This window comes from Psittacula echo (genome assembly GCF_963264785.1).
Source record: "Psittacula echo genome assembly, chromosome: 4".
Lineage (NCBI taxonomy): Eukaryota > Metazoa > Chordata > Aves > Psittaciformes > Psittacidae > Psittacula > Psittacula echo.
Genome location: NC_137738.1, coordinates 108,210,460 through 108,261,178, shown reverse-complemented (window position 1 = coordinate 108,261,178; position 50,719 = coordinate 108,210,460). Strand labels below are relative to the sequence as shown.

The 50,719-nt window shown below is 54.9% G+C and overlaps 4 protein-coding genes across 8 annotated transcripts; 3 read left to right on the top strand and 1 right to left on the bottom strand.

The window, feature by feature from the left end:
• Positions 1-4,285: 4,285 nt before the first annotated feature.
• On the top strand, positions 4,286-17,937 carry DRC1 (dynein regulatory complex subunit 1; the record flags this gene model as incomplete). Its single annotated transcript, XM_080615959.1, is given in 18 exon segments — positions 4,286-4,425; positions 5,738-5,831; positions 6,853-6,965; positions 8,660-8,843; positions 9,438-9,575; positions 10,298-10,384; positions 10,968-11,090; positions 13,732-13,871; positions 14,192-14,326; positions 14,452-14,681; positions 15,061-15,230; positions 15,599-15,688; positions 16,409-16,495; positions 16,834-16,997; positions 17,373-17,534; positions 17,640-17,742; positions 17,863-17,916; positions 17,920-17,937. Coding segments are annotated over 18 exon segments (2,232 nt in total).
• A 1,762-nt stretch (positions 17,938-19,699) lies between these two features.
• On the top strand, positions 19,700-24,428 carry TRIM35 (tripartite motif containing 35; the record flags this gene model as incomplete). The annotated part of the gene is made up of 7 exons (XM_080616296.1): positions 19,700-19,782; positions 20,615-21,116; positions 22,084-22,179; positions 22,584-22,814; positions 22,959-22,981; positions 23,424-23,545; positions 23,863-24,428. The coding sequence occupies 7 exons, from the start codon at positions 19,700-19,702 to the stop codon at positions 24,426-24,428; spliced, it is 1,623 nt and encodes a 540-aa protein (XP_080472422.1).
• Positions 24,429-31,478: 7,050 nt separating this feature from the next.
• On the top strand, positions 31,479-34,336 carry STMN4 (stathmin 4; the record flags this gene model as incomplete). 5 transcript variants are annotated; one of them, XM_080615832.1, is made up of 5 exons in its annotated part: positions 31,479-31,531; positions 31,956-32,051; positions 32,692-32,897; positions 33,155-33,346; positions 34,277-34,336. In XM_080615832.1, exons 1-5 carry the CDS (start codon positions 31,519-31,521, stop codon positions 34,334-34,336), a joined length of 567 nt encoding a protein of 188 aa, XP_080471958.1. In that variant the 5' UTR covers positions 31,479-31,518. The 5 variants fall into 5 exon arrangements, with proteins under 5 accessions (XP_080471958.1, XP_080471955.1, XP_080471959.1 ...); XM_080615829.1 differs by lacking the exon at positions 34,277-34,336 and adding an exon at positions 33,828-33,971 and having other exon boundaries at positions 31,495-31,531; positions 32,689-32,897; XM_080615833.1 differs by lacking the exon at positions 31,479-31,531 and having other exon boundaries at positions 31,961-32,051; positions 32,689-32,897.
• Positions 34,337-39,522: 5,186 nt separating this feature from the next.
• On the bottom strand, positions 39,523-49,310 carry LOC308220164 (fibrinogen-like protein 1; the record flags this gene model as incomplete). The annotated part of the gene is made up of 6 exons (XM_080615958.1): positions 39,523-39,669; positions 40,107-40,302; positions 41,701-41,917; positions 43,288-43,425; positions 44,892-45,114; positions 48,924-49,310. 6 exons carry the CDS (start codon positions 49,308-49,310, stop codon positions 39,523-39,525), a joined length of 1,308 nt encoding a protein of 435 aa, XP_080472084.1.
• Between the last annotated feature and the right edge of the window lie 1,409 nt (positions 49,311-50,719).

Here is a 50,719-nt window from a genome sequence, read left to right as displayed (position 1 = left end):
AGGGCCTGCCGGTGCTGGCCACCAACCTTGTCACCCTGGACTTGGTGATGTACAGGGAGGACCCACGGCTGCAGCTGGGGCTGGGCATTGAGCTGGCTGTTGGTGGGCAGCTGGTCTACATGTAGAAGATCAGTCACTGGATCCCTAAGGGGACATCTGTGAGGGCTACTGTGACGAGTGCCACGAGCCTCTGCCCAGGAGCCCTGTGGATGGCAAGGACTTGCAGGCATCATTCTTTGACCCCAGTGACCAGGGGACACCGGCAGCACACCCAAGACTGGCCAGGCAGAACACAGGGGCTCCGAAGCACACCCAAGGGGGCAATACCAGCAGTGCCAACCTCCTCAGCGTGGACCCCACGTGGTGCCAGCCCCTGTGGGCATGGGCATCCTCCCCTCCGTCCCTGGACCAGCTACACAGAGCTGGCATGGTGCCCCTGCCCTCTGTGGACTACAAGGGCCTGGACCAGGGGCTCAGGGTGCAGTGCTCCAGGGAGCTCTGGGCCAAACTGAAGAAGAGCATGCAGAGCAGCATTTCAGCCAGTTCAGGGAGCTCAGCACCCACAGGCACCACGGATGGGGAGCAGGTGATGCCATCCAAGCTCCGGTATCAGCCTGTCAAGCAGTGCGATGCCAGGCCAATAAACGTGTGAGAAGCTCAGAGAGAGCAGGTGGGGCTGTCGCGAGCAGGGTAAGCACAGCACAGAATCATAGAATAGCTAGAGTTGGAAAGCACTTTAAGATCATCTAGTTTCAACCCCCCTGCCATGGCCAAGGATGCCTCACAAGAGACCATGTTGCCCAAGGCTCTGTCCAACCTGGCCTTGAACACTGCCACGAATGAGCATTTACCACTTCTCTGGGCAACCCGTTCCAGCGCCTCACCACCCCCACAGTAAAGAACTTCTTCCTTATACCCAACCTGAACTTCCCCTGTTTAAGTTTTAACCCATCACCCCTTGTCCTATCACTACAGTCCCTGATGAAGAGTCCATCCCCAGCATCCTTGTAGGCCCCCTTCAGATACTGGAAGGCTGCTATGCGGTCTCCACACAGCCTTCTCTTCTCCAGGCTGAACAGCCCCAACTTTCTCAGCCTATCTTCATGCAGGAGGTGCTCCAGTCCCCTGATCATCCTTGTGGCCCTCCTCTGGACTTGTTCCAACAGTTCCATGTCCTTTTTATGTTGAGGACACCAGAACTGCACACAATACTCCAAGTGAGGTCTCACGAGAGCAGAGTAGAGGAGCAGGATCACCTCCTTCGACCTCCTGGTCACGCTCCTTTTGATGCAGCCCAGCATACGGTTGGCTTTCTGGGCTGCGAGCGCACACTGGCTCATGTTCAGTTTCTCATTGACCAACACCCCCAAGTCCTTCTCCACAGGGCTGCTCTGAATCTCTTCTCTGCCCAACCTGTAGCTGTGCTTGGGATTGCTCTGACCCAGGTGTAGGACCTTGCACTTCGCATGGTTAAACTTCATGAGGTTGGCATCAACCCACCTCTCAGTTATGTCAAGGTCCCTCTGGATGACATTCCTTCCCTCCAGCATATCAACTGAACCACAGTGTTGTTGGCAAACTTGTTGTTGGCAAACTTGGCACAGTGTTGTTGACTGAGGGCGCGTCAATCCCACTCTCAGTGTTGACAACAAAGATGTTGAACAGGATCAGGCCCAACACAAACCCCTGAGAGACACCACTCGTTATCTGTCTTTAGTTGGACATTGAGCCATTGACCACAACTCTCAAGTGTATGGCCATCCAACCAGTTCTTTATCCACCGGGTGGTCCATCCATCAGATTTTTGCCTCCAATTTAGAGATTAGGATGTGGTGTGGGAAAAGCATGGAGGGATGTGGACAGAACAGGACTGTCTTGTGCATCCGTCAAAGCTGCGGTGTTCAGGTGTTTCTGTACAGTGATATAGTGTAGCCTGAGAGCATTGGGATGGAGGTGAGGGATGTGATGGCTTCTCCCTGACTTCTGGTTTGGATGGGGGTCTGAAACAGGAATGGGACTGACACTAAAGTGTTGACTCCCTGCAAGGTGTTGTCCTCCAGCCCCTCTGGAGATGGTGAAGCTGACAGTGACAGGGTTTCTGTGTGCACTGAGCCAGGAGACTATGAACCTCCTCAGCTGGCCCTCTGCCTGGAGGCAGTGCTTCCCATGCGCACACAGTACTGCTGGGAGGGAAAGCAGGTGGAGATGCAGGATCTGGCACAGATCCAGGAGGAGGCACAGGGCCCCGATGTGTGGAAGAGGCCAAGGAAGGTGGAATCCCGAAGGGCGTGCAGGGGAAAGGGTTAATGCCAGGGAAGTCCAGGAGATGCCCGTGCCACAGCTCAAGCATAGCCCCTTTGCTCAAGGCCCCTGTTTGCACCTCAGGGCCCCCCTCTGCCCCCAGCCTGGGGCTCTGAGGAGCCTCCCTACCCCGGGGGTCCTGCTGGGGGACAAACACCAGGAGCCCTGGTGTCCCTCCTCACCTCCTTTCTCTCTTCAACAGTAGCCAAGAAGAGCCACCCCCCCTAGTGCATCTAACAGAGAACAGAGAAGTCACTGTGTCTTCCCAGTTGGAAGCAGCCCAGAGTTCCAGCAGTGGCTGCCCAAGGCCTGCAGAAGGGACAGGTGAGGTGCATGTGGGCACGTGTCTGTTCTGGGGCCAGGCAGATGGTGGACCTCAGTGAGGAAGTCCAGGAGCTGCTGGACTATTTCAGACCCCCTGATGACAGCCTAGCTCAGGATGCAGAAATGTCCCTCCTGCACGTGCCACCAGCACCACCAGTGGCTGCAAGACCTTGCTGCCTGCCTGCCCCCATCCTGCCCAGAGGGGAAGGCAGAGGCCAGGCTGGTTTGTTCCCTGCGCAGCCACAGGACCAAGGAGCCCTCGAGTGCCTTGTGCTCTGCTGGGATGGTCACCTCTGGAGGCCCTCAGCAGCAGAAATCCCCGAAGAGCAGCCATGAGCGCTTTCTTCAGGAATGCAAGACCTAGGTGGAGAACTCATGGTGAAACTAGGCCTTTACCAGAGTGAAATAGTAACATCCTTAAAACATGCCTGAGAGCTCTTTATTTATTGAATGAACAGGTGGGCAATGCCCTCCAGGGCTACAAGGGTGTCAGGGGCAGTGCTGGCAGGGGGACACAGGCATAGGGGCTGTTCTGTGCCTCGTCCCCTCCCTGAGAGGGGCTGGCATGATCCCCAGCTATGCCAGATCCCTGCTTCCTCCTCATTTCTGGGCTCCAAGACTTGCAGTTTGAGAGCCCCACAGTAACCACTGGGCACCTCTCCATTCATCATTACCCATCCCCAGTGAGGGATGCACAGCCTTGGGATTGATCTCATTCTCCAGCCCCATTTCTCTAGGACTAAAGCCATGAGTGGACCCCCAGAGGACGAATGCAAGAGGAGGCCCAGCAGCAGCAGAGAGGTGTCCCTTGAGGATGCTGAAAGTCTGCTTGGAGAACTGCACAGGGAACCCCTATTTTCGCAGTCCAAATGCCTTCCACCAGCAATGGGGCACTATGGGCTTTTCTGGAGATCATCACATGGGGGCCGTGGCCATGGGGAAAACACTGAACCATTCTCACAAAGCCTTAACCGTCTCATCTCTGGTGGCAGCACTGAAGCTGTAGCCATAGACAATCCCAACACTACTTCCATCAAGACATACTGTTTCCCACTGGAATGCTTCAAAGCTCTGACACACTCAGTCTGCCAAATGCTCCAATGAACTTTGCCTTACTTTATACACTGGACACGGGTTTGATTCGCGTGGTTGGCCTTGAGCATTATTCCATGCCGCCAGCAAGTGGCGAGTATCGCTTCCCAGGTCTCCATGGGCACGGGTGTCCCTGAGGGTGGGTGCTGTCAGAGGCGCTGTGACCGACAGGGGCTCTGCCGACCTGGCAGAGAGGCGCAGGGCACACAGGACTGCGGTGGTGTCTCTGGGCACCCCGGCGCCACGTTCCAGCAGCGATAACTGCCCCCGACATCCATTACCTGCCCCGAGACCCATTCCCTGCCCCCTGACACCCATTCCCTGCCCCCTGGCATCCATTACCCGCCCCTGAGATCCATTTTCTGCCCCCTAACACCCATTACCTGCTCCAAGACCCATCACCTTCCCCCATGCCACCCCCGGTACCTCATCACCACGACCGCAGCGCACATGCGCGGCAACGGCCGCTGGGCGGGGCGGGACCTGTGCGCATGCGCGGGGCGGGCGTTGCCTGGCGACGGCGGTTCGCTGGTGGGCGGTCCCCGGTGCTACGGGCTGCCTGTGCGGGATGAAGCGCGGAGCGGGTGCGGAGGCTGCGGCTCCGGGATGGCGGGACCCGGGACAGGACCCTGGCGGCACCGACCCCGACTCTATCCCCGGCCCTGGTCCCGAGGAGCGCATCGCTGCCCGCCTCGATACCAAGCGCCGGTGAGAAACGGGCCCGATCGCACCGCCGCGGTTGTGGCGGCTGCACCCCCCGCTGTCTCGCCCTAAATCAGAGCCGGGTCCAGGCGCCCCCGTGCCCTAAACCGGCACCACGTCCCGCACCTTCCCCCCAGACCCATGTCTGGTCACAAGTGATCTCGTCTTCCCCTAGCTGGCACTGGGCTTGATGCCCCCGGCTCCAAACTAGTGCCAGTTCCCCATCCCTCACCCAAACTGGCGGGAGTCCCAGGCACCCAAACCCACTGAGGGCCAGCACCGGCTCAGAGACCATCCCCAGGGCTCAGAACATCCCCTGCCCACACCAACACTGGGGCACGAACTGGCAGGGCAGGGACCTGACGTGGCCTTACCAGCTCTCTTGGGACACAGGATCTCTCCCCAAACTGGACTTGGATCAGGGACCACCCTGAACCCTGGACCAGTCAGAGGCATCCTGCATGCCTTGCCAAGTGGCAGGAGGTCAGAGGCCATGCCTCCAATCCCAGCTCGGCTCAAATTTGTGGATATCCCTGCTGTGTCCCCAGCCCAGCTCTAGGGCAGCAATAACCCTTCCCCAAGATATGGTCCTGCCATGGACACTCTGCCCCTGCAGACAAATCAGCACCAGACCCATGGCATCCACAACCCATGATTCCCAATCTGGGATGCACCAGCAATGAGGCACACAATGAGGCAAACCTTTCCCCAAAGCAGGACTGAACCCACCACCCCCTCCCCAGCCTAAGAGTGAACTATAGCAATGTGCCTGCAGACCCTGTTACCAACCCATGGGGTCAAAACAGACCTAGGTCACTGACATCCACCCCCACTCCAACAGGCTTATTTTCCCCTTCCCAGTCCCAGAGCCTGCCTTAAAGGTTAAATTGAGCCCAAGGATCTAGCATGGGATCGGTGCCAATGCTGAAATGGCACCAGACAGAAGCTGGCTGTCTTCATGGCCGAGCAAGGGCCACTCCTCCCACCTCAACACTCCCCAGGCAGTCTCTGCTCCCTGCTCTCCTCCCTCTGGGAAGCAAACAGGGGCAAGTGGGACCCTCCAGCCCTGTGCAGTAGCCAGCCATGGGCTCCTCTCCCGGCTTCAGATAGGGAAGCACAGACTTTGTTTTCCCTCTGGGGGCTGTCCCACCCTTTCGTGTCTCCTTTCTGCAGCTATGGGGACATCCTGGCCTGGGACTAAACCTGCACTGAACCGTGCTGTCTGGGCTGGGATCCCAGGTCCAAGGCCAAGTCTGAGCATTAGGAAGATGGTTCTGGTTCAAAATGTCCTGCCTGTCTTTTTCCCTTTTCTGCCCAGAGAGGCCCTTGGAGAAGAGGTGGAGCTGAAGGCAGTAGAGGAGAAGAAGGAAGAGCAGAGAAAGAGCCACCAGCAGATTGAGGACGGCCGGCAGGTGAGGCAGTAGGGCAGGAAGGTCTTCTTGGGGCCCTGACCTCTAGAAATTTGGCTTTGCCCTACTTTTAGCTTTGTGTGGTGCTCAGAGTTACGCAGCAGCATTTATGTGAGAAGAAGCAGGGAAAGAAACTCCTTAGGACTGGGTCAAGGCTGATTCTTGGGCTGGATCCTGGGGATACAATTTCCGTGTGACAAACAGTCCATATACTGGTACAATCTGGGACTGACACCATGCATCCAAACCCCAGCCCAACACCCCTGACCCATGTACATATGCAAGAGAAGCAAAACAAGCAGGTGTTCTGAGCACATTCCTCTGTGCTGATGGCTTGGAAGGCTTTGCAGGAAAGGGAGGACCCATGGGTGCATTGTAGTCACAGAATCAGAGAATGCTTTAGGTTGGAAGGGACCTTAAAGCTCACCCAGTTCCAACTCACTGCCACGGGCAGGGACACCTTCCACTAGACCAGGTTCTCCAAGCCCAGTCCAACCTGGCCTTGAACACTGCCAGGGATGGGGCAGCCACAGCTTCTCTGGGCAACCTGTGCCAGGGCCTCACCACCCTCATAGGGAGCAACTTCTGCCTCAGATCTCATCTCAATCTCCCCTCTGTCAGGTTAAAGCCATTCCCTCTTGTCCTGTCCCTACAGGCCCTTGTCTAAAGCCCTTCTCTGGCTTTCTTGTCAGCCGCTTTAGGCACTGGAAGCTGCTCTAAGTTCTCCCCAGAGCCTTCTTTTCTCCAGGCTGAACAAGCCAAGCTCTCTCAGCCTGTCTCCATAGCAGAGGTGCTCCAGCTCTCAGAGCATCTCTATGGCCTCCTCTGGACTGGCTCCAGCAGGTCCTTGCTGTGCTCATCAATACTGCCATAGCATGAGAAGACAGGGACTATGGGTCCACACAGGCACCTCAGCGTGGGGACAGGAGCCAGACCCTGGGTGGGCATAGCAAGAGTTCCCCCAGGATCCTTTCCTCCAGAGCTCAGGTCCCCGTGTGTGAGATGTGTACCACCTCCTTCACAGAGGCTGGCTAAGCTGCAATTTGAGGGCACGCAGATGGTGACAAATATCCAGGTGGCTGCTGACTTGAGGGAGACGCAGAGGAGGGCAGAGAATGCAGAGCTGAAGCTGCAGAGGTAAGAGACTGCACGATGGGTCTGCGCTGTTGGGAAGGAGCAGTGCAGATGTGGTGCAGCTTTCTTGGTCATCCAGGAGCGCTCGGCAATCAGGGCTACGCTGAGTTTATGTTTATAAGGAAAACTGAGGCAAAGAGCCTCCAGGTCCTACCTGCCACAGCGGGATCTTTGCAGAGCTCTGAGGGTCTAGGCTGGTGGCTTCCCCAGCTGGCACTACAGTACTATGGATGCCTGGTTACTGGTGTCCTACAAACCCATCACATCTTCAGCTCCAGAGTTGCAGAAACACAGCTGGTTCTCAACTTTTCACCCCAGGAGCCTTTACCATCTGTATTTGTGGTCCTCCTTGCTCCAGAAGCACATGCACATTTGCCCTTGAGTGTTCCTTGCTAAACAGGTCTCCTGAGCCTGGAGGTGACACCACGGTGGAGAACGTGCTAAGAGGTGGCCTTTTTCCAGGGGCTGCCCTTCAGTCATGGAGGTGGAGGTAGTTATTAGCCATAGCAAGGGAATGTGCTGGGACAGCCACATCAGGACATGTGTGAGGAGGGGGAAGAATGTGAGGATGTGCTCATTTGATGAATTGGATATGAAGGTCTTTGCAGTGAGAGTGGTCAGATGCTGGGTCAGGGCCCCCTGATACTGTAGAGATCTTCCTCCTTGCAGATACTCAGTACATGCCTGGACAAGGCCCTGCACAACCTGCTCTGATGCTGAAGTTAATCCTGCTGTGACTGGGGGCTGGTGATTTCCTGAAGCCCTTCCAGCCTCTATTATTCTCTGATCATCTCCGTGTGCTTTCCTGGGCAAACCTGTCCTGCTTCACCAGAGGAGCTGGGCAGACTCCGAAGGATGGGCTCTTTCAGCCCCGTCCCCAGGATTCGATCAGCTCGGAAACCCTGAGTCCTCGCTCCCTCTGCCTTTGGAGGGCACTGTAGGAACAGTTTGTGGAAGGCTGTCTGAGCAGGATGCATGTCCCTTGCTCAGTGCGCTTCCCTGTGGGAATCTCATTAAGGAAGGAGGTGCCGTGTCCAGGAACTGCCCGTAGAGCAAGTTTGGGGGTGGCAAAGGTGGTGGCAGCTGTTCATCCTGAGCCAAGGGCCATTCCTGGAGCACGCTGAATGGTGTCTCTGGAAGAGGAATCATAGAATCATAGAATAGTTAGGGTTGGAAAGGACCTTAAGATCATCTAGTTCCAACCCCCCTGCCATGGGCAGGGACACCTCACACTAAACCACTGAGTTTTGTAGTATAGATGCTGGCTGCTAAGCACCATTTGGCTTTAGCTGGGGTATGGTCTCTGCCCAGTTTGACTACCAAGTCTAGACGTAGCTGGGAGGCTGTTTGGCACTGCTTGTCCATCTCCTGTTGCCCAGAGACAGCTTGCTTGGCAGAAGCACTAGGGCTTCTTACAAAGGTGACTGCTGCTTGAGCTGAGCTCCTCAGCCTTTTCTCCCCTGGGTAAGGGCAGAGGTGGCGAAATGCCTGTCTGAAGAGAAGGGCCTGCAGGATCCCACCTCTAACAAGCACTTGCAGGAAAGCTGCTGTTCCACTGGTGTCTTGAGGCCACTTTGAATTCAAACTGGGTTATGCAGGAAAAAGTGCTCCTGCAGGCTGGGCCACCAAACTGTGTCTTAAGCACTTGCTGCCCTGCTCCAGCTCCCCATTTGCCGTGTGCTCCTTATTACATACAGGATGCAGAAACTGGAGAATGAAGCCAAGTCTAGCACACAGAAGTTTGCGGAGATCACCTCCAAGTGGGCCTTGGCCAAGGACATGACGATCCCACAGGATCTGTGGCAGCTGCTGAACCAACAGCAGCAGCTGTGTGTGCTGCTTCTGGAGCAGAAGAACAAGCTCATCGGTGAACTGCAGCAGGTAGCATGGGGACGGGGCAGGAACAGCTGGCAAGGCTGGGGAGGGTTCAGCCTCTGGAGGATACTATTCTAAAGCATCCCAGTGTCTGGATCTTCAATCCACCAGCAGGTGGCTGGGGGCGGTGCGGTGTCAGTTGCTTTGGGTTGAAACTGTGCCAGGAGTTGCAGTGCCAGTGTCCTGCCATGGGTGCTCTAGCAATGCGCAGTGTACAGGGACAGACACATAGGACACTGGCAGCAGTACGACAAGCTGGCGGGGCCCAAATTACACAATAAAAATAAAAGGCACATGAGCAGAAAGGGGGAGTGGTTTTGTGGAGGGAAGAAGGCATTCCCACATCAGGTTCTCTTGCCCCCAGAGAAGGAGTGGTGTGTCTGCAAGGCCTGTCACCTCCCATCTCACCTGGACCTTTGGCAGTGATGATCTGTCTCTCCTCCCATCTCTAGCTCTTTGCTGTCATCACCTCTTGTTTGGAAAAGACAGAGTCCTACCCTACCTGCTAGAACACATCTGGGTCCTACCCTTTCAGTTAGACCCTGAGGATTCCTGATCAAACCCTTCTGTCTGATTTCAGCTTCTGCTCTCCTCCTCCAGGAGCTGAAAAACAAAGATGAGCAATATGTGCAGGCCATTAAGAAGCAGTCAGATGATATCCACCTGCTTTTGGAGAGAATGGAGGAACAGATCAGGACCATGCTGAAAACTTACCGTCATAACTTCCTACAGATTGAGGTAGCCAGTTCATATGGTGGAGGAAGAGCCCAAAAAGAAAACCTGCAGCCACTTGTTTCTGCATACCTATGTCAAAAAGAGCTCAGGCTCATTGCACTGACTGGGTTAACTACTGTCCAGAGCAGCATGGCTGATGTCTTGGTGAATGAGGCTGAAATCCAGCCAAACAAGACCACTGAATGGTGCTGAGTGCTGAGAGGCTGGTTTATACCATGCTGTGAATGACTGTGGTTCAGTGCAGAGCAACTCAGTCATGTGTGAAAACTGTTACTGCTTGATGGCTGGTTATTCATGTCTGTAAAAGCCATAAAGTACCGTTGTGGTTCTTTAGCCTTACCTTCTGCAGAGCACAAAGTCCCATCTCGCGGATCAAACCTGCACTTGTTGCTGAGTGAGGACATCCTTCTCCATTCAATGTCTTGTAAGGTGGAATCAAGTGGCTGCCTGATCCAGCTCCACTGCTAATTACCAAGCAGTGATTTCCAGTGAGCTGACATTGCTACCCACCACCCAGAGCATCCCTCCCAGCTGCTGATAGCAGCTGTCCCCTTGGGTTTGCAGAGGAAGGACTCCTGATATGGAGAGATCAGGCCAGTGTTTGTTCATCAGACAGCAGCAGCAATCTGCAGCAAATCCTCTCCTGGAAGCTGCTGGCCTGGATTAGTGTAAGTTGGCAACAAGTGGTGCCAACATGATGGTGAAGGGCTCTGTCTTCTTCACAGAAAGCTTTTGAGGAGGAACGGAGAGAGCTGCTGGACAGCAACAGGAAGAAGTGGGAGGAAGCCATCCAGGCCCACAATGCACAGGAGGTAAGGTCCATGTGGGATTTAGAATCACTCAATAGTTTAAGTTGGAAAACACTTTTAAGATCCTTAAGCCCAAATGTTAACCCAGCACTGCCAAGAGCACCACTAAACCATGTTCTTGAGTGCTACATCCATACATCTTCCTCCAGGGATGGTGACTCCACCACTGCCCTGGAGAGCCTGTTCCACTGCTTGACAGCCCTTTCAGGGAAGAATTTTTTCCTAATATCCAATCTAAATCTCCCCTGGTGCAGCTTGAGGCCATTTCCTCTTGTCCTATTGCTTGTTACCTGGGAGAAGAGACTGACCCCACCTCACTACAACCTTCTGTTGGGCAGTTGTAGAGAGCGGTAAGGCCTTCCCTGAGCCTCATTTTCTCCAGGCTGAACAGCGTCAGTTCCCCATAGCTGCTCCCTGTATGAAAGCAGCCTGTCCCTCAGCAGTGTGGGGAGCAAAGACACAGTTTTTCAGCCTTCTCTGCAGGGGAATTATCCATGCACGACCTTGCTTTGGGCTACCCAAAGGAACTGTGATCACAGAAGAAAGCTGTCACTGTTGATAAACAGCATTCTCCTTTTGCCCATAGATGGAATACCTCAGTGCCCGCATGAGGAAGGTGGAAGAGTTTGAGAAACAGCTGAGTCAGCTGCGGGTTCAGGATGAAGAGGAGTATAACAACATGAAGATGCAGCTGGAGAATGATGTAGAGGTACAGAAGAGGCTGGTGTGTGCCATGTGGCAGTGGATCAGATCTCCCTGGGCTTTTCTGTGTGTAGCTGGCTCTGGTATGAAAGCCGCAGCTGGTATCTGGTCACCTCAGCTCTTCAGTGTGCACAGTCCAGGCATGTGTCAACAGAGTGACTGAGCTGCTGTTCCCTCCATGGATCCTGTACCACGGCATCCCTCTGCCCTTGGTTCTCAGAGGTCTGTAGCACCTGAGCTAGGCGTATAAGACATCTGAGAAAGTCAAAGGGTTTGCTACCTCTGACATCATGATTGAGAGGAAGATCAAATTGTGTGACTGTCCTGACACCATGTCATTTCAGATCAGCCCAATTTCCTCCTTTCTCAGGGTCTTGGCCTAGGAGGCTTGAGCTTTTTTCTCTGACATGTAGCCGTAGACCAATGATTTCTCTAATGCCCTTGAAGCCCACATGGTGTGAGAACTGTAATGAGTTTGCCCTTACTCAGGTAGGAGGGCATGCTATGGAAGAGCACAGTCCTCCTAGGAAGCCTAGGGAAATACAGGCAAGGGTTGATGTCTGGAAGGTTTTGCACAACTGCAGGTGAAATATTACTGTTTCAAGGTCCCTGTCAGCCTGAAAGGGCATGTCCTGGGGGGACAGTTCTGACTGTGGTTTCTTCATATTGATAACCTGGAAGTGACAGAGCGTGTAACTAGCAGCGTGCTGGAGATCAAGGTTCACAGATGGCGATGGGGAGCTGTTGGAAAAGGCACTTTTAGCTGTGGTTGTGGGAGGGTTGGAGTTGTGGTAGGGGAGGGAATTTATATCTATGTGTCCTTGTCCAGGTTTGACAACATGCTTGGGAACAGGCAAGATTGTCTAGAACAGACCAAGCAGACAAATGACCCCTAAGAAAAAGTTGAAAGGCTGGGGCTGCTTAGGCTGGGAAAGAGAGTTCTGGGGGGAGATATCTACAGATATCTCTGGAAAGTCATGGAACTGCAGGAAAAATGCAGGAAAAAGTCATGGGGTTGAGTTTTGGTAGGAAAGATTTAAATTGGCATTCAGAGTTTGGGTTGAAATTTCAAGCTAGGAAAGTGGCAAGGACTTGGTTAGCAAGAGTGACTGTGCCCTTGGTTTGCTGCTCTGTGATACATGGTTTTAGGAACAGCTGAAGTCAATATCTGCTAGGACTGATTTGGTGAAGTTTTCTCTCTTTGGGGCAGAGGGAGGAGCTACGTGCACTCCCGGTTCCCTTCAGAAGAAAAGAGAAGTTGGAAGTGCCTATTTTCCTGACTAACCTGTGGTATCATTATCCTGAGGTATCGCTGAAGCAGGAGTTTAGCCAATACCTAACAATGAAGTCTGTGGTTTGAGGGTTATTGAATACTCATCAGTTTCACTAGATCGGAATCAGCATTTTAAATATGGGGATTGGGCCATGGCTTTCCTCCATCTGCTATAAGGAGGAGGTCCCTTGGCCCTGCTGGGATTTACCTCCATCTTTTCCTCAGTCAAGCATTGATCCTAACCAGATGGAATGGCTTCTGGATGTCTTCTCAGGCTGTTTGTACACTCTCTGTTGTAAGTAGAGCTACCCAGGAGAGCTCCAAGCCAGCTAAGTCGGGTACCAGTGTCTTCCCTGCTTCTAGCATCTAGGACTCTTTTATCTGCCCTCAGAGATCTCCCTGGGCCTAGAGAGACCCTGCTGGGTATCTCTGCTGTGCAGACTGCTGTGCACAACCAAGCCTGTAGCTGATGCTATAATTTAGGGGCATGCAGGAGCTTCATACCAATCACTTCCGAACATGGAAGAAGTCCTTATAGGCTCCTCAGTAAAGCACTGTATTATGAGATTTTTTCAGTATCAGACTCTTGCCTCCTTTTGCACCTGGAAAACACACTGATGAATTAAGCCACACCAGCTCTCACCCATCCATGCAGTCATCCTGCCTGTGATGCCACTGTGCACCTGAGCTCATTTCAGAGTGACCTGTCGAGCTAGCAGAGAGCAGTTCATTGGCAGGATGTGATATCTCCCAGCCCAGAGCAGCAGCCCCAGGAGACTGGGGCAATCAGCCCACAAAGTGGCTCTTCCTTTCCATCAGCTGTCAAGCAAATGAGGTGCTGGGAAGCTGAAAGAGTTGTCTCCTCCATTGCAGATGTCTCCTCCATTGCATCTGTGGAGCAAAGGGAGCAGAACTCACTGCCTCTGTCCTGTGTCCAGGCTATGCAGTGTGATGCTGCCGTCACAGATGCTTTGCTTGTTTTATTCTGGTTTCATTAAGACCTGGAGCACAGGCAGTCCTGTGTGTCCTTTCCTCCAGCTTGCCAAATAACTTCTGAGCCTCTTGGTTAATTGAGAGACATGCAATCCTTAAAACTGATGTGCAAATCAGCGTCTACATTGAAGAGAGAGGCCAGAATTAGTGCTCCACTGAGGCAAAGTTGGATAAAACATGTCCTCCGTTCCCTAGACATGGCCCTGTAGCCCGTACTGACGGACAGCCAGCATCTCCACCCCTCACACATGGGGGATGCCACGTCAGCTGGGAAAATGTGTGTGGGAAGATGGGGTTTGGAGATGCAGGATCAGTAGGATCCAGGCTTTAGTGTGGCCTTTGCTTATGGCACAACTTTTTCTCATGTTTTCTGGAATGTCAGAACCTGGAGAGGCAGCTCCAGCAGATGAAAGCTGTGTATCTCCTGAACCAGGAGAAGCTGGAGTTCAACCTTCAAGCGCTTAGGAAGCGGGATGAGGAGAACACCATCATCAGAGCCAAACAGAAGAGGAAGCTCAACCGGTAAAAAAACATCCCTGGAAGATGGGCTCTGCCTTACCAGCTGTCACCTCCCATATGCCAATTTTTGGGGAGTCCATCACCTAGCACAGGCCAACGAGTTCTGTCCCAACCCATCCCTGGGCAGAGGTTAGCCCAGGGCAGGGTCATCCCCAGAGCACTTGGAATAGGCTGGCCATGGCCAGCTGCATCAGGGTCACTCAGGCCTTGTCACTGAGTTAATGCTAGTAGATAAACAGCCTGAAGTTCCAAAGCTTTCATACAAGCTGGGTATGCCCAAAAGTGCCTCCTTGGGGGTGCCCAGCTTTGCTGTCCCTCCCCAGGCTCCACAGCTTGCTCAATAACCTGAAAATAAAACTGGCCAAACAAGAGAAGCAGTTCAGAGAGGAGAAACAGAGCATGGCAGCCGACTGCGAGCGCATCAGAGTGCGGTGCAAGGACGTACAGAGGAGGATGAGGTGGGGTGTGCGTGGGCATCCACCCATGACAAAGCCTCAGAGCACCTAAGTGAGGTGCAGGGGGAGCTGACTCGTCATTTTGGGGCATGGAGCCTGCTTCCATGGGCCATCTCCCTTCTGCACAGGCTGTTTGCTGTTGCCGATGCTGAGAAGTTCACGGAGGTCTGGCTTATGAATGAGGCAGAAGCCAAAGAGCTGATGCGGAAAGCCCTCGATGCAGATCGCATCATACACATCCAGCAGCTGGGGCTGCCCTGGGAAGAGCCTCATTACTGGTTCCTGAACAACGTTGGCCCCCTTGGGCATTATAAGGTGAAGAGGAGGGCGACCAAGCTGGCTGCAGAGGTCCTGACAGGTACGATGCACAATGCCCTTGTCACCCTTGTAGCAGTGGGAGAGCCTCACCTTCCTCCATGACATCTCCTTCTGTTACTCCTGTCGTTGCCATTGCAAGGTAGGATCTTACAGGGGTGACATTTTGAGCCCAAGCAGAGGCTGTGCCCAGCCCTGAGCTGGCTCATGCCAAGCCAGTGTGAGGATCTTTGTGCTGTACTTTAGCCCAGTGCTCCCAGTTCTGGACAAGCTGACCAGAGATTGTGTCCCAGGTTCTTTGGGGCACTTTTCAAGTCACAGGGAATAATTGTGATTTCCCTGATGACTCCTGCAATGATGTGACTGGGGAGCACAGTCAAAACATAAAGGTGTTTGCTTGTCCTTCTTTCTCCATGTTTCAGAGGGCAGCTCTGGGGAAGGACAAGAAGAGGAAGGGAGAGAGGAGAAAGAAGTGGGCAGCAGTGAAGGGGGAAAAGAAGACACAGTGAAGGTTGAGGGCAGAGTCACAGCCCTGCAAAATATCTCCAAGAAGACTGCAAAGAGGATGCTGGAGCTCATGAGCAAAGAGCTGGTGCGTGATGATGTAGCATGTGCCTTGGTCAGGGAGCAGCCATGTCGTTCCCTGCTTGCTCCAGCTTGTAGTGGATCTCTTCTGAGCTCCATGTCTTGGGGTGAAGGCTTCTGTATGGCACTGCCTTGCTATACCAAGCAATGCTGCTGTCAGAGAGCTGCCCCAGGGGCTGAGAGAGGGTCTCCAGTGGCTGTTCCAGAGCCCCCTGGCCCTGCCCAGCTTCACACTGCCTGGCTGTTGCCCACCCTCCCAGCTCAGCTTGCCAGCACAGAGATGGCATGGCTATAGCATGGCATTGGCTGGCCTCTGGGCAGGGGCAGAGACACTCACTGTTTCTCTGCACCCTCTTCTCTTGCCTGTCTCCCTAGGATTTCCTCATTGAGAACAAGCTGCTGAAGCCCCTGAAAGCACTGGAGAGGCACAAACGCATCCTCATAAAGCTCGACTACATCTTTGCGGTGAGCTGTGGCTTAGCCCATCAGGGGCTGCAGGGAAGGGAAAGCTCTCTGCCTCATGTCCATGGGGTCTAGGAGTCTCAGCCCCTCCAGTGAGGTCTGGCTGGGCTGCTGGGGGTATTCTGGGGCAGCAAGGGGAGAGGAGCACTGTGAGAGGGTGTGAAGCACTGTGGCTGGATGCTTCTCAACTCAAGGCCGTCCTGCTGACGAATTGGACAACATCTCCAGGGCCCCTCCAACCTGTCATAGAATCATAGAATCATAGAATAATTAGGGTTGGAAAGGATCTTAAGATCATCTAGTTCCAATCCCCCTGCCATGGGCAGGGACACCTCCCACTAAACCATGCCACCCAAGGCTCTGTCCAACCTGGCCTTGAACACCACCAGGGATGGAGCATTCACAACCTCCCTGGGCAACCCATTCCAGTGCCTCACCACCCTTACAGTAAAGAATTTCTTCCTTATATCCAATCTAAACTTCCCCTGTTTAAGTTTTAACCCGTTACCCCTTGTCCTGTCACTACAGTCCCATCCCCATCCTCAGACTCTCCCATCCACAGACAGCCCCAGCTGTCCCACACTATCCCCTTCTTACCACTTGCTCCTGCCTTGAGTGGCATCACCAGAGGGGTACCATCTGCTCCTGGGAGATGCTCTTTGTTCCACTCCCCCTCCCATGATGTCTCAGCGGGAGGCTGACCTGGTTCCTCTTCCTCCCCAGGCCATCGGAATCAACAGTGAGGATGACCTGTACCAGCTGCTGAACTTTTTCCTGAAGTACAAATCCCAGGAGGTGGGTGCCAGCCAGGTGGGACCACCAGGGACAGCAGTGGGGAAGAGCCCAGGGGTCCAGGGAAGGAGGAGCAGAACATCTGAACACCCAGGGAGGGCAGAGGGGGGGGACAGCGTGTTTACCCTGAAATATTTCCCTATGATGGGACAAGGGAGTTGAACGCGCCAGGGTTGAGGGGATGTAATCTTCTGTTGTGGTCGAATAGAGCCTCTTGCACATGAATTTTTGCATCAGCTCCCTAAATTTGCTGAGGCACAAGGCTATGGGCAGCTGGAGCTTCCAGGGAGAGGGTGGCTCTTGGGAAGGAGGAGATGATCAAGACACTGTGCCCAGCTTGCTGGCCTTCCCTCCAGAGCCAGAGCAGCCCAGGTGGAGAGCCAGCTGAGAGCAGAGAGGATGATGGATCCGGCACCCAGAGGGACAAATCCCCTCACAGCTTGCTCCCATCTGGGCACATCCACGCTGATGATGTCCTAAAGATCCTGAAAGCATTTTTGCGGGACTTTGACAAGTTGAGGTAGGACTATGGGCAGAGTGGGGCTGTTGTCACTAGGAGGGAGCCAGGCTGAGGCACAGCAGGGGCTCTGGGTGGACTGCATTGCCTTGGCTGCAGTGAGAGCTTCCCCCTGCCTGTCCTGCAAGATTACAGAGGGGTGAGGATGGTCCCACCAGGGCAGGGGTACAAGCAGTGCCTGTGTGAGGGATGGCTGGGAATAACCAGGCAGGAGATGAGTAGCAGCAAGGGGAGGGAAGCAAAGTCCTGGAGCAGGCAGGTACTGGCTGTGGGGTTGTGCTCATCCATGTGATGATGGCAGTGGTGCTCAGGGCAGCTGAGGGGCTATTCCTCTTCAGTGAGGAGCTGAGCCCCAGAGCTTTGTTCTCTGTCCCCCAGGCAGAGGGAGGGGGAGGAGAAGGAAAAGGACAAGGACAAGGAGGTGCTACAGGTACGGGACAGCTCCAAGGATGGGGAATACTGGGAAGCTGTGGCACATGTTATCCCCGAGACGACGTTGAAGCTGTGGGATGCGCTGGCAGCAGCACTGGAGGACTATTAGTGAGTGCCTGGCAATGCTGCTGGGGACAGGGCAGGCTGGTGGTATGGCTGGGGAAACCACAGTGGGGCTGGCACCACCACCAGCCCTCTGCGCTCCTTGTTCAGTGAGGTCCTCAAGCGGAGAGCCATCCTGCTCACCGAAGCAACCATCCTTCAGCAGCAGAACTCAGAGCTGCGCCGGTTGCTAGAGGAGTACATCAGCTCCGGGGTGAGTGCAGTATCCTGCTCCTTCATCCACCCCATGCTGTGTGCCCCACACAATGCTCCCAGACATGGGGCCATTGCCCAGAACCCATCGCTGTCAGGCTCAGGGGCATTGTCCCTACAGTTGAACAGCAAACTGATCTGCCCTCCCACACAGTGGATGGACCTGAACCTGTCCTGACCTGGGGAAGCACAGTGAGTACCCAGGGCCAGGCCACAGCTTTTCTCTGCCAAGAGCTGAAGCTGTGTCTGGGGCCAGGGCTAATAAACCCTTCCCAAACCAGACATGAGTGTGTGTGTATCCTGAGCGCCCTGCTTGCCTCCAAAGATGCTGGGGAGCCACAGCCAAGCGTGACCCCAATCCAGGGGACTCATGGCACCGTGGGAAAGCTTTTCCCATATCACTTATGCTACAAAGCCATGTGGTCTGTGTCCTCCCTTCTCTCCATGGAGCCCAAGCCAGAACCCTCCACCTCCCGAGGGTCAGCATCCCAATGCTGTGTCCTGGCTTTGGCAGAGCTCACCTTCCTTTACCTGTTCTTACACCTTATTCCCTACTTTTACTGCCCAAACACCTCTTTTCCCCCCAGAATACCCCCAAACAACCCACTCCCAATTATTTTTCCCTCAGTGGTCCCAGGGCTGCTGCATCTGTACCCAAATTCTGCATTTTGGTGTGGCCAAGTTGCATCTGTGACTCCAGGCCACCCCCCTGGTTCACACCAGTTCTATTTCATTCCTAGTACAGGCTTTATCTTTAGCCTTGACTCCCCTGCTGAGTGCTAACACAGCACATGCAGTTTCTCATACCAGAGCAGAATAACACCGTATTGACTTCTTTTTGCTGTCCTTGAATTGTTTTCACCTTTCTCCTGGTCCCCATCAGGGATCCAGCCAGCTGCAAGGGCTGGTGATCCTGTGGGATGGCTTGCTGTCTGCACTCCTGGGGTACAGCAGGATCCATGGGGCAGGAATTCAAATAAAAATGCCAAGAGTGTGAGGGTGGAGGGCAGGAAAAGGGTTTTGGGGCAGCGGAGGCAGGGATGGGCATGCTGCCTGGGACAGGGGAGCAGCAGACACCACCCAGCACATCTTGCTCTGCTGGTCTCCCAAGACTGCCAAGACACCAGCTCCTGGAATCAGGGGATGTTCCACCTGCAGTCCTGCATCCAGCTCTGGGTTCCCAGCATGGGAAAGAGGGACATGGAGCTGTTGGAGCGAGCCCAGAGGAGGCCATGAAGATCCTCTGAGGGCTGAAGCACCTCTGCTATGGAGACAGGCTGAGAGAGCTGGGCTTGTTCAGCCTGGAGAAGGGAAGGCTCCAGGAAGACCTTAGAGCAGCTTCCAGTGCCTAAAGGGGGAACAAGAAATCTGGAGAGGGGCTTTTGACAAGGGCTGTAGGGACAGGACAAGGGGGAATGGCTTTAACCTGACAGAGGGGAGATTGAGATGAGCTTTTAGAAAGAAGTTGTTCCCTATGAGGGTGGTGAGGCTCTGGCACAGGTTGGCCAGAGAAGCTGTGGCTGCCCCATCCCTGGCAGTGTTCAAGGCCAGGTTGGACAGGGCTTGGAGCAACCTGGTCTAGTGGAAGGTGTCCCTGCCCGTGGCAGGGGATTGGAACTGGATGAGCTTCAAGGTCCCTTCCAACCCAAACCAGTCTGTGATTCTAGGATTTGGTGTTTGGGAACCTCATTCCCGACAAGGGACACAGCAGCCTCCAGCTCTTGTAGCTACAGAGGGAGATAAGCAAGTCGGTGTCAGCGACCCCAGTCCCACCCGGGGAGGGGGGTCAGGAGAACCCTAATCTCCCCCCCCCGACCGTCCTTGTCCCGGGAGGAGTGTGATGAACCGGTGAAGATCCCCCTTCAGCACCCGCCCCGCCGCTTGAGGCCCGGCCCCTGCTCCGCCCTGCTCCGCCCCACCACCGCCGCTGCCAGCGCTAAACGAGCCCCGGCACCGGGATGCTGCAGATGTCCGCCCGAGCCCCTCGTCGCCTGTCGCGGTGGAGGGGCCGCTGCAGGCGTTGCTATTCGCCCTCAGCAAGGTAGGAATCCCCCCTAACCCCCCCATTCTCCTTGGGACGCGGGAGCATGGCGCTGAGCACTCGCCGTGCACAGGGGAGCGCCGGGGTCCGGGCACGGAGGCTGCCTCGTGGGCTGCGGTCTGGGCTCTGGGGCAGCCCTGGAGGTGGTAGTCGCGGTCCCGGTGAGGGCCCCGGAGCAGTACCGAGGTTGGGGGTCCGGGGCTGGCGGCCTGGCTCCGGGTCCCGGGGAAAAGTACCGGGCACAGGGATCCGGGTCTGGGCACCGGGGCTGCCCTGGGTTTGGGGATCCGGGCCCAGGGGTAGAACACCGGAGATGGGACCCCGGATCTAGGCACCGCGGCTGTCCCGGGCTTGGGGGTCCCGGTCAGGGCACCGGAGCAGCGCAGGGGGTCTGGGTCCGGGTCCGGACCCCGAGGGAAAGCCCTGGGGGTGCGGGTCCGAAGCGGCGCCAGAGGTGGAAGTGGCTGTCAGGGCACCGGAGCAGCACCGAGGTTGGGCGCCGGCTGCGAGAGTCCCGGTCTGGGCACTGCAGCAGCGCTGAGCTGGGGCGCCGGGGTTGCCTCGGGGCTGCCGGCCTGGGTCCGGGCGCAAGTACCGGGTACAGGGATCTGGGTCTGCGCACCGGGGCTGCCCCGGGATGGGGGCGAACCCCGAGCTGTGGGTCCGGGCCCCGGGGCCGCCCCGTGCAGGGTTCGGCCGCTTCCCCGCGCTGTCGGAGCGCGTTGTGGAGGGCGCCCTGGGCGGTGTCAGTCAGGCGAGCGCTGCCCGGGGCGGGAGCGGGTGAGTCACCGGCAGGAAACCGATTGCATCAGGAACGGGGATGTTTTTCCAACCGGGAATCCCGGAAAGCGCCGCTCCAACCTCTCTCTATCCCCTCTCTCCCCAGCGCCATGGAGAAAGGAGCCAGTGACGGTGGCAGCAGCCCAGAGGTGTTGCCTTCGTCTTCCACGGCCACTTTCAAGGAGGAGCTGCTGTGCCCCATCTGCTACGACCCTTTCCGGGAAGCCGTGACACTTTGCTGCGGCCACAACTTCTGCAAGGGCTGCGTGAGCCGTTCCTGGGAGCACCAGCGCCACATCTGCCCCGTCTGCAAGGAGCCCTCCTCCTTCGATGACCTGCGCGTCAACCACACGCTCAACAACCTGGTGGAGATGATCCTCAAGGATGAAGGGCAGCGGCAGGGCCGGGCGGCCACCCTCTGTCCCCTGCATCACGAGGAGGCCAAACTCTTCTGCCTGGAGGATAAGGAGCTGGTGTGCTTTGTCTGCCGGAGCTCCAAGCAGCACGAAGGGCACAAGATGCGGCCGGTGCAGGAGGTGGCGGCGGATTTCAGGGTGAGGAATGCGCTAGGCATAGAGGGGGGATGGATGGCGGGCGGAGGCACCCCAGTATCTGGAGGGGTCCAGCCCGCACACCCCATGGCACCAACTTGCCAGCGCATGGCTTTGACTCATGCCAAAGTGTGATTGTACCCACCAGTGTGCTGGGATGAGAGACAAAGCTGCCACACTGCAAGAGTGGGTCCCACAGGAGTGCCCTCAATGCGCTCCCTGCACAGTAATTACCCAGTGCCACCCCGATGGTGCTTTGCCCCACGGGAAAGGGGAGGAGGGCGATGCTCTAGGGGTTTGGAGAGCAGCCAGATCCCTGCATTTCCTCCGCTGGGCTGGGCTGGATCCGGCCACGCTGGTTGTTGCAGCAGCTGGTTATTGCAGCAGCGCCTCGGGGTTAGGAGCGTGTTTGGGATGGGGGTTGCACAACTCCCCCAGCCAGGGAGGGATGTGGGATGGGGAGGCAGCCCCAAGCCCTGTGGGGCAGGATGGGTCATGGCTGCATGGGGAGGAGGAGGAGGAAGAGGAGGAGATGGGCTCTGGCCAGCAGCCGGGCATCATGCCAGGATCCACCGTGTTTCCTGGCTGGGAAAGCAGCCACTGCTGCCCTGACTCAGCCCACAGGGACGAGCCAGATTTCAAAAGTGGTGGGGCAGATGTGGGGCTGCTGCTTTGCAAGGCTTGGCGGGCTGCCTGCAGCACCAAGGCAGGCAGGGACTTGATGGTACATCAGTAAAAGGGCTTAAAACAGCGGGGAGGATTTGTCAGGGAGCAAAGCTTCTCTGCCTCGCAGCAGCAGCATGTTTGCATGGCCCTATGCGGGGCTGACCTCAGCCGCAGGAGGGGAAAGTGTGGATGGAGCAAGGATCCTGTTTAACCACATCCTACTGGGCTTGAGACTCTTATCTCTCTGCACTGGAAACCCTGGGTGTAGGCTTGTGAAGGTCCTGAAGGCATCTCCTTCCCACAGGCCAAGCTGAAGAACATGGAGACTTCCCTGCGGGATAAGGCGAAGGATTTCGGGGCTGTGCATCGCTCCTATGAGTCCATCTCCAAACACAACCAGGTGCGTGGTCCCTACGAGCAGAGAGGCAGTGGATCCAGACACACATGTGCAAACACATGCATACATGTGTAAATGCATGCACATACCCTGGGCAGGAGTGCAGGTGACTCCTGTGTGGGAAGCGGCACCTACCCTGGGATGCTCCATCCCTTGGTGAGGAGGGTGATGATGAGGGAGCAAAGACTCAGATGGGGACTTGAGGGGCAGGGTGATGGGGCTGTGCCTGCTGTGGGAGCAGGGATTGGGATCTGGGGAGGGCAGCGTGGTCCTGGTTGGAGCCCAGCGGGTCCCTGAGTGCTGGAGATGGTCGGAGGGCTCCAGAGAAGTGCTTATGGGGAGGCTGTTGTGAGCCCAGGGGAGCGGGGTGCTCCGAAGGGAGGGGCTGACATCCCCGCGCGGGGCAGGTGGAAGTGGTGCGGCTGGAGGAGCAGATCAGGAAGGAGTTTGAGAAGCTGCACAAGTTCCTGCGGAGCGAGGAGCAGGCGCTGCTGGCCCAGCTGCAGGAGGAGGCACAGCACAAGCACAGCACCCTCGAGGGCAAGATGAAGCAGTTGGCAGATGAGAGCCGGGCCCTGCTCAACGAAGCCCGCCAGCTGCAGGTGGACCTCAAGAAGGATGACTACACCTTCCTCATGGTAAAGTCCTGCCAGGGTGCTGCCCCATGCTTGGCATCTCTGCCGGGGTGTGAGCAGGGCACTGGGTGATCCTTTGGATGTTTGCAAGCCCCTGTGAGCCCTTACAAGCCAGGGTCTGATGCTTGGCATCTCCTTCTCTTTCAGACCCACAAGAATCGCAAGCGCAGGTAAGTCCTGGTCCCTGCTGTGTCCCCTGCCTGGTGACACAGGGTGCTCGGGGTGGTTGAGCCCCCATATCCCCTCCTTGGGGATGAATGGGGTCTGCTGCCTGGCTGCACAGCAAGGTCTCTGCCCCAGGCGAGTTCCTTTTTTGTACCCCTCAGGTATGAGTGCTCCAGCTCAGGGGTCCCCAGGGCCAGGCAGCACCCCTGGGTGCCTCTGGGCAGGATGGGGGGCATATATGCAGAAACAAAGCAACATTACAAGTGTTGGAGGAAGCATTAGAACCGTGATGTTGGGGGGATTTGGTGCTGGGACCCTTATGGGGTGAGAGCAAGGTTTGAGAGATGTGGGGTGCTGGTGGGGAAGCTCTGGCTAAAATGCGGATGCCAGGAGACCTGGTCAGTTGCTTCGTCCCTGCCCCATCTCCATCCTCTGCCCCTGTCCTAGGATTGCCTGCACAGCTGAGGAGCCGGAGCCTGTGCAGTCAGGGTTGCTTCTCGATGTTCCCAAGTACCTGGGCTCACTGCAGTACAATGTGTGGAAGAAGATGCTGGACATCATCACCGTCGGTAAGGTGCTGGTTCCACTCCAAGGGGATCATCCCAGGGCTAAAGCAGCCTTTGTATGAGGCAGCCCAAGGGGTGGTGGGTGCTGAAGAGGAGCATGGAGCAGCTATGGCCATAGCTGGGGGGTTGGAGAGCATAAAGGGTGCTCTGGGGCACTTGCACCCCAAAAGGGAAGCCCTGGAAGGTGCATTTCTCCATGGTGAGCTGGGTTAGGAAAGGAAGGGAGGGAGGGTGGATGGGTGGGTGCCTTCAGGGTTGTAGTCCCCTCGTAAGCTCATCACTGCAGCAAGACAGGCTCCTAACACACATCCCCACCACAGTCCCCTTTAGCTTCAACCCCAACTCTGCGGCGGGCTGGCTGTCGGTGTCCGAGGACCTCACCAGTGTCACCAATGGGGGCTACAAGCTGCTGGTGGAGAACCCCGAGCGCTTCACCTCAGCCCCCTGCATCCTGGGCTCCCGTGGCTTCTCCACCGGCTTCCACACATGGGAGGTGGACCTGGGCACCATCAAGAACTGGAGGGTGGGGGTGGCCCGGCTGCGCAGTGGCAGCCACTGGACCTTCCACCATGATGCTCGCTCCGGCTTCTGGTACATCTACCGCCTGTCCGGGAAGGACAGCGAGCTGTGCCGAGCATCCAATATGGCACGGTCGGAGACGGCCATGGGCAGCGTGAGACGGATTCGCGTGGAGCTGGACTGTGACGAAGGGGAGCTGTCCTTCTACGACGCCGACCACAAGACCCACATCTACACCTTCCATGAGAAGTTTGGTGGTACCGTCTTCCCCTACTTCTACATTGGGGGTAGACAGGTGGGTGCGATGCCCAGTTCGCTCCGCATCTGTCCCCTCCAGGTCCAAGTCCATGAGGATGTGCCAGTCTAGTGGCCACCATCTCCTGCCACTGCTGCCTCTACCTGTGTTTGAGGTTCTCCTGGTGCTCTTTTAGCTTTCCTCAGGAAAAAAAACCCAGAACAGGACAAAAAGAATGTATGGGTGTACTGTCTCTTCTTTATTTTTTTCTCATTAATAAACATTTTGCTCTTCTTTTTCCATCTCTCGGTGTTCAAATCACTTCCGTTCCTTTCCTGCATCCCTCCTGGATCAAAGCTGGGAAGGCTTTGGGGAAGAGGTATCTCCCTGCCAGGGGGCTGTAAATGGGAAATTAAACTATCTGGGGGCTCCTGAACCTCATACAAGCACTGCAGCATGCGGGGGTCCATGTCTCCCTGCTGTGGGTAAAGCTGGAGATGGTGGCCCTTTCCCCAGCACTGTGGGGAGGGAGGAATCCCACACAGCTTGGTTGGACTCAGACAGAAGCTTGTGTTTCCCCTCTGCAAGGAAAACTACCAGTGGGGGCATCCTTGAGAACAACAACCCATCCCCTCCAACCCTTATCCCCATCACTTTACACCCCTTGAAGGACTTTTCCATAAATCCTCATCTCCCAGAGCCGGGTGCCGATGTGCAGTTGGGGTTTGGAGGTGGAGGAGGCTCAGAATTGGGATGGGGAGAGACAAAAACCAGCCTCTACAACCCCTTGCTGGGTATGGCCTGACATTAATAGTTCCCAAAAAGCTTTTTCCTCCAGTCTGGTGAACCCTTGGGGTTTGAGGGTGATGTCCTGGGGAAAGAGGGGATGTCTGGGGAGCCGAGCTGCCCTCACTGGCTGGTGCCAGCCCAGCCAGGACCTCACTGGCAGGATGCTGATATTAACGGGTGGTTTCCATGGTTTCTCACCATTTGCATAGGATGCTCCTTAGGAACAAGAGCTGGGGGTGGAAAAACAACAGGGAGAGTTGGAGGCGTGCAGTGCGGGGGCCACCCAGGAACTCCTCCGCCTTGCTTACCTCAGCTCATGTTATCTGTTTCCAACTGAGCATCCCTGGATACCGGGAAAAGAGGAAAATGAGCACAGGTATCCCATCTCCCGCCCTGCGCCATACCCTTATGCTGCTTATCACACCCTTACAAACTGGCAGTGTCTGGAAGTTCGGGCATCCCACAGCCAGCTTAGGCACAAGCAAGGTGTTATTTGGGAACAACAAAAGCCAATGGAGCTCTCTGGGCTGATGGGGCTGGAGCAGGAGGAGGCGTTTGCTCTTTTGTCAGGCCGGAAGGGAACATTTCCCTCCTGTGGCTGCAAGTGCCAGAGCAGGTGCCCGGGGTGCAAACAGCAATAAAAGGTGAAACGAGGCATCGCTTTGGGCAGCGGAACGGAAGCATTTTGATTTTTTTTTTCCAAATCATTTGGTGAAAAATTGGTTTGCAGGAACAGATAGGAATGAATGAACCGGTGGGATCCTGAAGACTCTGCAGGTTTTAGTGTAATAAATGGTACCTGCATCTTCCCCTGGGCTTGATTTCGTCCCACAGAGGCAGATAAATGGGTGATGCCTCCCCGGGACTGAGCACTTGCTGGCACACCCGATTTCATTTATTATGATTATAATGGTGTTTATTGGTTTAGCCTCATTTTTGGCTGCTCTTGCTGAGGGTGGAGCCCTCTGACTGCCCAGGATCCCCATCCCTGTCCGCATTCCCATCCATCCCGTCCCCGTCCATCCTTCCCCTGCAAGCGGGATGGGTTCATGGCTGTGCCTGGGGCTCCCTGGTATCCGGGTGGGGAAGAAGGAGTGAATCTAAGCAGGGGAGGGCTGGGGTTGCTATATAGACCCCCCCATCCGGCTGTACTGATCTCCCCTCCCAGCGTTTTTAGGACCGGATGATATTTCGGAGAGGCAGGCAGCTCTCCCATTGGCTCACAGCCCCGCGATGATGTAATTTCTGACCAATCCGAGGAGAACAGCACCTTTCCCTCCCTTCCCCCCGCCCGCCCTCCCTCCCTCACCGCTGGTACCCTGCGCTAGGGCTGGTGCATCCCGGAGGGGTGGGGAGCAAAAATGGGGGGGGATTCCCCAAAAGGAGGATTCCCGGGATGGCCCAGCCCTGGATGAGGGATCCTGGGGACATATCCTGCGCTGGATGCTGAGCGCTGGGAGAGGCGGATGGGGCTGAGCCTGTGGCGACCGGGATGCTCCACATCTTCCCAGGACCATGAATACTCTGGGATAAGGGGAGTCCAAACCTACAGATCTTCTCGCTGAAGGATCTGTGAATACTGATCGTTGGAGGGGTGAAGGTTGGAGATGTCCAGGGAGAGGAATAGAGGGAGGGGGTGCAAAGCCCTCCTCCAGCCCTGCAACCCCCCGAGTATGGCTGTAGGACAGTAAAACACCAAATACACTTGCCTCATCCTCAGGGTCCTCCTAGGATTCCCTCTCTGGGCAGAGGGGCATCATCCCCGCACACACAGACCTTCCTGCATGGCCACCCAGATGGAGCGCAGCCTGCACATGGGTTTTCCCCTATCTCTCCTATCCCCTCCGCCCATGCTGGCACTGGGATGCTGAGCAAGTTTCCCCGAGCCAGCAGGCTGCAGCCGTAGGAATAAGCAAACCCTTTTCCTCATGCTCCTCCTGTGGCCTCCTCTTGCTGCCGGGGCTCTTTCCTCCCCAAAACCAGCCTGACTCCGTGGCCAGCCTCTCCCCCTGCCACATCCTATCCTGGAGATGGTCCCAAACCCAGCGAAGGCTTGAATGCAAAAGAGGTGGTCCATGGCAGCCCACCCTCGGCAGACCCAAATCTCCTTGGTCTCCTTTTTCTGTGCCTTGCTTCACTGGCACCAGCACACACCGGGGCAGCTGGGAGAGTTGGCAGGGCAGAGGGTGACAGCCCTCAGAGGTGGTACCCACCAAGTGTCCCCAGAGCCACAGCCTCACACAGGGTCTCCAGGGACTGAAGCCAAGCTCCATCCCCCAACATTGCTGGTCTTGTGGAGCCAGGGGACAAGAAGACAGCTCCAGATGAGACCGCCCAGAGCATCTCCAGGGGCTGAGAGAGCCACGATCCCTGGTGCCAGCCACATCAGGGACCATCCTGCAGCCACGTGGGTCCCCACAATGGTTGTTTGTCCCCCAGTGGGCCGCTGCCTCTTGACTCTTTCTTCCCCTTGTCCCGTCTGTCTCAGGGCTTCAACTCCTCGCATGTCCCACAGGCATCCCATCCATGGCACCCACATCTGCATGGGCACCTGAGTTCTGTTGAGCTGGGGCGCAGAGCTTGCTTATCACCCATGCGGAGAGGAGCCTGTTGGAGAGAAGCAACACGTCATTGGCACTGAGTTTATGCAGGATGTTATGGATAACTCACAGCCGAGCTGCAGTGTCGCATGTGTGATCTCAACCCCATTTCCAGCTGGGTCACCCTGTCCTTCCTCATGTCCTGCAGCCATGGGCTTTGCAAAACCATCCTACATTCGTTTTCCACGGGGAAACACCTCCCCATATTGCCCTCATGCTCATTGCATAACAGGGGAGACCAGTGCCTAAATATACCCACACGGTTCCCCAGGGGTGCCGGGCCTGTGATCGCCTTCAGGCGCCGCTGTCAGTGACAAATAGGTCAGGGTGAGGCAGATCTGGGGAAAGGAGAGTCAGTTTAAGGGAAGTGCACAGCCCTAAAGTGGTGTCTGACCTCTTCTGGGCCTCTCTGGGGACCCCCTTTCACCTCAGCATCCGCAGCAGCATCACACCAAAATAGCTCCAGGATTTGGGACTCGGCCCCTCCAAGCTCCCCTTACCCAGTTTGGAGGAGGAGGATAACGAGTCCTCACGTGCCATTGGGGCTGGGAATGGGTCACACCAAATCCCAGCCCTGGGAGGATGGAGGGGACACCCTGTTTCTCCCCACCACGGAGATGACACCTTATGGGTGTGAGGTGGGGGATGCCATTAGGGCCCATTAAACCCTCTGTCTCCCCTTCTTTGTCACTTTGCCACTCTCCAGCTTTGTCCTGCTCTAGCAGAGAACCAAACCTTGCATTCCATCATGACCACACTCCTTTCAACCCATCACTCCCCCTAAACTCCCCCAAAACCCCTTTTTTGGGTCTAAATCCATCTCCCCCACACACCCCCTTTCCCTTTTATCCTTTTTTTCTTCCCTCTTTTTAATACGTTTTCCATTATTATTCCCAGGCCCATCCCGAAAATAGCAGCTGGGTGTGATGTCACCGGGCTGGTACCCGGTTCGTAGAGCCCGCGGGCCAATCAGCGGCGGCGGCGCGGCTGCGCCAATGGCGGGCCGGGGAGGTGATGTCATGGGGGCGGGGGGGTGATGTCATGGGGGGCTCCGGGCCCCCCGGCTGGGATGCTCTGTGCAGACCCCCCGCGCCCGCGTTAAAGGAGCTCGGAGAGCGCGGAGGAGCAGCCCGAGCGCCGGCTGAGCGGTGAGTGCGATGGGGGGACCCCTTTGCTCCAGGGGGGGTGTCTGTGTGTGTGTGTGTGTGTGTGTGTGAGAGACTTGGAAGGAGAAAAGTTCTTTTGGGAGGGGCTGAGGAGGGGGCATTTTTCCAGGGGGTACCTGGATGTTGCTTTCTGCCCGCGACACCCCTCTTTTTCCCCATCCCTCCATCATCGCCCAGTACATCCCTTTTGGGGTGTACCCACCCCGACCCGAGCAGGCACCGCTTCCTCCAGGGGGCTGGTGTGTGTCCCCCGCCTCGACAGCCGAGCTCGAGCTGCTGGAGAGCCCCTCGCATTCCCTTCTATCTCCCTCATTCCATGGGCTTCATCCAGCTCTGCCACGCGTGGCAGCCCACGCCCGTGCTGTGGGGATACAGGGATGAGGCTCAGCATCCTCTGACCCAGCACCCCCGGGGGGGAGCCGTACCCCACTATCCCCAGGACCACGAAGGGGGGGCGTCACCCTGTCAGGAGCACCCTCATCCCACATGCGGGTGCAGGAGCCCTCCCGGAGAGCAAGGCTGCTCTGAATTATTGATGGTGGCAGGATGCTGGTGGAGGTGACCTGCTCCCAGCAGGCGCTGAAAGATTTATTCCACGGAGGGAGCAAAAGCGAGGGGAAGGGAGGTAGGAGGCAGCTGCCATCCTGGCTCTCCTTCGGAAAGGTGGGGTGAAGCATCTGTCGCTTCAAGGGAGGGAGTGGGGAGCCCCTCCATTCCTCCATCACCTCCCTCTGCTGCTTCTCCCAGGGAAGGGGATGGAAAACTGGGGGTCCCCACCGACTCAGAGGATCTACAGTGGAGATCAGGGCATGAAACCCAATGCGTGGGTTTCCGAGCTGCAGCTCTTTGGAGTGGCATCGGGCCCCCTCCCTGCCACGTGCTCTCCAGGAGCAGGATCATTCCCACTGATTCCCAGTCAGTGCATCTCGCTGGGAGCAGGATCATTCCCACAGCCTCTCCACACTGGGCTTTGAGCGAGGTTTCAGCCCGAGGGTGACAGCAGCAGCAGCAGGTCCCCAACCACACCCCGCTCCCCTTGGCTGGCCATGCGGGTGGCAGAGGGAAGGGAGCTCAGCACGGAGGGTGTTTCCTCTCCAAATGCCTTGAACAGCATCTTCATCCAGTGAGGAGGAGGAGTGGGGCTGCTGACAGCATTGCTGGTCATGGACCCCATCCTCCTCTCCATTTCGGGTCTGATGGATGATGTCTTCGTTTTATCCTCCAGCCAGGGCATGAACGCCACGTGAGGTCTGCAAGCGGCTTTTTTTGTAGCACAAAATGCATCCAGATACCAGGGAAAATGAGGATTTGGGGTGGTTGTGCAAGGAATAGGGAGGGATGAGCAAGGCAAATGGTTTTTCCAGCCAGGCACATCCTCGTGCTGGCACACGATCCATCAGAGCATCCCCACCCTGCTTCGGCACTGCTTGGCAAGAGCTGCCCTGGGCAAAACCCTTCAGCCAGGCAAGGAGCAAACCCCTGTGTAACCCCCAAACCCAACAGCCCTGGCTCCAGGGGTCACTGAGAAGAAGGCAGCATCTCCAGGGAAGGTGTCCCCAAAAGGTGCCCCCACATTTTGCCCCTGTGTTTCCTCCCTAGCAATCCCTGGAAGCTGTGGGCAGGTTATTTGTGTGATCCCAGCAGGATGGGGGATGAGGGCTTGGGATTTCTCAGGACCCCCCCCTTGTTCAGCTGGGTTGGGGGTGTTACAGCTGTGGGACAGCTCTGGGGTGCCTACCAGAGATGTTGCTCCTTCCCTGGGAGGCTGTAAGGATGTAGGACCCTATTTTAAAGGATGGATTTTTAATTCCCCTTAGAACAAAAGCCATGAATAATTCCATAAACCAAACTCAGCCCCCATTTTGGCACAGCTGGGAAAACCCCCTGATGCCACCAACACCCAATTGTGTCCCCCAGAAACCTCAGGAAAGGGTGATGGCCCCTGTTTATTCAGGCTTTAATGAATCTCTGGGTGCTGCTGCTTCATGCCAGGTCTTGTGCTCACCCTGGGGGATGGATGGCGGGTCCTGGGGATGCCCCCACTCCTCACCCACAGCCACAGAGACCTCTGGAGAGGGGGATGCAGGAGATGGTCCTTCTGCGTGTGGTCTGGCAGGGGCTGAGCTGAGGAGTGGGGCTCTCTAGACATGAACGGAGGGGCAGCAGGGGTGTGTTTGGGTCACAGCAGGGGCTGTGCAAAGGGGTTACATTTGTCTGGGGTACATGTGTGTGCGCATGTGTGTGCTGCTGCTGCTCCTGGCACATGTGTGCACACGTGTGGGCTGTGCAGGCTCCTTCCCCACTGGCTGCTGCCATCATCCCAGTGTGTGCCCATCACATCACCAGTGCGTGTCCATCCTATCTGGCAAGTGCGTGTCCATCCCATCACACCATTCCAGCGTATGCCTATCCTAACAACACATACCCATCACACCACACCACGTCCGTGTGCCCATCACACCTCCCAGTGTGTCCCTCACACCACACCGGTGGGTACCCATCACATCACCGTGTGCTCACCCCAGCGTGCAGGGTGGGAGGCCGTGCATGAGCAGTGGTCCCATGGCAACACCCCCAGCCCCTGGACACCCAGCACTGATCCTGGCTCTTTCCTTCTCCAGGCCCCAGGAACACTCTTTGCTGCAGACACCCAAGGATCTTCACGCCATGACTCTGGCTGGTATGGTACCATCATGGGGATAGGGGACAGCATGGCTTTTCTGGCCCTGTGTATCCAACCCTGGCACCTACCCCGTGCTGGGGCACCCCTAGTTTGAGCAGGACCCCATCCAAACCACCCTAGGAATGGCTGTGTCCTGGGCTAAGCTGTGCCCTGACATGCTCACAGCATCCCGGTGGTGACAAGCAAGGTGTCATGTGTGTGGTTAACACACCAGAACAGACATAACCCATGTGGCCATCAATAAAGCACCCCACCTCTGCGTGCCTCAGTTTCCCCTTTGCACACTTTGCTTCCCCAGGTCAGTTCACCCTGCTTGCAACATCTGGGCACATTCAGTGCCAGCCACTATCCCCATCCCAGACCTCCCCTGGCACATGGAGCCTCCCACTCCTCTGACCCCAATCCCACCGCCTCTTCCCAGCTTATAAAGAGAAGATGAAGGAGCTGCCTCTCGTCTCCCTCTTTTGCTCCTGTTTCCTCTCAGACCCCCTGAGCAAGCCTGCATACACGTATGAAGGTAGGACCCTGCTGCCCACCCGTGCTGAAGGGGTGCATGAAGGGAGGGATGCGGGGGCCTGCAGGAATCCCTTGGCATGAGCAGGGTCACCTTCAAACCAAGAGGGGTGGCTCCACAGTTTCTGGCAGTGTCTGGAAGCAGGGGGCTGGGCTGGGATGGGGGGGCTCGGGCAGCCCTGCTCCTCCATGGCTCCACCACGGCTCCACCATTGCACGAAGCACCAGGCGTGGGCTCGGTATTTTTAGGCAGACGGTGCTGGGTGATTCAGGCTGATTCATGTCAGCGGGTCCAGAGGCGACAGCAGTGATGAAGGGGGATGCCCAGGCTTGGGGTGCTCATCCTGGGTAGCTGGGGGGGGATCTGCAGAAAAAGGAGCTTCCAGGTCTTGTTCCCATTCCCTGGAGCAGGGGTGAGCTCTGCCTTGCTTGCTCACCTCTCCCCCAGTGGGATGCCCAGCCCCTCATTTCACCCAGCCTCACTAATAGGTGTGCATATCCCAACCCATGACAATGGAGTGCAATAGGGTATGGGGATTTGGGTGAAGGTGGTGGCCCATTGGTGGGGCTGCAGGTGGAGGTGGTTTGCCCAAAGGGGTGGGATGTGTCCATACTGGTGGTCACCCCGTGCCCCTCTCCAGCAGACACGGTAGACCTCACCTGGTGCGTCATCTCCGACATGGAAGTCATTGAGCTCAACAAGCGCACCTCAGGGCAGTCCTTCGAGGTCATCCTGAAGCCCCCATCATTCGATGGCATCCCTGAGTTCAACGCTTCCCTGCCCCGGCGACGCGACCCGTCCCTGGAGGAGATCCAGAAGAAGCTGGAGGCGGCAGAGGAGAGGAGGAAGGTAAGTCTGGTGGCTTCTGTGTGTCAGTGTAGCATGGGGATGTGCCATGGGGACATGCCATGGGGATGTGCCATGGGGACATGCCATGGGGATGTGCCATGGGGACACACCATGGGGACATGCAAGCTTTCACTCAGCAGCATACACCCACCTCCGGGGACAGTGCTGAGTCTGGAGAGGGTGGTTTTAGCCAGGTAGGGATGGGACCTATGGTCCCCACGGTCCCCATGACCAACATGTCTACTTTGTCTGCACAGTACCAAGAGGCCGAGCTGCTGAAGCATCTGGCGGAGAAGCGGGAGCATGAGAGGGAGGTCATCCAGAAAGCCATCGAAGAGAACAACAACTTCATCAAAATGGCCAAGGAGAAGCTGGCGCAGAAGATGGAGTCCAACAAGGAGAACCGCGAGGCCCATTTAGCAGCCATGCTGGAGCGCTTGCAAGAGAAGGTAAGAACCCGGTGAGGAGGGATGGGGGAACATTCTGGGTCATCGGTCCAGGAGGGTGTCACAGCACACTTGGGCACCCTGCATGGCTCTTGGGCTGGCTTTATCCCCTGGGGACACCACCAAAATGGAGCCACCTCTTCCCTTCCCACCGTGCAGCAATACCCGAGCACAGCATCCCACTTGGGGTGGGGGGTCCTGCCCGGGGACCCACCAAGCCTGACGTGTCCATAAGCTCACGAGTGGTCGGCGGGTGGAGAGCTGGGACCCATACCTTTTGCTTTCCCCATGTCCCACCATGATGGCTGTGACCCTTCACTTGCAAGTTTTTCACCTCCTGGGTGGCAGATCTTCCCCTGGTCCCTTCCCCAGAGGCCGTGGATCCATCAGCTCCCTGGTGGAGCTGGAGGGGTCCATGCTGCCGTGCTAGGAGATGCTTCCACCCTGCCAGCTTGTGCAGACCTCTTCTCTCTCCCCGAAGCAGGTCTGTTCCCAACCTCAGCACGGAAGGTCCCACCCTCACCACCTCCAGCTCCCTCCAAAACATCCCTTCTGCAAGGAGCTCGCCCAGTGCCCTTCTCCAAACGCCTCAGCTAGCCTTGGGTCAGAGGCAGAGAGCACGAGATAATGAAGGACAATCCGAGCTAACCCCATCTCCTTGGGGCTCCCGGTCCATCCCGTCTGGTTGACGTCTACCTCCTAGCTAGAGGGCGAGGACAATCTGTCCCTGAGTGCCTCCACAGTCCTTAAAACACCCCAAGGGGAGGAGAGGACGCTGTTGACCCATCGGTGGTGTCCCTCGGGGGATGAACCTCACGAACGCCCTCGTGCCTTCGAACCCCTCTGAAGCCGCTGGCCTGCCCGTGGGGACCCTGAAGTCCATCCAGCTAACGCGTGTCCCCCCCCTCCTTCCCTCCTACCCCCCTCCCACAGGACAAACACGCGGAAGAAGTGAGGAAAAACAAGGAGCTCAAGGAAGAGGCCTCCAGGTAAAGAGGCGATGGTTGAACTGACAGCTCCGGGGAGGTGGCGGAGGCTGCCGCAGCGCAAGGTCGGACGGTGGAAGGGTGGACGTTCCTCTGCTTTCTTTGTTCGTGAATGTAAAGAGTTGACCAGTGAAGCCATCCTAGTTGTTTTGGGGCGGGTGGGGAGGGAGCAGAAAGGAGGGAGGGTGGGAGGGAGGGAGCCGGCTTCGGGATGCCCACCTCCTTGGTGGGTCTCGGTGCCGCCCATCAACCAGGTCCGGAGAGACTGCCAAGAGCTGGTGAAGCGGAGGAGGTGACCCCCCAGGGGAAAAGCTGGAGGGGGATGAAGCAGGTGGGGAGGGAAAGGGGGGGAAATGTGCGTTGTGTGTGACTTTAATTTGGTGCTGGGCAGGCAGGTGGGCAGGCAGGTGGGCAGGCGGGCATCCCTTCGACTTCGCTCTTCTCCGTCTCACCCCATTGATGGGCAGAGGCATCTTTTGATGTCCCTCCCTCTCTTTTTCCCGCCTGGACTCAGGGTTTCTTGCCCCGAGTGGGATTTATTTGCCCACAGACCTTATAGAACCATTTTGGGGAAGGGGGAGAAAAGATCCCCTGCCTTGGAGGAGGTCAGAGAGTGAGGCTCACCAGGTCTAGAAACTTCATGTGTAGGAGATGCTGATGATCCTTTTCAAGGGAAAAAGTTGAAAAGCCCCAGAAAAAGCTTTTTTTTTTTTTTTTTTTGGGTAAAAACCTCCTGAGAGTCATCTTTGTGGGAGCTCTTAGATGAAATCCCCTTTTCTGCATTAGAGCAGCTGGAAAGCCATCGGCTTCTAGAGGTGGTAGCTCAGAGGGTTATTGAAAAGGGAGTGAGAGCAGGAGAGGAAAACAGGGCAGGGCTGTGGAAACCACGATGGAAGCGACAAGGAAAAACAAGAGGGAAAGCGGCAGCAGGCAGCAGTCTCAGTGCTGTGGTGCCCTGGCACTTCATCAGCCTCCAACCCCCATGCTAGCAGAGGGTTTGCTCTCCACTATGGCCAGACACGGCTTCCCAAGCTCTGATTCAGGTCTGGAGGGAACCGCATCTCTTTACCTGTGCCGCAAGATGCTCACCCAGACCCCGGAGCCCCGGGGGGGGGAACACAGGAGAGGGCAGCGGGTGAAGGAGACTGGGGGGCTGTTCCAGCTGTGGCACGAGCTGTCCTTTTTTGTATACAACAGTTGTAAATAAACTGCCTTGGCATTTCTTTCGTTTTCTCATGATCTGTGCACTGTCTTCTGTGTGGCTTTCTTTAGAAGGGGCATCCCAGTATCAGACTGGGAAGGGGAAAGGGACCAGGACTGGGGCAAATGAGGGTGGGAGGGAGCTTTTGTATCATGGGGATGGGTCTGTTTTACACCCATGGCCCAAACAACCCCAGCGTGGTGGGACTGCTGCAGCTTTGGAGCCCTTTGGCCCTCCAGCAGTATTGGCCCCTTGCACCCAGCCGTGCACCCTGGGCTCATGCACCCCGGGCTCATGCACCCCTGGGGCACACAGTGGTGATGCTCTTCTACACCTGACCTAGAGCAGGGAGCTGGAGCCAGACTGCAGCTGTATGCTGGGAGCTGACTGGCATGGCAAGGAAACATGGAGGTAGCTGGAGACGTGCCGAGATCTAAGCTGAGGCCAGATGACCCATCAGTCTATCCATGGAGCAGGCAACAGGAAAACATCAGACCCACAAGGCCAGGAGAAGAGCCAGGGGATTTCTTGTTCTCCAGCCCTAAGGAGGAAGCAGCATCAATTCTCCTCCTGTCTTTGCTCACCCTGAGAGAGGTGATGGCACCAAATGTTAGGATTAGCACTCCAAAGGGAACAAGTGTCCCTTCCTCCCGGTCCAAAGAGGTCCTCCCTGACCTGATCCTCTCTGATCTGGGCTCAGAAGGCCCCTTCTGACCCTGGGAAGCCTTGGAAGGTGGGTGTCCAACCAAAAAGCTGGTGGTCCCATGGGTGTGGGATTCAGTGCCAACATTAAAACAAAGCCCAGGAGGGGACTCAGACCTCCCTGTGAACACAGCAGCTGTGCTCAGGGGTTCCCATTATGGCCAGGTATAACAGCAAAGGGGCCAAATCAAAAGGGACCATGCAAGAAAAGACACAGGATCAGTGTTCATAGAATCCTAGAATGGTTTTAATTTGAAGATCCAGGCCTCACCAAGGATTTCTTGATGACCATCACTCCATTTAGCCCTTTCCTGCATTTTTCCCAGTCTCAGTTCAGATGCCTTTCCCAGCCATGGGACTGGAGACTGCAGAGCATGGGCTGGGAGCCCTCATAAACCACCTCCATCTCCAGTAAAGACACTAGGTCCCAATTATCACAGAGATGGAAATACTTGCATTGACCTAACATGTCAGATGTAAACTGTCCTTGGACCTCCCTCTGTTTTGAGTAGCTGTGAGCCAAAACAACGGAAGGGGCTGTAGCTGTTCCCCCAGCAAGATACACACATACAGACAGAGCTCAGCAGCAGCCGGCAGCCCAAGGTTCTCTGCAGCAGGAATGTGGCACGTCCAAGTGTGCAGGGGTCTGCAGGGCTCTCTGGTCAGTGCAGCAGTGCACAAGACCCTGTGGGGTGTCTGCCTCATGGCTGCACTCGATGAGGCTCTGTCATTATAATTTCCTGCCCCATATCACTTTAGACAGCTCTATAATGGGACCAGCCAAATCAACAAGGCAGGGGTTAGCCTGAGTGTGAAAGGGAAGAGTGGAAGAAGGAGCCAGGCTCGCAGTAGGGAACCCTGTCCTGTAGGGAGTCGGACACACTTTCCTCCCCCAGTCAGGATTGAGTGTTTGGGGTCATTTGATTGAGTGTTTTTAGTTTCTTGCTTAGCTACACACTGCTGTGTGCTGCCCAAAGCCCAGCACCCAGCAGATCATAGACTCATAGAATGATAGAATCATAGAATGAATCACAGAATGAAGCAGAATGATTTGTCTTAGTGTAGTCCAATATGAACCCCTTAACTTTAGGGGAGTTTTGGGGTTCAGAGTCTTGCAAAGCCACCTGTACGCAGGCAACCATATCAGTAATGCCACAGAAGGCCAAGACTGCCAGTCATGACATCAGATATAACAAATTTGAATATGGATGTAACATGATTTGGACCAATAAATAAAAAATAAAGTAATTAGGGGCTGATGTGGCTTAGAAAAAGATGTGATAAAGTAGAAATAGAGAAAAAAAAAGAGGAATAAGTTATGAAACTGGGTGAGGAACACAGGAGAATGGGATCTTTCAGTGGATGGAGGATGGATGCCTACAGACAGGGGTGACTCCGACCTGGGCGCTCAACTGCATGGGATGCCCTTGGACAACCTGCTGGACTCTCCATCAGGGCTATGTACAAAAGGTTTAGTGCAGAGGTTAAAAAGGGACACATTTGCACCCTGGTATGAACAGATGTGGAGAGGGAAGGATAGTAAACTAATACAGCAACAGTAGCATGTGATTCATAAGGTTTGCGATACCTTTATCACTGTGTTCAATAATGTGCAAAATCAGATGGTAGATTAATAATGATAACATTAATTAATTAGGTTGTTGCTTATTCAAGTGATTTATCAGTCTCTTAGTAGGGGATTGCTTAACCAAGGGACATCATGGCCTTTTGAACTCCTGCAGTCCAAAGAGGGAAGGTCAGGTCATGGAGGAAAGGCATTATATTAGAGATGCATATGCCATGAGCCAATAAAGCTCTCCTCCTACTGCTGGTAGTGCCCAGATGTTCACGACACATAATGGTACAACAGCATGTAGGCCAGCCCATTGCAACTCCCAAACACCATCGGACATGTCTTAGGAACATCCCTTAAGGAAAACTACCAAGACAAACCCTGCAGAGGGAAAGACAAATGATGTTGTTTCATTATGTCACAGATGTTAGTCTGTAGGATGCTTGGAAGGTAACTTCTCTGCTTCATTTGCCCATGAAAAATGAAGTTCCAGGAAAAATATAGTCCAGAATAGTGTAAAAAAGCTACAGAAACCATCAAGGAGTGAGCAGAGCATCAGTTGGGAGGCAAGTTTTTGAGAGGAACAGTGCTTTGTCTTCAATACATCTGCTTTTCCCCTTCGCTGAACCCTCTTTGAACTCATTTGTGCACATGAAACAGGAAAAAGAGAATCTAATTAAATATCCATCACCAAACACAATAAGGGCTGAGGCAAAGTCCCAGCCTCCATCTCTTGATCCTGCAAAGAGGCAAAGTCAGGAAAAAAGGGGGGTCTCTCACTGCAACAAGTGGAAATGTAAAGACAGCAACAATAAATTTTCTTTATCCACAGTAAGGCAGTAAAAAAGACTTAAAATCATGTCCAATCATTCCTGTAGACCCCTTTTAGGGTGGATACAAAATTCGTTCCAAGTTCTTTGCCAGAGAAAGGACAGAAAGGTGAAAATGGAAATGTTGAGAATGGAAAAGTCGAAAATCTTTTCATTTTGAGTATTATTATTGCAGCTAGCTCATGTCCACATGTGTAACACAATCTCTGCCAGACAAGGTGAGGGTCACTGCAGAACTTCCTCCTCATTTGCTTGTGACACTCTTCCTGGATGTTGCATGCTGGCTCTCCTGGCTTTCCTCAGGGCCATCTCAGCACCCTAGCACATCCCTGCAGTGGTGGACCTTCAAATATGTACTTGGTGATGTGAACAAAGAAACTCTGCCAAGACCAGAAAGTCTCATCTTACAGCACAGTAACTGGTCTGTCACATCCCATGTGGAAAGCACATACAGGATTGCTGGTTCTTTGCTTCCCTCTAAAATACCATTGGGTTGGTGGCGAGAGCACTCAATATCTCCCTTCAGCTTAAAGTCCAGCCTCAGTCCATCATCACTCCATCAGATTTAGTCTCAAGCCTCGGGGATGCCCAAGCCTGCCAAGGACTGCTGCTACTCACTGAAATGGCAAACCAAATGCTTGTCTTTGCACAGCCTTTCTCAGCAATTACCTCCACATTTTTAGGAGAGCTTTTACCACCCAAATGCTTGTTGAAGGTCTTGACACCTCTGCGGCTGATTCAATTCTCTCAAAGGCAAACAGGCAGCAACAGGCATGATGACCTGGTCCCTCCAGGTTTTCCAGCATCAGTTTTTGCTCACAGCAAACTATTTCCAGCTCTCTATTCCCAGCGTTCAATGTGAAGTGAAATGAACACCCCAGGCTCCTTCACGGGGAGAGGTGGGGTCGGAAAGTGCGTGGTCGAATCATCATCACCACCTTCTTCAGGGAGTAGTAGTCTGTGTCCTTCCATGAGTACCACACGATACCATCCGGCCCCAGGGCCTTGCGGTTTTTAATGGAGTATCGGCCACCCTGTGGTGCAGAGAAAGAAGGATGGTCAGGTATGGGAAACGCATGGAAGCATCGTCTGGAAGGGAGCATCAGAAAACCAATTACTCTGAAACACTGGAGCAAACAGCTTAATGACACTGTGATGAAAACAGCACGTAAAGGCTAACGTTTTCCAAATGGTCCCAATGGAGCTGGCATCCATCCATCTCAGTATGGGGCACCCATACCACAAGTTTCCACCGTGCAGCCCCATCCTCAGTGTGCAGAGATGTCACAATATTTGTGCCTGACCCGTGGCACAGAACAAGCCAGGCTGCCTTGGTGCCCAGCACTCATTTTGTTCCCTCTCTGGAGAGCAAAGCAATCCAGGAAGGACTGCTGTGCTGTGAGGACCAGCAGCCTCCTCCCAGCCCTGGATCTCATGTGCTAACATCTGCACCCTCATTCCTCCACCTTACCTTGTAGTACACCCCATTGAGGTTGGAGAAAAAGCACTGGTGGTACCACCAGCCTCCATGGGAAATCTCAGCACAGATGTTCCCTGTGTCAGGTGTGCTGAAGCTCCTCTTGTTGTGGTACCAGGCAAACGAATCCTCCACTGTCCCGCTGAACCCATCCACATGCAGGCGGTAATAGTTTGCCTCGTCCTCAATGCTGCAAGCAACAAAGGTGGAACTATTCAATAGGGAGTGTTTGAGTCTCCTTTCCAACCTGGATGCTGCATTCCTGGTGTGGACACCCAGCAATCATCATGCTGCTCTGGCCAGCCTCCCTGCTATGATTCATCACCTCTAAAAGCCCAAGATTGTGTGTTTTTCCCTTTAGTGGTATGTGCATGATTTTGTCATGACTCAGGGCACTTGTTATAGGGCTGAACTAGGCAGGCCGTGACTCTAAAACCACAATAAAGGACTGCAGGAGCTTTGGCAAGGCAGTCCCTCTAATTACACAGCACTGCCTCCTCTCCACGTTACAGCATCCTGCTCTTCACCTAAATGGAGCTAATGAGTAATCTCTCCCTGGGTTAACAAAGACTGAAGGTCAATGCCATTGCACATGACATCTGATGAGAAAAATCAGGGTGGCCATTCAAAGCACAGATTTGCTGCTGGGGGATGCTCAAATGCATACTTAGGAAACTGGGATTTATTTCAAGTTCTTCCCTGTGAGGGTGGTGAGGCCCTGGCACAGGTCGCCCAGAGAAGCTGTGGCTGCCCCATCCCTGGCAGTGTTCAAGGCCAGGTTGGACGGGGCTTGGAGCAACCTGGTCTAGTGGAAGGTGTCCCGGCCCGTGGCAGGGGGTTGGAACTGGATGAGCTTTAAGGTCCCTTCCAACCCAAACCATTCTGTGATTCTATGATGATTCTATGATACTTTTTTCCAGCAGTTTTGGGGTCTATTCAAAGCCCCTCAGGCTTCAAATGTCCCTAAAGTTCAGTGTTCCTTTGAACATCCTCCTGTGGTGGATTACTCCCACAAGCATTTCCAGTAGAGACAGGGAAGGAGTTCATCTGGGACAGTGTAGACAGACCTGGTCACCCCAGATTTAACAAAGGATGTGACTGGTATAGTACGGATAAATAAAACATCAGTGGAGGGGAAGGGCTATAGACACTATAAGACATTACATCAGGCCCAGCAAGTAAAAGCCATGAATGGATAAGGTAAAAATTAAAACATGACTCTAAACCAGGGAGATGCGGGAGAACCTGACCAGCAAGGACTCAAAATCCTGGTTTTGACATAGAGATCAATAATTTTTGACAGAAAAAACATACCCCATAGCAGCTGGGAACTGCCCATTGGGTCCTGCAGCTCCCTTCCCCTAGGAATGTTGGCCGGGTCTGAATGATACTGAACATGCCCTAGCTTACACAGCAAAAATTAATGGCCAAGTCCCGGTGGGAAAGAAAGGGTAGACAGCCTGGGCCCAATCTGAAAGGGATTCTAAACAGTGTCACTCTGGCCAAAAAGGGGTTCCCATGCCTCAATGTCTCCCAACATTGAACCAGTTGAACTACGAGAAACAGGGACAGACACCCCACTTTCTACCTGAAGGCCTGGTAGAAGGCGTGCTTGTGCTTGCTGTTCCAGTCCTCCAGGTCAATGCGAAGAGAGTAGTCCCCTTGGCTTGTCATCTTGTGGATGTTCTCATTGCCCAGCCAGAACTCACCATTGAGGTCCCCAAAACCCTCCTTGTACTCGTTCCAGGTCCGGTTGAAATCAACTGAGCCATCCTGACGCCTCTGGATGACTGTCCATCCCCCACCTGCCAGGAGAGAGATAATGTAAGCTGGGAGCATCCAGGGAGCATCCCCGGGGTCCCGGACAGAGTCCTTAGAGGTGTCACCTAGAGGTGACCACCTTAGAAGGATCCATTTGCAGCTCAACAAGGTAATGCCACATCCCACCAAGTGGCAAAATACAGCATCGGTTGCTGCACAGGGATAAAAGGTCATGGAAAAGTGCTCCCACCTCTCCCATGCTGGTTCATAATGATGTTCCACTGTTGACTGCCTCAGATTTTAAGGTGGTTTTAGATGAGAGGGAGCTGGTAGTTTTCAGGAGGCAAATATTTGGGGACTGGAACAAACCAGAGATCCTGGAGTTTGGAGATTATTATGTACTGTTCCTGCAGCACCACAGAAGCACACGAGCTCTCCCAGTATTGTCTCACTGTCTCCATCTGCTCTCCCATCTGTCTGAATTGCTCTCTCCTCTCTTGTTTTATTCCAATATAGTAAGCTTGGGGGAAGCCTGGGAACTGGGGCTGTCTTTCTATTTGCTGTTTGTACAGCCTGTCACTCTACAGTGTCCAAGATGGTCAGGCAAATAATAGTGATGACATAACAGAGGCCACATTGTTTGAACAGCCTGTTTCTTAATGACCAAGGCTGTATTCACCTGTAGATCCTCCAACAGGAAAGATGCCTACATTTAGGGAGCTAAACCCCTTTTCCTCCAGAATAGGGTGTGTGGATGGACACATCCATCCCGACTGGAGTAGATCCACGGGGCAAGGAACTGCCCCATTTCCTTGCTGATTGACATTATTCCTCCAAAACTCAAGTGCTGCACACTAATTTGTTAGTATGTTTGTGCCTTGCAATGACAGTAGTTTCTCCATATGAATATTTAGACAGAAAGGGTCGGAGAAGGCACCTGCACCCTCATTTACACTCCAAAAGAAATGTGGGAGAGCATCTATGTCCCCCCTCCTCACTCCAGCACAGTTACAACTGGTGATTGCCCATACATAGCCTTCAACTACACAGAAATGTTCCAGATACCCCCAGTGAGCAGCTGCTACTCCACAAGGAATTATTTTCCCCTAAGCCATGTGTCATGTCCACTAGCGCATGGCAAATATCTTGGCTGCACGAGGACATCCTAAAGACCACTGAACACCTGTATTTAGGCAACTGGATTCTAGCCATAATGTCTAGTTTGAACAATCCATCCAAACCTTTTCTATAGCCAGCAGAGAGAACAAGTCCTCTGTCCTTGGAGAAGAGCCCTTCTGCTCTCACTGACTATAAGGTAGCCTCAGAATAACTCAGATATGAGACACAACGCTCAGGTTTGACAAATCCCACCCAAAGCTCTGCTGGAAGATGCCGTAGGTGCATCCAGGAGTACCTTCAGTGTCCATCTCACACAGCACTTCAATAGGCATCCCTCTGACTACGGGCATGATGCTGTAGACACCAGACCGCCGGAGCCCATTGTAGTAAACTGAGGCACAATCGATGGGGCAGTTCCTGCCGTGCCTCACCTCTAGGAAAGGAAGCAGAGAAACACAGTGTTTAGTGCATGGTGTGGAGGAAGGGGCACACAACAGAAGCCAGCACAGTGTTCATGCGGTCAGGCGAATAATCCTGGATTCAGACCTTCTTCTGAAGCTGAAAACCTCCGCAGCACACTGGCTTCACGCCTGAGGGCAGTGGTTAGTGATAAGGTTCCTTAGCTCAGCTCTGCTGTGTCTGGAGGATGGTCTTTGGTTCAGCTCTTTTGTTTAATGGCAACACAGAAATGATATGCATTTCTCAAGGCTCAAATTAGATCGTGTCTCACATGTCAAAGGTCTTCTACACTGATAAAGAATAGGCTGGTTCTCCAGCAATGGTCAGTGTAGACAAAAGCAGGCAGCTTTGCCTCTCCTAAACTGCTGCTGTAACACAAACCTGGGTTCTGTCTTACAAGGGAAGGGGATCAAAATCATTCTGGTGAATCTAAAGAGGTTTTTAACTGGGATATGACCAGAGGGCTGGAGCACCTCTGCTATGGAGACAGGCTGAGAGAGCTGGGCTTGTTCAGCCTGGAGAAGAGAAGGCTCCAGGGAGACCTTAGAGCAGCTTCCAGTGCCTGAAGGGGCTGACAGGAAACCTGGAGAAGGGAGATTTAGATTCAATATATTGAAAAGGTTCTGTCCCTCAACCCGAATTCCAGCCTCAAAGGCTGAAAAAGTATCAACTCATCCTTCTCCAGTGCACCTCCTAGACATGGGATTTCGGGCGTGGGGACCAGACTGGCTCATCTAGTCTTGTCTTATCAAAGACCACCACCCCTTGCCATGGACCCAGGGACTTGAACAGGTTGTGAAAGCAACTCAGTTTCCCTGCCAGCACCTCCAGGCTGAGCTTTACAGATGCTGGCTAGCCCCTGGCCCTGTTCAATCTTGGCATGTGAACCCCTCTGAGGAAAACAACACAAAACCTGACAAAAATCTAAATGTATTCATTAAAGAAAAGTGTGAGTAATAACAGAAAAGAGGGATTTTTTTTCAAAGTTGCAGAGTTTCATTAAAACCCTAATTTCATGCTGTGAATTTTTGAAGGAAAAGAAATTGTCTATGTTTTGTGTGGTTTTTCGGATGACAAACAGTCCCTAGGTCTGTGAGGAAAGCTCATGCAGCTAACTGCAGTGGGGTGATGGTGAGAGCAGTGCCAGCCTGGCTGTCAGAGCCCAAGCAGGTCCTTGAGAGCATCTCATACTACCCATAGAGACAAAAAGGAGGCACTGAGGGACAGGATCCCTCCCCTAGACAGCATGGAAGCCATCCCTAGAGGTGTCCATTGCTCCAAGAAGCCCTCCTGGCTGCCTTGGGGAGGCAGGTTGGGTGAGATCAGACTCTTGGCCAATGCAAAGGAGATTTAAAGCAGTTTCCCCACAGCCTTTTCCTTCTCTACCCTTGAGAGAGGATGAAGCATCCCATCCCATCCATCCCAGCAGCTTCCCATCACCTGCATGGTGCATCTCCTCCTGGAGCCTCATCTCAGCAGGACCCAGGCAGGTGGGGTTGCGCCAGGCCCAGTCGGTCAGGACAGAAATGTTGTTAATCTGTGCCTGCATGTCGTAGAGCAGCGTGGCCTGGATGTGCTGCAGGGTGCTGGCCTCGCTGTACCGATGCTCCAGGTCCTGCACCCGCTGAACCAGGCTGTGGTTCCGGCTGGATGCCTCCTCGTGCTGTGGGTAAGGAGAAAGGTGCGATGGGGGAGACGCCTGGGGACCAGCATGGCCCCAGGACCCCATGGAGATGGGCAGGCAGGGGAGCAAGAGGGTAGAGGAGCACTTGCTGCATGCACCAAGGACCCCAAGGATGGTGCCTACACCCTCATCCTCATCCCCATCCCCATACCAGCCCCCAGCCCACCATTGGAGCCATAGGTAGCTTGATGTTCCCAGGCTCTGGTGCAGGCAGGGCATGCACAGGCAAGCCTGCAAGAACAGGGCAAACATATAGGATATACAAATACCCTTCAGTCTGCAACCTGTTGCAACATGGATGTGGCCTGGAAGAACATGGAACTGTTTAGCAATGCACCACAGCTGGGTTTTCCTTCCAAAAAGTTATCCAATCTCCTATTGAATCATATTATATTTTATAACATTGCAGGAGCTCCACAGCTTCTCAACATGTTGCATGATGAGCCATCTCCTGCTCTCTGGGCATCAGCTGGTATCCTGTAAACATCAGTGACGACATCCATGTTATGCAAGAAGGGGATGTGATGCAGGACCCCAACACCTTTCATGACCCTTTTGCTGCTTGTTTTTAGGACAACCAGTCTCTAATCGAATATAAAATATGAAAAAGCTGGCTGGAGATGCCCTTAGCTCATACCAGGAGATGGGCACCCTGAGCCCCACCAGCTCTCACAGAACTGAGTACAGCCCTGGGGCCACCAATATAAGAAGGACGCAGAACTGTTGTAGTGAGTCCAGAGGCCATGAAGATGCTCCAAGGGCTGGAGCACCTCTGCTATGGAGACAGGCTGAGAGAGCTGGGCTTGTTCAGCCTGGAGAAGAGAAGGCTCCAGGAAGACCTTAGAGCAGCTTCCAGTGCCTAAAGGGGGAACAAGAAATCTGGAGAGGGACTTTTGACAAGGGCCTGTAGGGACAGGACAAGGGTGAATGGCTTTAACCTGACAGAGGGGAGACTGAGATGAGATCTTAGGAAGAAGTTGTTCCCTGTGAGGGTGGTGAGGCCCTGGCACAGGTTGCCCAGAGAAGCTGTGGCTGCCCCATCCCTGGCAGTGCTCAAGGCCAGGTTGGATGGGGCTTGGAGCAGCCTGGTCTAGTGGAAGGTGTCCCTGCCTGTGGCAGGGGATTGGGACTGGATGAGCTTTAAGGTCCCTTCCAATCCAAACCAGTCTGGGATCCTACCATTCTGTGATTCTACAAACATGCCCCTTCACAGCCACTGCAGACACACTCGCCTGCCTTGTTCAGTGCTCCCTGTCCATTAGATGGCAGAACAGGCCTTAAACAGCACCTCCAAAATCCCACAGCAGCCTGGGAACCCCCCTTCCCTCGCCTGGGCAATGCAACAGCTCTACACCGTGCTCCCCAATCCCTCCTATGTGGCCCTGCTGAAAGCCCATTCAGCCTGCCTGTATCCCAAAATCCAGAGCAGCTAGATAGGCAGGGAAGAGGGAATCACAGCAAGCAATGCCACGGCGCTTTCCTTTTCAGGACTGCAGTGTCTCCAGCTCTACCATAAATCAGCCATGTCCCCACTGACCTGCCCTGTGAGCTGTGACTGATGCAGGCTCCTTCCAGCTCCTTCACCCACACATCAGCTCTCCAAGTAAACCCCATGATGAGCTCTCCCAGACAGTCCCCTCCTCCACAGTTGATACCTTTCCTTTATTCCTGCTGCTGATTAAAGCCAGCACAACCAGACCACCATGACAGTGACCTGGTGCTGCTCCTTCCCTGCATCCCTCTGCACTGGTGGGACCAGGGTTGTGTTTTTGCACCTCAGGGTTCTGCTCTGTGCATACCCCAGCTGTGCAAATGCAATAAATAGGACTGGAAACGCACAGGGAGGGCTGGGTGAGGGGGTTCCTTATGCTCCTGGCATTGCACTGTAAGGAGGAAAGCATGGCAGAGATGGGGGCAACCTGGCTGGCCCAATTTGGGTGTCCCCATAAGCCCAGGAGGAGCAGTGACCTGGAAGAGCCTGCTGCTCTCACTCAGCTCAGAAAGGGATGCTGAGCTCAGAGGGATGTCTCCGCTTGGACAGACAAGCCCACGCTGAGCTCCCAGAGATACACTGATGGCAAACCCCAGGGAGACCAAGGAGCAGCAGCCGGAGGCTGATTGATGAAGGCGGATTAAGGGAGTAACAGCTCCTCAGTGGGAGGAACAGAGGTGGAGGAGACCTGCCCAGGCACACAGTGGTGGAGATGCAGGGATGCAGGAGGAAAGCAGCTTCCCAGGCTGGGTACAGGCGTGGGGAAACGGCCGGAGCAACACCCGAGGTAAACTGCTTGTGGGAGAATCCCGACACCCAGAGGGGAGCAGAGGAAAGCAGCTCTGCTATTGCCTCTGGGTTCCTCCGTTCAGCTACAAGAACCTTTGCAGCATGGAACTTTGCTTCTTGTTTTCCCCACCATCCAGTGCTTGGAGGGTGACGAGGCACACTTATTCCCATCAGCTAAACTCTCCTGATTTTGGACAGAGCCTTGGGTGACATAGTCTAGTGGAAGGTGTCCCTGCCCATGGCAGAGGGTTGGAACTGGATGAGCCTTAAGGTCCCTTCCAACCCAAACCATTCTGTGACTCAATGATTCTGGGCCTCCCACCCCTTTGATTTTAGACTCATGGCAAAAAACTGAGGTTGGAAGGAATGGCTGGAGGTCTTCAACCCACCCCCCTGCAGAAACCAGGGACAATTTCCAAGCTGGATCCGTTTGCTCAAGGCCTTTTCCAGTCAAAGTCTGGAATGCTCTACAGATGCTCTCAGAGGATGTCCCCTTTCTGAGTGGGGCAGTATCTTGGTGGTGCAGATGTTGCTGGTACTGTCCCTCCAGGTGTAAACCACTTGGAGACATTCAGGTAGGACCTGGGACCTGGCTGCTCTGGGACACCTGAGTGCACCCCACACCCCTCTGCTCTCCTCTGCTGGTGAGGAGCCCAGCAGCCCCCCACAGCAGCCACATCTCCTTCGGAGCTGCTTCATTGTGCGGTTTACACTGCTTGGCACACTCCAGCACCCTTGAGAGTAACTTGTCATAGAATCACAGCATCACAGAATCCCAGGTTGGAAGGGACCTCAAGGATCATCTGGTCCAACCTTTCCAAGCGAAGCATGACCTAGACTAGATGGGCCAGCACCCCGTCCAGCCAAATCCTAACCACTTCCCTAGGGAGATTATTCCAGTGTCTGGTTGTTCTTATGGTGAAAAACTTTCCTCTTGTATCTTGCGGACAAAAGCAAGACAGTCGACTCCATGTGTTATCCCCCAGGCTGAACACAGACTTTGTTCTTCCCATTTCTTAAACCTAACAATCAGAAGTATTGTCAGGATCCTTAACCTTAGGCTGTGGGGCTGGTGAATGGAGCTGGGGTGGGATGAGCCCCAGAAAGAACACGGCAGGAATGGTACCATGGGCTGGAGGTCAGGGATTCTCCTGCTCAGCTGTTGCCATCTAAGATATGGTCCTTCACCGGGCACCTGAATCTCCACGTGTAGTCTGGGATACTGTTGTGAGCAGTGGGATGGATCAGCAGCCCAAGGCAGGCTTGGAGATGGAGGAGACAGCACAGATAAAACACTGAGGGTTTTGTGGCTGATGTTAAGAAAGATCAGCCCTGGAAAGCTCCTGAGCCTTCCAGGAGCAGCTGGGCTTAACAGGTATCCCAGCCCGTGGTCAGAACAACACCATATGCTTCACAGGGTGTCCTCCCCCTGCAAGCTGCTGGGAGCTGGAAAGAGCCACGGGGAGGGACTTACAGGGATGGGGGTCTGCGAGGGGCAGCCCTTTACCTGGAGCTCAAGGGCTTTGATGCGGTGCCGGTGGTTCCTCAGCTCCTCCTGTAGCTCTGAAATCAGCTCCCGCAGCTCCAGGATCTGCTGCTTGCGCTCCTCATTCTCATGGAGCCAGTAGGACACCTCGTCGGTGCAGCGGAACAAATCCGGGCACCGCTGCTCGTCCCCCTGCGGCAGCGTGGCCACGATCTTACAGCGGCCATTGGGCAGCACCTGGTTGCTGTACTCCCCGCACTGGATCAGGCCCGTGCCATCCTGGGGACCCTCGTGGTCTCTGTACGCCACAGGCAGGGATTTCTGCAGCGAGGGGCTGCTCAACGTGGCCACGAGGATGAGGGACAGCAAAGCTGCCCTGGCAGAGCTGGTGCTGGGACAGGCCTCCATCAGGCATGGGAGGATGGTCCCCAAGGGGGACACGACGTGTCTCATCATCAAACAGTGCTGGGGAGAAGAGTGGCAATCCGCAGGGCATAACATCTGGTCTGCTGAGAGGTAGCGGGTGAGGTTGTAGCTAGAAGGGAATCAGTAGGGATTCCAGAGCCAAGGACTGTAGACAAAGGAGCTGCCTGTCCCCATACGGCATCCTCCCCAGTCCCAAGCCGGGATCAGTTCCAATGGGAGCTACTCAGCTCTCCTGGTCAGGCTCCACCTTTTCCCCTCCTGCAGAGCTGCCGGTTGGCTTGGAGGGTGTTGAGGTCTGGCTGGGGATGGTCAGCCCTTCGGGAAGGGCTTACTGCCCATGCAGGACCATGCATGGGAAGGGAGCTGGCTCCCACAGACAGGGCATTCCACTATGCTGCTGCTCCCTGAAATGGGAATCAAAGCAAGGAGATGGATGATGGAGAGGAAGGATAAGCAACCAACCCTCCCCACCATGCTGCCCACCTGCAGCAAACTGACAGGTCCCCCCACCTTCCCTGGCACCCTCCAGCCATTCCCACAGCCCAGGGACGCAGGGCACAGATCTGGGGCTCTCTCCATGTCCCTGTGAGTGACTTTTTCTTGGTGGATGTAACATAAATGGAGTTATCAAGTGAACGGTGGCCATCTACATGGGAAGCCCAGACCAACCTTGGACAGGATTAGACTACCAACCAACCCTTCCCTGGGGCAGTCTGGATGGACCCTGGCTGTGGGCTGATTGCTCCACATGGGCTCAGATCCAAGGGGGATGGAGGGATGGTGGCCTGACCACCATCCAGAAGAGACAAATACATTACTTTGTTCCTTTTGTCCAGAGAAGTCAGGGTCCCCTTGCAGCCAGAGCTGCCCAACACAGGGACTCCCAGCTACAGCATCACACTCTGGGTCTGCTCCCAAGGTTTATCACAACCAAAAGCCATCCCCATCCCACTGTGGTGAGGACAGGGAACTGTGAGGGATGTCACGGCTTCCCAGTGGCACCCAAGCTTCCAGCAAGAGGCACCCCAGCTCCCAACATACCTTCAAAAGTCCAGGCCAGGCTCTATGGTGGCGAGAGCAAAAAGCAGCGAGCACTGTCTGGCCATGGGGATCCTGGTGTGACTGAGGGGGCACTAAATGCTTATTCCCCCTGATCCTATCACCGTGCTATAAATAGGGCCAAGAGAGCCGCTGGTCTCTGATGACACACAGGAGGGAGGAGCACAGGTCCTGGCGTGACCTTATCAGAGTATGGGGGAATAAGCTGGTGCCTCGGCAGGAGGGCATGGCTTTTCCTTGCCTAGAACACCCTTGTCCCATCCTGGGAATGGGGAATGGGTTTTGGGGAGAGGGCAGGTTCATCCAGCATGGAGTGACCTGGTCCGTCTCAG